This window comes from Chelonoidis abingdonii, chromosome 4 (genome assembly GCF_003597395.2).
Source record: "Chelonoidis abingdonii isolate Lonesome George chromosome 4, CheloAbing_2.0, whole genome shotgun sequence".
NCBI lineage: Eukaryota > Metazoa > Chordata > Testudines > Testudinidae > Chelonoidis > Chelonoidis abingdonii.
Genome location: NC_133772.1, coordinates 145717511 through 145777329, shown reverse-complemented (window position 1 = coordinate 145777329; position 59819 = coordinate 145717511). Strand labels below are relative to the sequence as shown.

At 45.4% G+C, this 59819-nt stretch overlaps 2 protein-coding genes across 3 annotated transcripts; both read left to right on the top strand.

Annotated features, from left to right (window-relative positions):
• Positions 1-16899: 16899 nt before the first annotated feature.
• On the top strand, positions 16900-19767 carry HSPA2 (heat shock protein family A (Hsp70) member 2). Its single transcript, XM_032774382.2, has one exon. It carries the CDS (start codon positions 17466-17468, stop codon positions 19365-19367), a length of 1902 nt encoding a protein of 633 aa, XP_032630273.1. The 5' UTR covers positions 16900-17465; the 3' UTR covers positions 19368-19767.
• Positions 19768-36012: 16245 nt separating this feature from the next.
• PPP1R36 (protein phosphatase 1 regulatory subunit 36) lies at positions 36013-57587 on the top strand. Of its 2 annotated transcripts, XM_032774383.2 has the most exons (11): positions 36013-36495; positions 41655-41719; positions 43299-43385; positions 44185-44318; positions 44446-44512; positions 45503-45601; positions 48206-48346; positions 53963-54005; positions 55535-55728; positions 55818-56012; positions 56330-57587. In XM_032774383.2, exons 1-11 carry the CDS (start codon positions 36385-36387, stop codon positions 56565-56567), a joined length of 1374 nt encoding a protein of 457 aa, XP_032630274.1. In that variant the 5' UTR covers positions 36013-36384; the 3' UTR covers positions 56568-57587. The 2 variants fall into 2 exon arrangements, with proteins under 2 accessions (XP_032630274.1, XP_032630276.1); XM_032774385.2 differs by lacking the exons at positions 36013-36495; positions 41655-41719 and adding an exon at positions 43089-43202.
• The last annotated feature ends 2232 nt before the right edge of the window (positions 57588-59819 follow it).

The window sequence follows — 59819 nt, the reverse complement described above, 5'->3', positions numbered from 1 at the left end:
GCTGGGTCGCTTTCCTCCATGATCCCTTGCAATTTTTTCAAGATTTTTTGCCTCTCCCATGTGGCGTTATAAACATTAGGAATATATACGCAACATTCTTGTCCTATTAAGGCACATGTCCCTCCTTGTGAGGCTAACAAAATGTCCAGAGCCATTCTACTTTTTGAAGAACCATTTGCCTAAGCTGTTTTGCTCAGGTGGCCAGATCAATGAAGGCCTCACCAGTAAGTTCGTATTAGCCATTATTTCTAACACTCCTTGTAATCTCATTATACCTGCCCTATATGGTAAGTGCACCTCCACATGCAAAGAAAAAGGCTGCACAGGTTCCTGTCCAATCATTAAGTGCTTTCCAGGTAAGGGGTCGAGACCAGTCAACATCTTCCTTGGCACCTCGCACATTTCTTAAACGTCCAGAAGGAAGGTGATCTCGATATAGGTCAGGGGGTCTAAGCAGGCCAAATAGCATGACCCCTTCCGGGAGACAGGCAAGCTTAAATAAGCCTTTTCTTCACAAACCCAACAGATTCCAAACAAGGGATTAGATATAACAGATGCAGTATATTGGGGTTTGTAATACCATCCAGTCCAGGCAGAGAGACCGTGAAAACTATTAGTAGCATTATCAATACACTGACACACAGAGTACTCGGTACCCGAAGAATTAAAAGAATGCTTTTTTATACAGCGTATGCAAATGATCTCTAAACGCTCCAGCACTGCGGTGCAATTAGTGTGTGATAGATCTGGTGCTACAATGCAACCTATTTTGGTAAACCCACGAGGTTTATCCAATACCAACCAATTAAACAAGCTGCAAAAGTTAGCAGGGAAAACATACCAGGACTTTCCAGGTCAGGGTAAACCTTGTACAAGAGTACAATCAGATCCCCGTCTTTCACCAAAATGGGTTCCATTAAAATAGGCTTTACAATTGCTAACTCCTACAGGCACATTTCCTGAGCCCAGGAAGCACCACTCACCAGGTCGCTTCCACATCGTAAGGTATCTATTAAAGCCTGAGGAGTCCATGTCATATTCATAGGTCTAAGAGGTATGGGGATCATGGGAAGACCTCGGTGACTATCTACTGGCATCAAAAAGCATACCCAACATGAAATGTTATCAGTGCTGGCATACGGGCTTTCATTTCATAAGCACAGCGAATAAAGGCATTATTTTCATATCCCTTAGTTAACCCAACCACCAATGAAGAAAAATAACAAACAACACACAAATAAGTACACCGACTCCCCAAGTGACTATTCGTGGCCATTCCTTAGGGAATGGGCACAAATCTACTTCTTCTTGAGTTTTAGCCTCAGGTCGCCCAAAGGGGTAGCAGTCCATGTGTCCTGGCCACGGCGGTCGTCTGCTTCTGGCTCACCCGGTTCACGGTGGGGTGAACGTGCGTGGCTCCCTCGAAGTCCGAAGCTATCTGCTTCTGGGGAACCCTTTACCAGGTCAGGCTCCCTAGCAAGGCTCCGTTTGACTCTGGTATGATGAATCCAAGTGGGAAGTTCCTTAACCCGAACAGCAGCAGGGCTCACCAGGATAGTCTCAAATGGTCCTAGCCACTGGGGTTGAAGTGGAGTCTTTCGGTAAGATTTGATCCACACCGGGCCAGCTGGTGAAATAGAATGAACAGCTTCCCACAATGGTAAAGATTGAGACTGTGCTAAGTACTGTTGTAATATAGTTAAATGCTGCTGCAATGCTTTTACATAAGCTTCTGTTTCACAAGTCAGATCAGTGTCACTAGGTATTGAAACCAAAGAAGTAAAGGAAGGTGGTACATGTCCAAAAAGTATCTCAGAGGGCGCTAGCTTAGTCCTAGAATTCGGGGCAGTCTGGACAATATACAAAGCCAAAGGAAGAACTTTAGTCCGTTTCATCTTGAGTTCCTTACACAGCTTAGTTAGGGTGGTCTTTAGAGTTCCATTCATACGATCCACCTGGCCTGAGCTCTGAGGGTGCCAGGGAGCATGAAAAACTCATTTTGTCTCAACCACCTCAGTAAGTTCCTTGCAAATTTTTACTGTAAAATGCGTTCCCTGATCAGAATCAATATTTTCAGGAGGGCCAAATCTTGGCATGATCTCATTAAAATGCACCTTGCAAACTGCTTTGGCAGTGGGAAAGGCCTCTACCCATCCTGAAAGTTGATCTACAATTACCAACAAATACTTCTTTCCTTCTGAGGGGGGTAATTCAGTAAAATCAATTTGAATGTGTTGCATGGGCCTATGAGCCCATCTGCACCCACCAGGTGGCGCCTGTTGCAATGTTCCCTTAGGATTACATTGCTGACAAAGAACACAATTTTCCACTACTCTTCTAGCCATTTCACTTAATCCAGGGGATACAAACTGCCTAAGAACGATTTGAACCATTTTATTCGCTCCTAGGTGGGTGTTACTGTGAACCTTTTGTAGTAGCTTCTGGGTAGGATAGGACGACCATCACATTCCCAAATTCCCACTGAATTAAGTTGTGAACCCCACTTTTCCCATGTTGCCTTTTCAGTATCTGAAGCTTGTAATTGCCTTGAGCTAAGGGAGAGATCAGGTCCAACTGGGCCCCTTGTAGGGCTGCTGCCTTGGCCGCCCTGTCTGCCAAGCGATTTCCCATTGCGACTGGATCAGTCTGCCTGGTATGAGCTTTGCAGTGTATCACCGCAATCTCCCTAGGAGCCTGAATGGCTTGAAGCAGTTCGGCAATTTCTTTTCCATGGGCAATCTGAGCTCCAGACGAGGTAATGAAACCTCGTTCCTTCCAAATTGCACCCGTGGCATGACATACCCCAAAAACATATTTTGAGTCTGTATAAATATTAACTCTCTTTCCTTTAGCATAAAGGCAGGCTGCGGTTAGGGGCTTTTAACTCCACAGCTTGGGCACTCACCCTGGGAAAAAGAGCTTTCCCTATTAATACAGTCTTGCTATCAGTAACTGTGTATCCAGAGTGTCTGATTCCCTCTTGGACAAAGGCAGATCCATCCACAAACAACTCCATTTCAGGGTCTTGGAGAGGAACATCAGAAAGGTCAAGGCGAGAAGTAGAAATTAAGTCCAAAACCTGCAAACAATCATGCACATATCCACTACTTCCCTCCTGGGGCAACAAGGAAGCCGGATTTAACGTGGCACATCGTTTGAGGGTTACCCCATGAGTCATTAAGAGAGCAATTTCATATTTTGACAATCGTTGGTTAGTTAGATGCTTATGCTGCTGCGAATTTAACAAGCTGGCCACAGCATGAGGCGTATGCACCATGAGGAGGTGTCCTAAAACTATTTCTTGAGCCTTTTCCACAATTAAAGCAGCTGCTGCAACATTTCTTAGGCAGCCTGGATGGCCTCGAGCTACAGGGTCTAATTGTCCTGAAAAATAAGCAACAGGTCGAGGAGAACCTCCAAATGATTGTGTTAACACTCCAGATGCCACTCCTTTAGATTCATGTACATACAAGTCAAAGGGTTTGTTATAATTAGGGAGCCCTAGTGCGGGAGCCTGAACAAGGGACTCCTTGAGTGTTCTGAAGGCTCTTAACTGCTCAGCATTTGGATGTAAAGGCTACTCTGCCCCTTCTTTAGTTAACTCAGTAACAGCTTCAATAATTCACCTGCAGCCACTATCCATGAACGACAAAATCCAATCATTCCAATAAAGCCTCTCATTCCTCATTTTTGTTGTGGGAAAAGGAATATTCTAAAATTGCTTTTACCCACTGGGGATCTGTGCAACGAATTCCAGGCCTAAAGTACACCCCAAATACTTCACCTCTTGTTCGCCACTGCAGTTTTGTGGGGCTGACCTTGTGTCCTTTGTTGCCAACTGATTAAGTAGATAGATGGAATCAATTCATTATCTTCCTGTGTTTTTGATGTCACTAAAATATCATCAACATAAGTTACCAAGGTAGAGCTCTGGGTAACTGGACATCTTTAAATTTCTGCTAAAATTCTAGCAAACACCCCTGGTGCCTCACATACCCTTGGGCATTCTAGTCCATGTAAGTTGCCCTGGGTTGGAATTTCCTGTTTCTCCCCCTTTGTCCAGCTGCACCTGGTATTCCCTCAGATGAATACAAAAAGGTACTGTTTATCTGGGCAACAGGTACAGAAAAAGGCATTTGCCAAATCCAGGCAAGTAAACCAATCTGCGTCTGGCAGCACATTGCCAGTATAGTGCTAGGGTTTGGCACTACAGGGTGGTCTGGGATCACATATTGATTAATTAGTCTCAAGTCCTGAACAGTCGATACACCGGTTTTCATCTGGCCCAGGATGAGGCTTCTTAATAGCCAGAATAGGGTATTGCAAGGAGAGACGCATGACACCAGGATTCCCTTTTCCTTCAAATCCTGTATGAGAGGTCCTAGTCCCTGAAGGGCTTCAGGTTTCAGAGGGTATTGTCTCTGGGCGGGCGGAGGCTGATCACTCTTTACTGTCGAACTTAAAAAGGAGCTGATTTACTAGTCCACTGCATGTTTTCCTCCTCACACTATAGGGTTAACTTCATTTTGCACTGCACAGGGAGATCTTTACTGAACTCCTGAACCTCCAGCCCTGCCAACAAATATGCTTTTCTAATGGAACTTAGAATGATTGCCATCCGGATTACAAAAAATTTGAGCATGCAATTTACACAGCAAATCTCGCCCAAGCAAGTTTACTGGCCCATTCATAAGCAAAAAGGAATGCTGAATATTTAAAGGCCCAAAGTGGCATGCAATCGCTGTCATAAAACATCGTTCTGTCTTCCAGTAACTCCTATCACACATTTTTCAATACTTCCTTTGGGGCCACTCCCTTGGGTATGGCTGAATGAGTAGCACTGGTATCACTCAGTTTAAAAGTCTTGTTCCTATTTTAAGGGAATCACAGAGAACCAGGCATCACATTTAAACTGCACAAGTCCAGCCTCATAAATCTCAGGACTCCAGGGAGTGGCGCCTCTCTTCAGTCGCTGTCCTTTGCGAACTGCCCTGCTGCCTCTGGCTTATACTCCTCTTAGGCCGCACTGGGCACTCTCTCTTCCAATGTCCTTCTGCACCACAATAATGACAACCACCACTTCAATTCCTTCTCCATGACCTCTGCCTCTCACTGCTCCTCCTCTTTCCCCCTTCCATTCCATCCACCTCGATTCCATCCACGACCTCTGCCTCTTCCTCCGGTCATTGCTGCTGCAACAGCGACACTTGCTCCTTTACGTCCTTCTCCTTTCCTTCCTTTTCTTTTTCTTCTCCTCTCTCCCATTAAACACTCTAGTCGCAATGCTAACTACCTCAGGCAAATTTTTCCCTTGCATACCGTCTGGATGCTCTCTAAATCTCTAGCAATATCCTCCGCACATTGTGACATGAAAACCATTTTAACCATTGTGGCAAACTCAGGGACAATTAAGCTACCAGGAGAGGGTAGTTAATTGGTCCTGGAAGGCTCAGCCCTGGAGGATAGGTTCAGCTGGGACAGGGGTTATCAGGGAACTAATTAGGTTCAGCTGGCCCAATTGCTGGAAGACCTTTTAAATCCTCCCTGGCAGGGGAAGCAAGGGGGGGGAGGAAGAGAGAAGCAGAAAGCTGCCAGCAAGTAGGGGCAGCTGAACTCTGAGACTCTTCCTGCAAGGCAGATTGCATTCTCCCAGAAGGAGAGGAAACTAGAGCAAGGGGTTGGCTGAGAAGGGATCAGCCAGACCCTGTGGGATTGGGAGGGTTTTTTTCCTTTTACTTTGCCCAAGCCTGTGTCTCCGAGGCTAAGAAGGACTGAGCTAACAAAAGAGAGGCAGGTACTTTTGCCACACGTGGTGTAGAGGTGGGATGGTCTAGTGAGTGAGGCTCTGTGGCAAGCCATCACGGCAAGGTAAAAACCACAAAAAAAAAGAAAAAAAAAATTATTTTTTTTTGGAAAAATGGAGGATGTACTGAAGGCATTGATGCAGGTCCACCCGCGGCCCAACAAGAGGCTACCAGAGTGCAGGTGGTTGCCCAGCGGGAGTCTGTACGGGTGCAACAGGAGACCAACCAGCTGCTGATGAGCCAGGCAGCCAAGATCGAGCAACCCTGACTGAGGTAGTAAACCAGTTGAAGGCCCTGACCATGATGACGCACGGGGCCAGGGAGTCGGCCGCTGCGGGCGAGCAACTACTTGCAGAAGATGACAACTGATGACGATATAGAGGCGTATCTCCTTGCGTTCGAGAGGACGGCACTGCGGGAGGCCTTTTTTTTGCCCCAAGACCAGTGGCCGGTCTGCTGGGGCTCCATTCCTATGTGGGGAGGCCCAGAAAGCCTACTTCGACATGACTGCAGAAGCAGCTATGGATTACTCTCGGCTGAAGGCGGAAATCCTGGCGAGGGCAGGCATGACGACGGCCATAAGGGCCCAGCGCTTCCACGAGTGGAAGTACCGGGAGGACAAACCACCGAGGTCCCAGCTATCTTGATTTGATACACTTGCTCGGAAGTGGCTTCGCCCTGAGCCCATGGGCTGGAGAAGGTAGTAGAGATCCTGGTATTGGACAGGTACATGAGAGGGTTGCCACCGACATACGGGGTGGGTCCGCCAAAATGACCCCCTCTTATGACGATCTAGTTGCTCTCATGGAGAGGCACTTAGCAGCCCAAGAACTTTCTCAGACCACTGGGGGAGGAAGGCGCCAAGTATCGGAGGCCAGCCTCTACGCCGAGGCCCCAGTTTTGCCCTAGCTCCAGGCCGGAAAATGGAGGGGAGGCAGGAGGCGGAAGAGCCGCCAGCAGTCCGGAGAGCCTGGGGACTGGGAAGAAAGGCTCAGGGAATACATCCCAGCAGCCCGAAAAATAGGGGCTGCCCAGGGTGGGTACCGATGTTTATGCCTGTGGTGAATTAGGGCATATTGCTGCCAATGCCCTTAATCTTGGAGAGCCTATGCAGTGTGAACTGGGAGATATCGGGGGACACATCGAGCTAATACGTCTAGTTGGGGTTGCGATGGTCCCTCATAGATACACTAGGGCTGTTAAGCTGAACGGTGTAGAGACTACAGCATTACAGACTCGACAGTGCAGTTAACTGGTCTCAGCGAAGCTGGTCAGGCCGGGCCCAACTATCCCAGGCCAAACGCTCGGGAATATCTGTGTACATGGGGATATCAGCTACTATCCAACCGTCCCCAGTACGCATCGAAGATCTCGAAAACCCCACCGAGGTGACAGTGGAGAGTCGTTCCGAAACTCCCTTACCCTGTCCTTATCGGACGAGACTTCCCGGGGTTTGATGGCCTACTCCCCGGGAACGAGGGAGAAGGAGGGAGGACCTGGATCCAAAGGGTGACCCAGATAGGGGACCCTCTCCCCGCTTTCCACAAGTTTAGCCAGGATGTGTTCCCCCCACTGGGGAAGTCAGGAAGACTCGGAGGGGAACGGAGGGCCAATAAAAGGAGGGGACGAGGATCCTGACCGGTACCTGACACCGTACACTGGCAGGGAAAGAAGGGACTCGGCTGACAGCAGGACTAGGTCAGCCAACTCCAACCCAATTGTTGGACCAGGGTCCCCGGGGCTGTCCCTGAGGGGGAGACGGAGGTGGACCTCCCCAAAATGGGACAAATAGGGACCACACGTGGGAATTTTGGTCAGGATCAGGCCAATGATCCCATATACCACAACATTTTTAAGGAGGTAGTCGAGGTGAATGGGGTCCCAGTGGAGGGGAGAGCTAAGGGCCTGGGACCATATTACATGATTAAAAAAGATCTGCTGTATAGAGTAGTCCGCGTCCAAGAGCAAGTCATCGAACAACTCTTGGTCCCCCGGAAGCATCAAAGAGCGGTAATGGATCTGGCCACAGTCATCTGTTTGGGGCCCATCTAGGGATGGATAAGACCCTCGATCGGATTCTACAGAGGTTTTTTGGCCTGGTATTTATGCAGCCGTCCGGCGATATTGTTCCTCCTGTCCGGAGTGCCAATTACATGGGCCCCACCATACTTAAGGGCCCCTGGTACCTCTACCCATTATTTGAGGTTCCGTCCGAGCGAATAGCTATGGACATAGTGGGCCATTGGAAAAGTCAGCCTGGGGCCATCAGTACATCCTGTAGTACTAGATATTTGCCACCTTGATACCCGAGCCATCCCCTACGGAATACCATGTCCAAGTCCATAGCCAAAGAATTACTCCAGATATTCTCCAGAGTAGGGATACCTAAGGAGATCCTGATGGACCAAGGACCCCCTTTGTTTCTAAGCTGATGAAGGACTTGTGTAACATGCTCACATACGGACCCTCAGAACGTTGGTCTACCACCCCAGACCGATGGCCTCATTGAACGCTTTAATAGGACATTGAAGAACATGTTATGGAAGGTTATCAGCTGCGATGGAAAGACTGGGATGCCCTGCTACCTTATGCGCTGTTTGCCATCCGGAAGTTCCTCAGGCTTCCACTGGATTCTCCCCCTTCGAGCTGTTATATGGTCGGCACCTCAGGGGAATACTGGACCTGGCTAAAGAAGATTGGAAGAGTAGCCGAACCCCGGGAGAAACATTGTGGAACATGTGCTACAAAGAGAGACCGAATCGCCAAAGTCACCTCCCTTGTGCGCGAACACATGGAGAAGGCCCAAGGGGCGCATGGACATACTGACAATCGTCAAGCAAAGTCCCGGAAGTTCCAGGTGGGGACCGGGTGATGGTGCTCATACCACGGTGGAGGAGCAAGCTCCTGGCCAGATGGCAGGGACCCTATGAGATAATCGAAGCTGTAGGAGAGTTGACTATAAGGTCCGGCAGCCAGGTTCCAGAAGCTGGGAGCAGATCTACCATGTAATCTGCTGAACCCTGGGGATAGAGAAACCCTGGTAGCTGCGCAGGGGGCGCCACCCCCTAAAGCGATCAGCCCAACCTGTGTGGAAATATCCCCTGAGCTGACCCCGGAACAACGATCCGAGGCGAATCAGCCTGGTCAAACGCAACCAAGATGTGTTCTCGGAGAAGTATGCCAGGCAGGACTACGGAGGTTCACCATCACATCTTCACAGAGTCCGGAGTGAAGGTGCACATCAAGCCATACCGGATCCCAAAGGCAAGAGAGAAGAAATTCGGAAAGAGGTCAGGAAGATGCTGGCCCTAGGAGTCACTGAAGAGTCTCATAGTCAATGGTCCAGTCCCGTGGTCTTTTAGTGGCCTAAGCCAGACAGCAGTATGAGGTTCTGCAACGAGCGTGACTTCCGCGCAAGCTAAACGAGGTGTCCGATTTGAACCTACCCTTTACCCAGTTATCGATGAGCTGACTGACAGACTGGGAAAGGCCCGTTTTATGTCTACCCTTGATCTTACTAAGGGGCTATTGGCAGATCCCCCTGGCTAAGGCCGACAAGGAGAAGACGGGCCTTTGCAACCCGGAAGGACTATATCAGTACACTGTTCTTCCTTTGGATTGCATGGGGCCCCCGTTACCTTCCAACGGCTAATGACAAACTGTTACAGTCCCATAGGGAGTACGCTGCTGCCTATCTTGATGACGTCATCATATATAGCCCGACTGGGAGACACACCTCAGGAAGTAGAGGCAGTCCTAGATACCTGAGAAAGGCAGGACTGACCGCAAATCCTCCAAGTGTTCAATCGGTTAGCTGAGGCCAAATACCTTGGTATATAGTGGGGAGGGCGTGGTGAGGCCCCAACTCAACAAGCTAGATGCCATACAGAAGTGGCCCCGCCCACTCCGGAAAAAACAGGTCCGAGCATTCCTGGGACTCGTGGGTACTATAGGCGGTTCATTCCCACTTCGCCACCAGGGCATGCCCATTAATGGACCTGACCAGGGCTCGGGGCCCAGACATAGTAAAAATGGTCTGCTGAGGCCGAAGCCTCTTTTGCAGATCTGCGAACGGCCTCTGCACGGACCCCGTACTAGTAGCTCCAGACTGGGGGCAGGAGTTTATCCACAGACGGACGCCTCTGAAGTAGGGCTGGGGCGGTGCTTTCCCAAATGGTCGGAGATGACGAACACCCCGTCCTCTTCCTCAGTAGAAAGCTCCTGCCTAGGGAACGGAAGTACGCCATCGTGGAAAAGGAATGCCTGGCAGTAAAATGGGCCGTAGAAACCTCCGCTATTATCTACTGGACGAAATTTACCCTGGTCACGGACCATGCCCCGTTGCAGTGGATGCACCAAAACAAGGACAAGAATGCGTGAGTAACAAGATGGTCCTATCGCTTCAACCCTTCCACTTCACGGTTCGGCACCGGTCCAGAACCCAACATGCAATGCGGATGGCCTGTCGAGGGTGCACTGCTTTCCGACCCAAGTAGCCCAACCCCCGTAGTGTTGAGCCGGGGGGGGGGGGGAGATATGTGGCAAACTCAGGACAATTAGCTACCAGGAGAGGGTAGTAATGGTCCCTGAAAGGCTCAGCCCTGGAGGAATAAGGTTCAGCTGGACAAGGGTTATCAGGAACTAATTAGGTTCAGCTGGGACCCAATTGCTGAGACCTTTTTAAATCCTCCCTGGCAGGGAAGCAAGGGGAGGGAGAAGAGAGAAGCAGAGTAGCTGCCAGCAAGTAGGGCAGCTGAACTCTGAGACTCTTCCTGCAAGGCAGATTGCATTCTCCCAGAAGGAGAGGAAACTAGAGCAAAGAGGTGGCTGAGAAGGGATCAGCCAGACCCTGTGGGATTGGGAGGGTTTTTTTCCTTTTACTTTGCCCAAGCCTGTGTCTCCGAAGCTAAGAAGGACTGAGCTAACAAAAGGAGAGGCAGGTACTTTGCACACAATCTCCTTTCCATGATCAGTTTCAGGATTCAAATTCCAATGCTTTCTAACTTCACAAATCAGTTGGCACAAAAGTCAGATGGTGTTCGTCTGGACGCTGAACACAAGCAGTCACCTTGCTCCAATTTGGACTAGCCTCTCCTGCTTCTCTAATGCCCACTCAAAACAGCTTTCAAAAATCCATCCAGCTGTACCTTGCCAGCCGATGTTAGGATCCAATTAGGGTCAGTAATTGGCCAAGGAACATCCAGATGACCTGCAGATTTTTCTTTACTCTTCGTCTTTCATCTTCTGTCATGAGAGTATCTAATAACTGATTAACATTTGTCCAGGTGGGCACATGAGTGGAAAAGATTGCGCGGAACATTCTTTCCACTGCCTCAGGATTGTCCCGTAGGCGAGGCATAGTACATTGCCAATTAAAAAATCTGAAGTTGCAAACAGGGTGTGGGTAAAAACCATCTGATGTGCCCCAGCGACCAGTGGAACCGATAAGTTCTTAATGGGGCTTGTATTGTCAGGTCTGTTTTCAGAGGCATTCTCCCCATGGATTCAGATTCCTTCTGAATTTGATGAAGACTGGCTGAAGACTGGGCAGGAGAGAGGTGAGACTGAACTGATCATCTGAATATGAGGAACATTACTGCTGAGCTCCCCCTTTATTTTCCTCTGTCTCTGAACTGTCCCTAGCCTGCTCTTGAATCCTTGCACTCCGCCGGACAGGGGGAAGAACAGGAACAAAATCGTCCTCCTCCCGGTGTTAATTAAGCACAGGCAATTAAATGCTTTAACTGTGGATGTAAACTTGCTTATTATAAATTGTGCTGTATTGAAGAAAAGGGTGGGGGCTGGTTCTGGTTTTCTGTGGAGAATGGGATTGTTCTTTGTTGCTTGTGTGCATGCATCAATAAGAACTGGTTTAGACTTTGCTGGCTTGCCTCGTCCTCTTGGCGGTTAAGACAGAACCTGAAAGTCTGGGATACAAGATAACCCTAGACAGATTTGGGATGACTCCGCCAAGGACCCGTCTTGACATCTCCGGCGAGGGGGTCCGTCTCCAAACGCAAACACAGCACGCCATCCTTCAATTTGAGAGGAGCCTTGCCTAGGAGTCGATCTCATGCTGCAATAAGACATCGTCTCATGACCAGCCGAGCCCGTTTTAAATCCAGCAACGTCACCTCCCCCTTTGAGCAGGATCACGGGAACTAGGTAAGATGAGTGCTCGGTACAGGAAAAATGGGACAAGGGTGGCAGTAAATGCCACGGGAGACTCCCCGTTATCTCTCATTCTGAGAGATTGGAAGGATATATCCGGGATGGCCAGATTGGTCCAGCTAAGATGAGGATTTATGTCGGATCAATGGCCGTCAATTTACCTTTCATTTGTCCCTGACTAGAGACTGGCCAGAGTGTGGACCTTTTCCACAGATAGGATGAACTCCTTAAGGGTATATTTGGTTGATCTTGACGGGACAATGGATTATTTGTTGTGTGGTATAATTATAAACCCCGGTAGGGACGAGTGGCTATTGAAGCTGTTTGTAAAGAGAACTCCGTAAAATCCCCACTATGCCCCAGAGCCCGGCACCTGGTGAAGCATTTGATTACAAAATTCATGGCCTTGAGCAGTTCCTGGCGCACAAGCATCTTCCTTATCAGTACTGAGAATTTTTTTATTGGTACTTCCCAAGCTTGAGAGCAAGGGGGGAGGGGAGGGTTTATCCACCCAGCTCCTGCTTGCTGACTTCATTCATCCACCTTCTGAGCCCCCCTTGTTCATGCATCAAGCGTGCGATCACCTGCTCAGCCTATCTTGTGGGCCTTCGGGCTCACTTTAAAGCATCCTATCTATCAAAAGTCTTAAGAGAACAGCTGACAGGAAGTTAGTATAGAGCAGTCCTGTGAGACAAAGGATTACAACTGATAGATGCATAGTGACTCTTCCCTCCAACATGCTATAGCTAGACTACTATGAGGACAGCCAGGCAAAACACAAGGGGTGGTGGTAAGGTGCCTCATAAAACTCTAAGATGTTTATAAAAATAAAACAAAATGAAATAAAAAAACAATTCGGGCCTACAAGAGGGCTAGGAAAGAGGGAGACAGTCGCTATGTGCTCAACTGGTAAGAGTTATCTCTATAACATAAAAATTAAATATTTAGTAGCCTGGGTCTACCTATACTTTGGTTTCTAGAAAATATGTCCATGATTTACAGGGCTATTTTTACCATTATTCCAAGACTTGTGACATTATTAAGGTTATACTGTGACCATATAACCTTTCATGATGTTTTCCCAAAATTTTCCGTGATAAACCTCCAGTTCAATTAAAGTATAGATCAGAATGAGGGAGAGAGCTTACCATGAGCAACCCCTGCAAATATCTCAGAACCACCTGTGTCAGCATGTTCCTTGCTTTTACACGACACCAGGGCCACATTAACCACTGGAGAATGAGACCATACCAAGCTGACATGGGGTCCTATAACATTGGCAGACAAGAGAAGCACCTCATTTTCCTATCAACTTAACACCTGTTTTAAAAAGCATCCTGTTTAAAAGTCTCCAAACTAAGGATTCACTCTTTTACTGCTGCTGAACTCTCACTGCATTACTCCCTCCGGCATCTCTCCTCTCTATGTGATACTATAAACACTAAATACCATAGCTGCGTGCAGTGGCAGCATGAGATATCACAGGGACATACTAGTTAATTGGTCTGTCTACGAGAGGAAAAGGAGACACTTCCCATCATAATATAATGTGTGAGGGGGAGATTGTAAAAGTTCTATGGGGGAGAGAAAACAATATGGAGTCTGTGATGGGGTGCCATGGCCCAGGAAAAGAAAAAGAGAGATTAAGGTTCATGTGGGAGAAAAGGTAACGGAACATGGGGAACAGCAAATGGATCACGCAGTATTGAGGGAGGTGCTAACAGAAACAAGAAAAACACTAGGCTATTTAGAATGTATGATTAGCATGTGGAATTCATTGCCATGAAGTATCATTGCAGCCAAGAATTTAGCAAGATTCAAAAAGGGATTAAATATTTATATATACCCCCGCCTGCTTCAGGATGTAAGACAACAGCTGAGTATTGGGGTTTAGGAGGAAACTTTCCCTTAAGCAAGTTATCCCCCAACAGCATATTGCAGGATTTTTTGCACTTTCCTCTGAAGCAGCTGGTCACTAGCCTGAATCAGTATGTTTTACAAAAAACACTGATGACGTTTCATGATTTTGTCATGATTTCCATGGTTTGTGGTATCATTACTATGACATCTCCAGGACCTTCCCCTAAGTATAACATTTTTGCAGTTTCTGATTACATTTTTCTCATATTCTAAACTGTTGTGTGCTATGGTTGTGCATTGTTTAAGAGCTGCTCTATTCCATCCCGAAGATGGCTGCACTTGAGCAATAAATGCAGTGTCATGGCTAGGTCCAATTTTCAAAGATGCTGAGCCTGCAGAAATCCAACTGAAATCAATGGGAGCAGCAGGCATTCTGTACCTCAAAACATCAGACCCTCAATATCAAAAGGCTTTAGAATCCTTTGAGAAAAAAAGGTGTTTCTATTTACTGTGTTAAACCGAGGCCCTTCTAAGAGGTAGAAAATAGGACATATATGGACATTCAAACCTCTCAGTATTTGGAATGGAAGTGGAATTATCCTGTTAGGTAACAAAACCTTGAAGAAATTTATTCACACAGTAAGAGTAATTCTTTTGAAAGGAAGTAAAAATTATAATTTTTTTTTTTATTCTCATAAATTATCTTGGTAAAGGCAGATGTCTATATATTGTGGTTGGGCTGATAGATTTCCATGACAGTTTTCAAAGATTAAGTTAAACATAGTGGGCCAAATTAAATAGAAGTGACTAGCATGTATCTGACATCTCCTTTGCATGTCTACAAACAGCAGAATTAGATGCCAGGATACATCATCAAAATGAATATTTAAAAGCAAGCAGTCATTAATACTAAGAGAAAGAAATATCAATGCAAAGTATTACCCTAGAAATTAGACAGAAACAATGATTTTCCTTTATTAATATATTTTGAACGTACTGAAGTATTTGATAATTGTCAAGAGATAGGAAGAGTAATATGGAGGATAAAGAGCAGATTTTCATCAAAACTTTTATCTAGTTCTGAGAATAGTTTCACAGCTTATGCTTCAACTAAATGTAGGTGTGACAGCATTTATGTTAGCACAACAGATAAAAATTTGGAGAGGTTTCAAGAATGGTCACTATGCAAAAATACACAGAAACCAGACTCCTAAAATCCATACTACTTCTTTACAAGGGGAGAGCTAAATGCCACATCCTTCTTTCCCACAAAACATGCCAGTCCGGGCTACCATTTTGGCAGCTATAAAACTAGTGAAAATACACTTCTGTGGTTTCAAAAAACTGTATGGGATGAACAAGTGAAGGAAATGTTTGTGGGTCTTGTGTGAGAGAGAACCATATACAAAGGTGTGTCAGGCAGCTGTATTCATTAAACAACTGCATGAGTGAAAGAGGATACATGTGAGGGCTGTGAGCCTGCCAATTTAAGCAGAAACAAGGCTAACACTCTTTAAATGCGTCAAGTCACTCACGGTCCAGGAATGAAGGATTTGTGCAAGTCTGTGAGAGAGGTCTAAACTCTTCCTCGCATAATCCCAGCAAACTGGAGAGACAGCCCCTGAGCAAAGCAGACACCAACCTAGACACCTTTCCCTTGCACTTTCTCACTACAGGGAATTTCTATATTGCAACCAAATAAGGGTAAACTCCCCACCAGCTCTTGGACTGTCGGAAGATGACATCTGGCATCTAACCGAACTTTCGGGAATTACAAACACTGGAAAGCAAGCTGCAAATCCTACACACCCTGCTCTCTCCTCCTGGCTGTTTTCCCCCTTGCCCCCATCTCCTGCAGTCCCCACCCCTTGCCCTCTCTCTCCCAGTTTCCTGACTCCTTGGTTCCTGCCGCCCCACTCTGCCTGCTCCCCCAGTCCCTCCCACCCTGCCTGGTTCCTGCCCTCCCACTCCTCTCCCTGCTCCCCTCATTCCTCCACCCACTGCCACAGCCCCTGCATGCCCCCCACTCCTCTGGCTGCTCCCCTAGTCCCACCTGTTTTCCCACCCCCACCATCCCTCTGCCAACTTCCTCAGCCCCTGCATGCCCCCCACTCCTCTGCCTGCTCCCCCAGTTCCCACCATCCTGCCTGGTTCCTGCCCCCCCTTCCCACTCCTCTGCTGTTTCCCCAGTTCCCACCATCCTGCCTGGTTCCTGCCCCCCCTTCCCACTCCTCTGCCTGTTTCCCCAGTTCCCACCATCCTGCCTGGTTCCTGCCCCCTCCTTTGCCTGCTCCCTCAATTCCCACCATCCTGCCTGGTTCCTGCCCCCCCCCACTCCTCTGCCTTGCCCCCCAGTTCCCACCATCCTGCCTGGTTCCCCCCCCCTCCACTCCTACTGCCTGTTCCCAGTTCCCACCATCCTGCCTCTGTCCTGCCCCCCCTTCTCCTTTGCCTGCTCTCCCAGTTCCCACCATCCGTTTAGTTTCCTTGCTTCCTCCCCCCCGCCACTCCTCTGCCTGCTTCCCATCCCACCCTCTGCCTGGCCCGCCCCACCCCCACTCCTCAGCCTGCTCTCCCCAGTCCCCTCTGCCTGGTTTCCCTCCCCCCACTCCTCTGCCTGCTCCCCCAGATCCCACCATCCTGCCTGGTTTCCCTCCCCCCACTCCTCTGCCTGCTCCCCCAGTTCCCACCATCCTGCCTGGTTTCCCACCCCCACCATGCCTCCGCCAGCTTCCCCAGCCCCTGCATGCCCCCCTCTCTCCAATCCGCCCCCCCCAGCCTCCCTTTGTTCGCTCTCCCCATTCCCCTTCTGCCTGCTCCCCCTCCCCCATTCCTTCAGGCTCTGCCTCGCCCCCCTCGGCCTGATCTCCATTCCGCACTGTGACCCCCCGTCGCTTCCGCGCCCCTTCGCCTGCCGCACTGCGTCTCTCTATCCATTGGGCACGCGCCGCCCGGCAGCCCCCGCTCAGCCCGCCCATCTCGCAGAGGCAGCCTATGCCGGCTGGGCCCAACTTGCTACCTACGGGCGGGGGGAGCGGCTCGCGCCCGCAGCTGTTGATATTCAGAGATCGAGCCTGGGAGGCGGTTAAGGAAACACAGTTATTCCCGTAACAACCATCCAGAAGTCTCTCGAGCTGCTACTGGTTCCATCGCCCCACCCAGTGCTCGAATCCTATTGGGTAACGGTGACATCAATCCCCAACCTCCCAACCAGCGTCCGCTGGAAGTTTCTGGTAGAGTCGAGGAACAGGGCAGGGGCAAAGGAGAACCAAGCGAAGTGATTGGCCAGAGCGGCGTGGACGCCACAAATCTGCATTGGACGAAAAATACAAGGAAAAGGCACAGTAAAGCTATTGGTCTAGAGGAGTAGACTCTGCGAAGGGATTGGTCAGAAAGGCAATACGGTGATGATTGGTCATCCGGTGTCGGGCGGATCTTCTGCCGGGATTCACAGTGGTGATTGGTCAAGGATTGGAAGCGAGCAAGCTGATTGGGAGATGAGATTCTGGCAGGTTCCCGAAGAGGACGAGCAGCCACTATAAAGGACAGTGAGCCAGGTGCTAACGGCAGATCGCGCCGTAGCTACTGAGAACAGCGCACTGTAGAGCGAGAACTGAGCAAGCCGCTACCATGTCTGGTAAAGCGCCTGCCATTGGCATCGATCTGGGCACCACGTACTCCTGCGTGGGGGTCTTTCAACACGGCAAAGTCGAGATCATCGCCAACGACCAGGGCAACCGCACGACGCCCAGCTATGTGGCCTTCACCGACACCGAGCGCCTCATCGGGGACGCCGCCAAGAACCAGGTGGCCATGAACCCCACCAACACCATCTTCGACGCCAAGCGCCTCATCGGCCGCAAGTACGATGACCCCACGGTGCAGTCCGACATGAAGCACTGGCCCTTCCGCGTGGTGAACGAGGGCGGCAAGCCCAAGGTGCAGGTGGAGTACAAGGGCGAGAACAAGACCTTCTTCCCCGAGGAGATCAGCTCCATGGTGCTCACCAAGATGAAGGAGATCGCGGAGGCCTACCTGGGCCGCAAGGTGCAGAACGCCGTCATCACCGTGCCCGCCTACTTCAACGACTCCCAGCGCCAGGCCACCAAAGACGCTGGCACCATCACCGGCCTCAACGTGCTCCGTATCATTAACGAGCCCACGGCGGCCGCCATCGCTTATGGGCTGGACAAGAAAGGCACCGGGGCCGGCGAGAAGAACGTGCTCATCTTCGACTTGGGCGGCGGCACCTTCGATGTCTCCATCCTCACTATCGAGGACGGCATCTTCGAGGTGAAGTCCACGGCCGGGGACACCCACCTGGGCGGCGAGGACTTCGACAACCGCATGGTGAGCCACTTCGTGGAGGAGTTCAAGCGCAAGCACAAGCGGGACATTGGCAGCAACAAGCGGGCTGTGCGGCGGCTGCGCACTGCCTGCGAGCGGGCCAAGCGCACGCTGAGCTCCTCCACCCAGGCTAGCATCGAGATCGACTCGCTGTTCGAGGGTATCGACTTCTACACGTCCATCACCCGCGCCCGCTTCGAGGAGCTCAACGCCGACCTCTTCCGCGGCACCTTGGAGCCCGTGGAGAAGGCCCTGCGCGATGCCAAGCTAGACAAGGGTCAGATCCAGGAGATCGTGCTGGTGGGCGGATCCACCCGTATCCCCAAGATCCAAAAACTCCTGCAAGACTTCTTCAACGGCAAGGAGCTCAACAAGAGCATCAACCCCGACGAGGCTGTAGCTTATGGCGCCGCAGTGCAGGCTGCCATCCTCATGGGGGACAAGTCAGAGAACGTGCAGGACTTGCTCCTGCTTGATGTCACTCCTCTGTCCTTGGGCATCGAGACAGCCGGCGGGGTGATGACCGCCCTCATCAAGCGTAACACCACCATCCCCACCAAGCAGACCCAGATCTTCACCACCTACTCCGACAACCAGAACAGTGTCCTGGTGCAGGTGTACGAGGGCGAGAGGGCTATGACGAAGGACAACAATCTGCTGGGCAAGTTCGACTTGACCGGCATCCCCCCAGCTCCTCGCGGTGTCCCCCAGATCGAGGTCACCTTCGATATAGACGCCAATGGTATCCTGAATGTCACTGCCTCCGACAAGAGCACGGGTAAAGAGAACAAGATCACCATCACCAACGACAAGGGCCGCCTCAGCAAAGATGACATTGACCGAATGGTGCAGGAGGCAGAGAAGTACAAGGCGGAGGATGAAGCTAATCGCGACCGGGTGTCAGCTAAGAACTCCCTCGAGTCTTACACCTACAACATGAAACAGACCGTGGAGGACGAGAAGCTGAAGGGCAAGATCAGCGACCAAGACAAGCAGAAAGTGCTCGACAAATGCCAGGAGGTGATCACCTGGCTTGACCGCAACCAGATGGCCGAGAGAGACGAGTACGAGCACAAACAGAAAGAGCTGGAGAAAATCTGCAACCCCATCGTCACCAAACTGTACCAGGGAGGAGCCGGCCCAACCGGTGGCGCCGGGGGACCAACCATTGAAGAAGTGGACTAGACTGGACTGAACTCTGCACTGTTCAGGGACAGTTATTTTCCCATTCTCAGTTTTATTTTCGTTCCTAACCTTAAAAAGTCAGTGTCAATAACAGTTTATTCTGTTTGGGTGTGCATAGAAGCAGATCTTTCTCAGCTTCCTATGTGCTTACAAAGAGAAGGCAGTCCAGCTTGATAAGGTTAGTAGCAATAAGTTTTTGTTAACTGAGATGCAAACGATAGTATTCTGGATGTTGTCTTTAGCTGTTCAGTGTCTTCTCTGAAGTGCCCGCTTGATCGTTATTGTTGACAAACATTTCAAGTTTTGAATGGAGACTGTTTGTTTACCAAACGCTTTAAAATATATTTGCCGGTCTAGCATCTGGAAACTTTGGTAATAAAATAAAAATATTTAAAGCATGCATTTCTCTCCCCTTTTTCTTGTTTTGGCAGTTACGATTAAAACGTTAATGGTTCCTGCTTCTTATGAGAGGGTGGTAAGAAAGGGTTGAAACTTAAAGAAAACAGTTAATGTGCTATGGCTTTGTCATAGAAACCGCTCACTAGTAGTGCATCGGCTGCTGGCTGACATTCCAGGCAGCGTTTTAAGTGTAAAGCCCATATGGGTGGCTGTCTTCGGACGAGAAGTCGCTTGGAGGCTGTCCGCTTCCCCAACTTCTCGTAAACCCCTCTCGAGGGGATGGGAGAGCAGCGTATGTTGCAAAATCTAAACCTTGCATAGGTCTGTCCTAACTAACTGCAGCTGTTCAGGGGCACGCGAGGCAGTTCGAACTCTCAGCTGGGATGGTGAAAATGGTGGGTGTGTTAACACTTACAATAGGTGTGTGTGAAGGGCTTACCAAACTCCTTTAGCTTCGGGACTCTCCCCAGCCCAAGGACGGCTAACTAGCTTGGGTAGGAGGAGTAGGAAAACCTTGGCTGCCTTACCCGCTACACAAGCTAGACTGTGCTTTAAAAAGCAATAAACTCTGGCCTGCAGTTTAAACACACTCTAAAAACAGCCCGCTGACACTTCAAGATGGTAGCTAGCCTCGGCGGGCGGGGCGGGGCGGGGCGGCGGGCTGGATCGGACTCGCAGAATTAGCTTGCAGGCCGTCCGGGATTTAAGCTGCTTGACTTCGCAAAGCCCACAACTGCAAGAGAAACTAATCATGTAATGTAAAGAGTGTGAAGTGCACTTCAGTGTTAAACTGTGTTGCCATTCCTGTTTATCGAACATCCTGCTACTAAGAACTGACTGAATTACCAACCCCTAGCTATGAGTTGAACTCAAATGCAGGGCACTACTTAAAACACACTCCTACAGCAATGTACCTGGCTAGTTTTCTGCTATAATTTTCTGGTTGGTAGGAAAAGTGCATAGCCACTTACTGGTGGTATTTGGTAAAGATGGGTCAGATTAACAAAAGTGAGGCAAAGTTTGAATTTGAGCTAAAGATGCCCTTGAATGCCAGCAGCTTCTGTGTCAGCTCAATCGTATACTGTATGACTTAAGAACTAAGGAGTTAGTTAAAGACCTAGACTTGTCTTCAGTTTAGTATTGAATTGTAGTTTGAAAAAATACGTAGGTATTTCAGAACTGGTCACAGTGACCTGAGTTGGACCCTACTCTATGGAATCTCCTCTTAGTAGATAAGTTGCCAAAAGAGGGACCCAATTATGGTTGAGGTGTATACCTGACCTATAATTTATCTGGAGGTTGGCAAATTTACTTTGTTACACTTACATTTAGGAATGTGAGATTTTTGTCACATGTTGACACAGGGTTAAAGACTACTAATGTTAACCATGCAGTAATTTTTTTTAGCACTTAATTTGCTGAAATGCTCCCATTCCCTTATCTCCAAGTAGGAAGAAAGAGCACCTGAAGCATTAGATCTGTGACAGAGGTTATCAAAGCTGATAGCCAGAATAGTTGCAAGGACACATCTTTTCCTTCTAACATTCAAATCAAGGGCTGAGGAAATCCCTCAGCTAAGCATAGCTGCAGTAGGTCTGTGCTTTTTTTTGTGTGGGGAGGGAGAACTGGAAGTTCTCTACCTCCACTGAAAGAGCCTTATGATAACATTTCAGGGGTGGACAAACCTAAAATAAAACTGCTGAAGAGTGGTCAATCTAAGCAGATCTCCCTGTGTCTCTTCCAAGGGGAGGGAGATTCGTAATCTTGCGAATGACACAAGCTGGACCTTGTAATGCTATTTCTCCAAAACCTACACAGTATTTTAGGGTTCAAAGGGGCCCTAAAATCTTTAGCAACAGAGTTTAAAATGTTAACTATGCTGAAGGGTTAGACTGAAGGAAATTAAAATTTTTAAACTTTATTAGAGTTATTAAATTCCAGTTTCATAAAGAATTTCTCTGCCTGAATGGCACACTTGCTGCTGAGTTCTTGTACACAAAGCATTCTTACAAGTTTGAGTTACAGTTACCTGTAGGGAAAATGAACTATGGAAAATCTCATTTGGCCTTATTCAAAGCCACTTAAACTTTTGTAGACAGTACAACTAAAAGGTCTGTTAAAGTTACACTTGGCAAAATTGGTCTAACTCTTATGGATAATATCAATGTTGCTTTTTTATATCTTTATCAACTTAAATGTTCATAGTTGTGGGATAGTATGTGAATGGGTGTTGACATCTGTTTAATTCACCTAAAGGGGGAGACCATAACAGGACTTTTTCCAGTGGGGGGCGGGGGAGGAGAACCTTTTTCATCTTCCCCATGCTTATTTGAGTGCCATGAGAAGCAAATTTTTGCTGAATGCCTGAAATAAATAGCCATTATTTCCATAACTCTTTTCTACCTTTTTTCTTCTCCCTACCCCAGTCTAATGTGTTTACACTAGAAATACTAGTACTCGGCAATCATGTAAAGACTAGTGCTAAAGGGGGTAGGAGTGAGGGGTTTGTCAAATTGCCACAACATGGTAGTTAAAACACTTCAGGGGCTGTGTATATAGCACTTGAACAACTGTATTGTAGCTAGAATAAATCTATTGAGGTGTCAAGCGTAGACACACACAAATTGTGTGATGGCTATAAGGGCATAGTAGCTACTATATACTTGCAAGGTTGGGAAAATGTTTTAAGTCTCAAGACACATTTTAGCCTTTCATATGTGACAAACAAGAAGAAAAAATGCCCAAGGAAGCCTGAAAAGCTCAGCGCTTTGGGTTTTTTCTCTTTTGGATAAAATAGACTGATAGTCAACTATGGCATTTCTTATGCTGTTAATATTACAATTAAATGAGAATGCTAGTGGTGAAATCCTGACCTCACAAATGTTAATTGCAAAACTCTCACTCCTGAGGTGAAATGCAATAGGCTAGATTTCAACCCAGCTTGCTCCAGGAAATGGGTAAACATCAGGAAAGAGTGAGCATCCTCTGTAATAAGGGAGAGCTGAAGAGTATGTCTAAGTTTAGGGAATAGAGAAGGGCTGTACACTTTAAATAACTTGGTCTAAAAATCTGGCAGAAGTTACCTTACTTTGTCAAAAGCATTTCACAAAATTTTATTTCTGCTGCAACCGGGCTTTGCAAAAACATGCTTGCTCAAAGTCATGGCCACAAATAGAAGTGCTTAATTATAGTTTAACATGTAGCTGTTCTTGATATTTGATCAAATCTGAAAAACTGTTAAAGTACTGCAAAAAGAACAGGACTAACAAATTTGAGCATAAGCTTTTCTGGGCTACAGCTAAATTTGTTAGTCTCTAAGGTGCCGCAAGTAGTCCTGTTCTTTTTGTGGATACAGACTAATGGGGTTGCTACTCTGAAACCTGTTAAAGTACTATAGACAAAACACCCTTCTTTCCCTCCAGCCGTTAGTGGTTGATGGGACATTATGCAATGCAATCAGTTAGGTGCTGGGGGAATCTTAGGTAAAGAGATACTATTGTCTGTGCCTGCAGTGTGGTGGTGCTGTTGTAGTGCCCCATAGCTTCTGAATGATCTGATTGCTGTTATTAGTTTTTGTTTATAAATAGAAGGGAGAAGGATGAGTGGACAAGGACATAAAATGACTTTGATAGATGGGGATGGTGGGGGTAGGAGCTGGTGACCTGCTTCATAATGCAGTGTGCAGTAGCATGAGAGGGGTTTCCCAAGGATCAACTAGGTTAGGGAAAGGGTGTGGGAAAGCTGAGGAGTGGACTGGCTGGCTATTGGCTTCCAAGCCAGGAGTGAGGCGAGCTCCCTGCATGCTCCAGATGCATTACAACCTCCAGTGTCTGTTTCAACTTTTGCATAGAAGACTTAGTATACAGGGCTGCAGCTGTGCTGACTCCCAGTCCCTTCTAATATCTTAAAAAGCAGGAGTGGCTGTTTCCACAGGAGTGGCAGCCCCATTTTCTCATCAGCAGACCTTGGAAAGGGCCCAGCAGGTTTTTGCTGGGATCCTCCTGTCTATTTGAATATTGTTGTCTTAAAAGTTCCATGCAGTGTCTGACATGACACGAGAGCTGAAACCTTTGAAAGAAATGTGCAATCTAATGATTGCACTTTGTGTGTTGTTCCCATTCCTTGCCTCTTTCTCCCCTGACACATACATATACAAAGAAAAAGGGAAAAACACTCAGAGAATTTGCTTTTTCTATGTATATGCTACACATAGCGTTATGTAGAAGGCACCAATTAAAGAAGTGAATGCATGCCTTTTTAAAGCAAACTTATTCCAAAACTCCTTTCTTCAGACTTGACTTACTGCTATGTACATGCCAACTTTTTAGGTTAATCATTTTCTAGTTGAGTTTATTAAAAAAAAAAAAGTGCTTTGGTGGTTAAATATCTTTCTTAACATAACTCAGATGAGATTGATTTTGCTCAACTTACCACATCAGAAAGTAGCTGTGAAGTGGTGGGTTAACCTAGACTATTTTTTCAATGCCAGTGTGCAGATGTCTTTCCAGATATATGAACATGTTTAATTTCTACATATAAAATTGCATACAAAACCCCCAAGATATCTCCCTTACGTGGCCCAAGTCTATTGTGCTGCTCTCCTTTACTCTCTGCTGCATCACTGAAGTGGGGAAATCTGCAAACTTTTTCCTTCTCAGGGAGGAGGAGAACATTCACCACAGAAGAGTTTTTGGGAAGTGGCAGGCAATGATGGGAGCTCCATTTTCCACGCCCCTTTCCATGGCTGACAGCAGCCTCAGCCTCTTTTAATAAGTTTGTTTTTTTAGTTTGAAATATTGACAGTCTCTTACATGTTCTGAGGAGGGAGAACTCTCCTTCATCTGCCATTGCTGTTCAGCTGCTCTCAAGATAGTGAGGTCCTTAAGCAAAGGGAAGAAAACAAAGAACTGTTTGTTTGTTTTTTTTTAAAGTAACAGGCGCTTCTGGAATGTTCTTAAGAAAACTGTATGTGTATGTTTATTCAGAGGGACACACAGTAAAGGGTAAAACCAATTTTGTTTACCTGCGTCACTATTAAGTGGGTGACTTTCCCTGCTAATAAAAACAAAGTTTCTTTAACTTTTTGTGAACGGAGACTAGAGAAAAGTGACTTTCCCAAATGCATCAGTTGGTTCTGGTCTTTGAGTCCATCCCAAGTCTTTGTGCAACAAGATGGTGACAGATGAATAAGCAAATACGCTGAAATGTGGTTGGGTGAGAGATTATCTTTTATTGAACCAATTTTTGGTAGTGAGAGACACGCTTTTGAGCTCAAGAGTGCTGTGTAAGCTTGAAAGCTTGTGCCTCTCACCACCAGAAGCTGGCCCAATATATAATAATGCCTCACCCACCTTGTCTCTCTAATTAGCTATGCTGACCCTAGCACTTTTCTGTTGGCAGAACTGTCTTTACACTGGAGAGTTTGCCATGACTATCAGCTAGGGGGTGTGGGTTTTTGGCAGCCTTGACAGACAGCTATGCTGACAGAAGTTTGTCGTATAGATAGGGCCCTACCAAATTCGGGGTCCATTTTGCTCATTTTCATGATCATAGGATTTAAAAAATAGTAAATGTCATGATTTCAGTTATTTAAATCTGAAATTTCATGGTGGTGTAATGGTAGGTAGGGATCCTGACCCCAAAAAGGAGTTGAGGGGGGTCGCAAGGTTATGGGGGGGTTGCAGTACTGCTACCCTTACTGCTGCTGGTGGCAGTGCTGCCTTCAGAGCTGGGCTCCCAGCCAGCAACCACCACTCTCCAGCTGCCCAGCTCTGAAGGCAGAGCCACCGCTAGCCTCACAACAGAAGGATGGCATGGGATGGTATTGCCACCCTGACTTCTGCACTGCTGCCTGCAGAGCTGGGCCCTCAATCAGCAACCACCACTCTGGCCGCTCAGCTCTGAAGGCAGCAGCGTAGAAGTAAGGGTGGCATGATCTGGTATTGCCATCCTTCTGTGGTGCTGCTGGTAGGGTGCTGCTTTCAGAGCTGGGCGCCTGGCCAACAGTCACCACTTTCTGGTCACCCAGCTCTGAAGGAAGCACAGAAGTAAGGTTGGCAATAGCATGACCCCCTAAAATAATGTTGCGACCCACCTGCAACTTCCTTTTGGGTCAGGACTCTGAATTTGAGAAACTCTGGTCTCCCCCGTGAAATCTGTGTAGTATAGGGTAAAACAGGGATTGGCAGCCTTTCAGAAGTGTTGTGCCGAGTCTTCATTTATTCACTCTAATTTCAGGTTTCGCGTGCCAGTAATACGTTAACGTTTTTAGAAGGTCTGTTCCTATAAGTGTATAATATATAACAAAACTATTTTTGTATGTAAAGTAAATAAGGTTTTTAAAATGTTTAAGAAGCTTCATTTAAAATTAAATTAAAATGCAGAGCCCCCCCTGGACCGGTGGCCAGGACCCGGGCAGTGTGAGTGCCACTGAAAATCAGCTCACGTGCCACCTTTGGCACATGTGCCATAGGTTGCCTACCCCTGGGGTAAAAGCACACACAAGACCAGATTTCACGGTCCGTGACATGTTTTTCATTTGATTTTGATAGAGTCCTAAGTATAGACCTCTTAGTGTCCCTCTCCCTACCCTACTCTCTCTCGCATAGTTCAGGATGTGCTGGTACGCAGTATCAATCCACTTCCTAGTATCTCCAGTTAGGCACCCCAAAAAGAGAAACCTAAAATCACTAGTCACTGTTGAAAATCTTGACCAAATTTCTGTTTTTTTAGAATGTGCCTAGAAACTTTAAAATATTTTTAAGGGCATTTTATTTTTCATTTAGCAGATTAATTATTTTCCCACAGGCATAGTCCACATGGAAATATGCTAACCCATGCTAGCAATCCTCATTCCCCTTTCCACTATATAAATCCCTCGTATAGGGATAGAGTAACAACAAAGTTAATCCCCAACACTTGGTGCAGACAACTCATGTTTTAGCCATGTCTTTGAATGGTGGTAAAGCCTTGGCCAGGTCTTTCACTCCCAGAGCACAGAAGAAGGGATATTTTGCCTATTAGGTTTTGTTGTAGTAAAATGGTGTTGTGTAGGGGAAAAATGTGCTTCCACTATAAAGAAACAGTTCTGGTGGCCAGAACTAATGGAAAAGTCTTGTAAAAATTAATAAGGAGGAAACTAACAAGAGTCTGTAGAAATTACTTTCAAAACCTACAGAATTGAATAGAGGAAATCTTGTCTATATTTTTAAATCATCCTTTATAATTCTATACCAGGGATACAATTGTTAAATTCTGTAGAATGGTTAGAAACCAGGTTATATTTAGAGCTGCCAATTAATCGCAGTTAACACAAGCAATTATTGCAAAACAAATTAACTAGATTTTAAAAATAGCTGTGATTAATCACCCTTTTAATCGCACTGTTAATAGAATACCAATTTTAATTTTGTGTATATTTGGATTTTTTTCTACATTTTCCAATATATTGATTTCACTTATAAACAGAATACAAAGTGTACAGTGCTCATTTTATGATTTTTATTACAAATATTTGCACTGTAAAAAAGATAAATAGTATTTTTCAATTCACCTCATACAAGTACTGTAGTGCAATCTCTTTATCATGAAAGTCAAACTTACAAATGTAGATTTTTTTACATAACACCACTAAAAACCAAAATAATGTCAAACAGTCTACAAGTCCACTCAGTCCTCATACTTCTTGTTTAGCCAATTCCTAAGGCAAACAAATGTTCATATTTATGGGAGATAATGCTGCCTGCTTCTTATTTGCAATGTCACCTGAAAGTGGGAACAGGCATTAGCATGGCATTGTAGTAGCCCAGGGGTCAGCAATCTTTCAGAAGTGGTGTGCTGAGTCTTCATTTACTCACTCTAATTTAAGGTTTCGTGTGCCAGTGATACATTTTAACGTTTTTAGAAGGTCTCTTTCTATAAATCTATAATACATAACTAAACTGTTGTTATATGTAAAGTAAATAAGGTTTTTAAAACGTTTAAGAAGCTTCACTTAAAATTAAAATGCAGAGCCCCGTGGACCGATGGCCAGAACCCAGGCAGTGTGAGTGCCACTGAAAATCAGCTCACGTGCCGCAGGTTGCCTACCCGTGTTGTAGCCAGTGGTGCTCTGAGGCATGACCAGAAAGGGTTAAGTGTCCTACAGGATAAATAACTCAAATTCAACCCTTAAAGACAGTATGGGGAGATAATTTTTGTGTATTTGCATATTTATTGGTAGTAGTCAACGTAATCAACAGTCTCTGTCTATGCTGTATTCTGTTAATTCAGAAATCAAAAGAACATCCTAGCATTTAAATGAACTGTAAACATGGGATATCATATTCATCTCTCTTTGAAATGTGTAACTGATCAACTGCGAATGGTGAAAAACAGGCAATTGCCTTATGTTAATTCATGTAGCTAAGTACTGGTGATGGACCTACTTCAACGTCGCTGTGATTACGTATTGTAACCAAAACAACAAGGAGTCCTTGTGGCACCTCAGGCCAGGTCTACACTACGAGATTAAATCGATTTTAGATACGCAATTTCAGCTACGAGAATAGCGTAGCTGAAATCGAATATCTAAAATCGATTTACTCACCCGTCTTCACCGCGCGGGATCGATCCGCGCGGCTCGCTGTGTCAAATCCGGAAGTCCAGTCGTCTAGCTGGAGTTCCGGAATCGATCTAAGCACACTCTGGGATCGAGATATCGCGTCCAGACCAGACGCGATATTTCGATCCCCGAGCAATCGATTTTAACGCGCTGATCCGGCGCGTAGTCTAGACGTGGCCACAGAGACAGACAAATTTATTTGGGTATAAGCTTTCGTGGGCTTAAAACCCACTTCAGATGCATGGAGTGGAGCATACAGTAGGGAGGTATAAATACATAGCATGTGAAAAGATGGGAGTTGCCTTACCAAGTTTGGGGTCAGTGCTAATGAGCCAATTCAATTAAGGTGGAAGTGGGCTATTCTCAACAGTTGAAAAGAAGGTGTGGAAATCACTTTTGTAGTGCTAATGAGGCCAGTGTAAACAAGGTGTCCCATTTCAAACAGTTGACAAGAAGGTGAGTATCAGCAGGGGAAAATTTAGTTTTTGTAGTGACCCATCCACTCCCAGTTATGCTCAAATAAATTTGTTAGTCTCTAAGGTGCCACAAGGACTCCTTGCTGTTTTTGCTGATGCAGACTAATATGGCTACCACTCTGAAACCTATTGTAAGCCAAGGGACTCTGATCTGTCAAAGGAGGCTTGAAACTGTGTATGAAAGATCCTTGGGTCCTGATCCTATCGTCTCAGATCTGCTTTAGGTTCCATACAGGGGAAGCCTAAGCCATCAGGACTCAGATCCCAGTTCTGACTGGACCGTCCTGAAGACAAACATTAGACTATAATTTATGGACTAAATTCTAAAAGATCTCTTGCAACAACAAAGCTCACCATCTCTGCTATGAATCTAAATCTTAAGATTGACTCATCTCTGTATGTATATTAACCTTTTTAACCTATACTCTCATCTTTTTAAATAAATTTTAGTTTAATAAGAATTGTCTGTAAGCATATATTTGGGTAAGATCTGGGAAGTAATGTGTCCAATCCTTTGGGATTGGCAGAACCTTTTCTTTTATATGGTGAACAAGATTTTAATTAATTCTCATCATATCTAACTTGGGTAACTAGATGGAGGCCTGAGGCTGGGTTATTTTAAGGGAACTGTGTTGTTGGCTTCTGTGTAACCAGTGAGGTATTACAGAAGCTGTTTCGTGTTGGCTTGGTGAATCTAAGTATCAGAATGTCCACCAGCTTTGGGGATTTTCAGCCCATTCTTTGCAGTTTCAACCTAATTGAGTGACCTCAGCTCCTCATGGAACTCGGTCACACCAGTGCTGCAAGATATTTACGTGCTAGATATGCTAAACATTCATATGCCCCTTCATACTTCAACCACCATTCCAGACGACATGCTTCCATGCTGATGATAGGTTCTGCTTGATAATGATCCAAATGAAGGACCGATGCATGTTCATTTTCATCATCTGTCAGATGCCACCAGCAGAAGGTTGATTTTCTTTTTTGATCATTCAAGATTTGTAGTTCCCATATTGGAATATTTTAAGACTTCTGACAGCATGTTCCATACCTCGTCCCTCCCAGATTTTGGAAGGCACTTCAGATTCTTAAACTTAATACTATTTCTTTTGTTTGCCTTTTTTTGCAGTGCAAATATTTGTAATCACAAATAATATAAAGTGAGCACTGTACACTTTGTATCTGTTGTAACTGAAATCAATATATTTGAAATGTAGAAAACCATCCAAAAATATTTGTAATTAACTTAAATTGGTATCTATTTTTGTTTAACAGTGTGATCAAAACTGTGATTAATCATGACTAATTTTTTTAATCTTGCAGTTGTGATTTTTTAAAAGCATTTGACAGCCCTAGTTATTTTCTGTAAGTTCTGTAGGACTTCTCCATCTGATGGACACCTTGTCTTTGCATTTCACCAAGTACTAAATCAAAATCCAAGTTGTGAAAATATGTGTGGGTAATATTAATGTGCATGATGTGGTGCTTGAATATTTCTTCCTTTTCACATGTGGATAATACAAACAAAAGTTCCTTGTTGGAATCACAAAGTAAATGTTTAGCTACGTAAAAATAGCTGATAACCACTAACATTCAAGAATTTCATCTCATGAAGCCACAGAGAGGAGTGGAATCACATCAGGTTGTCAGAAAGAACGTGCAGCTGTTTTTTCTGGCTTTTGAAATTCAGACTTTTTCCCTGTACGGTACTTGGCAATAGTCACATTCTGATTTCCCTAGAATGTCTGTATTCGAGACTCAAAAGCCAGTGTTGCTTTTGACTATCAACGTTAGCAAGTTCACTTCCATAGCACCTATTAATAAACTGAACAGACCAGAGGCAGCCTTGTCAGGGTCTAAAGTTGCATAACTGTGGTGGTGTTTGTGCATTACAGCAGGGTCAGGATAATAGAGAGGGCATAATTTATCTAATGAAGCCAGCAACAAGACTATTCAACTGCTGGCTGGTTTGGGAATACTCCAAATATTCAATGAAAAGCAGCAGCACTGGCAAAAAATGTAAATGTGGAGCCTCTTCATGCTGGAAAAAAAAACGAATTAGCAAATTCAATTTTGCACAAATGAGAAGTGGAAAATCCACAGCAACACTAATCTGAATATGCCCAAGCATGCTGCTTTATTCTGTCCTACAGTATAGTCCTGCTTTTAATGAACAGAAGAGTCCTTGGCGGGTATACTGTATACTAAGGGAATAAGTATTAGCTACAGTGAACTTTAATTTTTGGACGCTTTGTTTCTAATGGAAAACAGCAGCACATAAGAGACGAATAGTCCCAGGGAAACCAGTGCTGACATTCAATCAGCCCCAGGGAAGGGAGGAAGAACGTAGTATGAGAGTTATGGAGACCAGAGGCCGCACCTGGCATAGAAAAGAGCAAAGAGAGAGACAGAAAAGGGACACCACTGGAGGGTGAGTCAGAGATATTTTGGTTCTAGTCCTCATGTACTACTTGCTTTCCAGTTATGGACATACTGAATAAGCTGCTCAGTGAGCCCCATTCAGTGTGCATTGAATGAAGCAGGGGTCGTGTGGAAAAATTAGGATGTGAACATGTAATTAGACTATATCATAATGCATATGCACATTAATGCAGAGGACTGAACTAAAGTTGCATGGGCAACCTTAATTCTGGTGTTTACTGACTTTTGGGTGCTTGACTTTACCTTAATAACGTTCTAATGTATTTTGTGTGTGTGTGTGAGAGAGAGAAATTTTATAGGTTTTTTTAAAAAGAGCAAACTGAAAAACAAAAAGCAGCAACTCCATCATGTGGCGTCATATTGACACCCATAAGAGTCATCATCAGGACTGGAACCTGCAGCAGAGGTCTCTGGCACCAGAACTCGAGGAATGGGACACCTTGACAGTGGGTTCATAGATATCTGTTGATGTGGAGGAATGGTGAGACTCAGAAATCTTGGGATCCATTCCATGATCTGGAGGGGGAATGTGGTCTAATGGGCACACATACTGGTGCCCCATCCCCTCTAATGTGTTCCTGTTCCAAGCTGTCTATTCCCTACCCCTGGATCCTCGTCTCAGTCTCATTCTTGTCATCTACCCTGTCCTAGTCTGTACTCCTCAGGATTCTCTTCCCAGTCTTGCCCAGCCAGTCCTAATCTCCCCCTCCTGGCATCTTGTCTGATCTGTGTCTCTCTCTGTCCTCCAGATCACCACCCCCTGTGTCCATATTGGTCATGCCCACTGCCTGTCAGTCTCCCAGGCTCCTCATCCAATCTCGGTGCCTCCACTAACAATGGCTTGTCACAGTCTCTTTGCTCAGCCAGTCCCAGTTCTCCCCTCTCCCCCTACATCCCAGCTCCTCATCAGATCAGTCTTCCCTTCCCCTTCCTCCTTCTCCCAACCCTCTGATTCCTAGCCCCAGAGTCTCTGCCTCCACCAATTCACAGTTCCTTGTGCCAGCCTCTGGTCTCTGTCTCCCCCTTAACTCCTCAGGCTCCTTGTCCCAGTCTGCCCCACCCCCACTTGTCCAGTTCTTGCCCCCCTGTGCATTTGAAACAAGCAGCTGCTTCCTCCAAACTGCCTAGTGTCACCCAAGGAGAGTCAGGTTCTTTGCTCTCAGCTCAGGTGCCTCAACCCAGACTCTGGGTCCTGGCACAGTCTGAAGCAACCTAGAGCTTCAGTTACAAGGAAAGTCTTACTCTGCCTGGGCTGGAGAATGCTCAGTGAGGATGGAATATCTGGGGAATTTAGCTGACTCTAGCAAGTCTCTACTGAGCATATGCAAACTGCTAAATTTGGGTGGATTTTCATGGGGATGACAAAAGGCACCTTCCTGACACAAAGGCCACCCATCTTGCCAAATGGCAAGTCCCTGATCAAAAGCAGTGGGACACTGGAGCTGATCAAAGAAAAGGGTCACCAGACGTTTGTAACATGGACAAAACAATGTCTTTTTTCACTAACCTCATTCTTGGAACAACAACCATTTTGCATGAAATTTATTAAAAATATTCAGCCTGAGGCAGATGCTTGATATGGAAAATTTTCAGCCTAGATGGTTAACATTTGGAAAAATCACAAACAACTGAAAACAGGGTTTTATAATAGAAAGTGTTGGGCAACCTTAATATTAGGCAGTACTACCAGGCTGGCCTATAATGTAATATTCTGCCCCCACCACACACACAAACACACACCCCTCTTCCACGGTGAAGTGGGTAAAAGCACCAGTTTTGACATAGCAAACACATATAACTGTGCTCAGTGCTGTCCTGTGAGCCATGAGAACTGTGTGGTGGGAGAGAATAGGAGTGGAGCAGTGGCCTCATAGTGCCAAAGTCCTAGAGCCACTGAGGAAGCACTCTGGCCTTGTGTTCTCTCTCTCTCTGGAATGTGAAAGGAGGAATTTGCTTACCTAGCAGAGGGCAAGAACTCTCTTAAGACTCTGCTTGTGTTCTTTTAAATTAATTGCTATACGAATAGCGAGTCATTCAAAAATGTCCTTTAACACTTTGAAACTTTAGGAGCCCCTCAGAGTTGGCCCATTGCTTTCTTTGCAGACTACAGCAGGCTTGGCTTGCAGAAGTATAAACTCATAAAAATGCTCTGTAGCAATAACCCAAAGCTCAGTCTTATAATTAGGTTTGGAAGGATTAGATGTTTATTGGGAAGTGTCGGTAAACTGATTTCATCATACACAACTCGACAAAATTTAGGTAGGCTAAGTAAGAAGAATGCTGCTTGACAACTTGTTAGCATTTGATTTAAGGATATTCACTTTGTATATTTTGACGTGATATTGACAATTTGTGTTTTAACGATCATAGAGCTTCAATTTTTTGAATCTCAATGTCTGCTGTCATTAAGTAATTGTTCTCTCACCCTTCCATTGTCTGACACCCCATCATTTACCATACCAGTGAAAATTTAAATAGATAATAAGAAAAAAGCTTTAAAATCAATATTGATAGGTCTATCTAAATTGTAAATAAATAAAAATTGAATTCTGCCAAGTCTACTTACAATAGACATACTGCAGTGATTGCTGTACCTCTATTAAGAGATTTATCATATCCACCACCATAGTATCTGAGTCCAGAATGCTGTAGTTTTATCTGAAGGGAAGGCCCATCACTGATGTTGTTTCTTGCCTGTTTCTGAAATGAAATGTATATGAAAAATAAGGAGCAGATGCTTGTGAGTGGCTTAAACCAGTGGTTCTCAACTAGGGGTATGCAGAGGTCTTCCAGGGGGTACATCAACCTATCTACATACAGACAATGACTTGTTTATACTGCTCTATATACTATACACTGAAACGTAAGTATATTTATATTCCAATTGATTAATTTTATAATTATATGGTAAAAATGAGAAAGTAAGCAAATGTTCAGTGCTAGTGTGCTGCGACACTTTTGTATATTTTTATATCTGGTTTTGTAAGCAAGTAGTATTGAATTGAGATGAAACTTGTGGTACACAACATAAATCAGACTCCTAAAAGCGTACAGCAGTCTGGAAAGGTTGAGAGCCACTGGCTTAAAGCTTTAAAGAGAAGGCTAATTATGCCAAATTAATTAAAGAAAACAGGGCTGTATCCTTAGCTCTGCAACTGACTTCTGTGTGGTCTTGGGCAAGGCCTTTAAGTTTTTTGTATCTGAGTTCCCATCTGTAAAAGGGTGGTGATAATATTTCCCTAGCTCATCCGAGTGTTATGAGGCTTGAGTCCATTATTATTTTTAAAGCTCTTTGATCTTCTCAGTTGAAAGGATCATCCAAGTAGTAATTTTAATTTGATTAGTTTGCAGATTTCCTATTGGGATTGTGATAATATTGGCTGTAACTATCTAAGAATGGGTTCTCTTGATGCATCGCCTCGCTCCCATCTGGCAGAGGTAGACCCACAGGCAATCCCCTCTCTCCTTGCCCTTTATTTTAGTCAATGCTTTACAACCTTCTCCTTTGATGTGGCTTTTAAATTGGACAAAAGGGCAACCAGCCTCCTGAGGCTGATGACAATGCTACATTATAAACTGTCCAGCAAATGAGCCAGTGACCATCATTTCCATATCTCCCATTCTCCCTTGTTCAAGATCCTGTTTCTTCTACAGTGCTCCTGACCCCTGCTGCCCTGTGATGGAGAGATCTAAGGTTGTTCCAAATCTGCTTATCTCATCCTGAGAAATATGTAGCACTACTGCCAAGCAACCAGAATATACTTGGCAGCCTGTAACAGCAACTGGAAACACACCATACTTAATGCAATTGTCAAAAAAGGTCACTGCAGAGAAATGTGCAAAGCTCAGAACTGAATTTTCAGAAAGATTCAAGACTTTCTGTCAGCCTGTCAGTATTTGGGCAGGCACTCTAAAGAGCACAAGAGATTTGTATCTGTGGTGGCCCTGCTGCAGCATCTCTAAGCGTGGGAGGGGGAAGTTAGGTATAGAAAGTAAATTTTTTCAGGCAAGCTTTTTTTTCCACATAGATTCTTTACTGCAAGCTCCATAGTCTTACAAAGAGTCATCAAAATTGCAGTAATACTCTCCAAAAATCATTCCCACCAGTAAAACCTGTACTGTAGAAATGAATAGGGCACATGAATATACATAAGAGTTGGGTGCATATGTAATGATCCTTCTCCCTCATCCAACTGGGCTACCTATAAATCTTATGTCAGATGCTTTTACCACCTCAGTGTGTACCTTGGGCCTAGTCTACACTTTTAAGTTTTGCTGATATAGCTACACTGGCTAAACCCACCTACTGTAGATGCAGCTTATACTAGCAAAAAGAGTGCTTTTGTGAGTGAAATAAGCTGCACCAGCCATAGCACATTTCTGTGGCTACACTAGGGCAGCAAACATTGCTAGCATAGAGCTGGCCTTACAGCGCTTTAAACCTTTTCAGAAGGAAAGGGCAAATCTTGCCTAGGCAGCTGCCTGGGGAGCTGGATGGTGCTGCAGGGAGCACTCAGCCCTTTGGTCTCTGGGGACACATTCAAATCTTGGAAGGGCCACACGGAGGGAGGTGGTGCCACCATGGAGCTACATTCACTGGGTACCTCCTGCAAGGACTGTGTTAGTGATAAGGCTGGCTCCAGGGTTTTTGCCCCCACAAGCAGCAAAAAAGGAGGAAAAGAAAAAAGAAAAAAAGCCACGATCGCAATCTGCAACTCTACCACCGCTGCTTCAGTCTTCGGCAGCAATTCAGCGGCTAGTCCTTCACTCCAACATCCGGATGTGCTGCGCCTCACCACTGGCCGCCCCAAGCAGCTGTTTACAAGGCTGGTGCCTGGAGCCAACCCTGGTTAGTGACCAGGGACACCAAGGCAGCCCTGTGTCTGCCAGTCTCTTCTCCCAGTCACAACACAAGCCCTAAGGACTGGCTAGAGAGGTGGTGTTATTGCACCTGAACCCCCGCTTTCCCACCTCCATGGGGACAGAGATGGCCCTTGGAAGCGGAATTAGCCAGCCTGACCTATGAAGCTGAGGGGCAGGGCAAATAGACTGCAAGTCCCAGCCTGCAAAGCAGCATGGCAGGGTGCATTGCACGATGGAATTTACAGTTTCTAGGGGCTGTTACCGGGATACCAGTGTAAACAAGGCGTCCAGGAGTCGCACTGTTCTCTCTGCGCCGGGCGGGCTCCCAAGCACCATGCAACCTGTAAGTTTCTTTCCCCTCCACGGCTGTTGCACAGCACTTCCTCGCAGTGCACTGGCCGGGAGAAGTGGAGGTCACGGAGAAGGGTTTGCTGGCTAGTGCAAGGGGAGGAGGTTGTAGATAAAGCCTGCAAACAGCCCGAGCAGGGACAGCACTGGCAGTAGCTTGCAGGCATGGCTGCAGCCCCTAAAGTAGCCAGAAGGGCCAGGAGCAAGCTGCCTACGCAGTCTGCAAGGTGATATAGACTTTAAGGGAACAAAGGTGACCTCCTGCCTGCTGTTTATTTTGGATTTAACTACTAATACAGGGCAGAGGAGAATGATGTGGTGCTTTTTCTACTGGAGTCCAGACTCCTGGGTTTTCTTTCCAGTTCTACTGAGGACTTATGGAAAAGCGACTTTGTGCCTCAATTTCTGCACCTGTAAAAGGTTAATGCTATTAACATGTTAGTGACAGGTTTCAGAGTGGTAGCGGTGTTAGTCTGTATCAGCAAAAATAAAGAGTCCTTGTGGCACCTTAGAGACTAACACATTTGTTTGGGAATAAGCTTTCGTGGGCTAAAACCCGCTTCATCTGATGCATGGAGGTGCCACAAGGACTCCTCCTTGTTCTAACATGTTAGTGACACTAATCTCCTAGGAAAGTTGCCTTCTTAGATATCTTCTGGTGGTGGAAGGTGCTTACTATATCAGTAAGAATTATAATTCTTTGCTGTCAAAAGACTTCAATACAAATTAAACCACTTGCCATTTTGGTTTTAATGACCATACATGACCACACATTTAAGCGAGCAGCCAGAGACCTGGTCTACACTACGTGTTTAAACTGAATTTAGCAGCGTTAAACCGATTTAACCCTGCACCCGTCCACATAATGAGGCCCTTTATAGCGATATAAAGGGCTCTTTAAACCTACTTCTGTACTCCTCCCCTATGAGGGGGAGTAGCGCTGAAATTGGTATTGCCATGTCGGATTTGGGTTAGTGTGGCCGCAATTCGATGGTATTGGTGTCTGGGCGGTATCCCACAGTGCACCATTGTGACCGCTCTGGAAAGCAATCTGAACTCGGATGCAGTGGCCAGGTAAACAGGAAAAACCCCGCGAACTTTTGAATTTCATTCCCTGTTTGCTCAGTGTGGAGTTCTGATCAGCATGGGTGGCAGTGCAGTCCCAAATCCAAAAAGAGCTCCAGCATGGACCGTACGGGAGATACTGGATCTGATTGCTGTATGGGGAGACAAATCTGTTCTATCAGAGCTCCGTTACAGAAGACGAAATGACAAAGCATTTGAAAAAATCTCCAGGCTATGATACAGAGTCCACAGCACACGCGATGAGGGACGGCGGGTACTGACCTCCAGTACCACAGTCCTCGCCAGTTCTCGAAAGCATTTGGTGCTGGCTTCCAATCCTAAGCGGTCAAAACATTGTCCCGGTGGTTCAGGGTATTTCTCGTCTTTACCCCACTGCCCCTGTTTGAAAAGAAAAGAAAAATCGCCTTTTTTCATGTTCATTCGTTTGTCCTGGCTGGCTGCTTCTGGTCGCGCCGTGCTGCGGCGCGAACGCAGCGCCCCTCCCCTCCTCCTGAGTGCACTACAAATGGAAACGGTGCACGCCGTATGCTCCTGGTGGCCTCGTGAGGTCGCGGGGGCGACTGAGTAAAATGGGATGACTCTCTGCCATTCTGGGCAGACCGTAACAAGATGCTGGGTAACCGTCCTCACTATAGCAGCTGGACCTTGAGCTCCATCAGCGAGCCCCCCCCATTCTCGTTGTCTAAAGAAAAGTATTCGTCACTCCTGACATATGCGCTGGTTTATCTCGCTAAAAAGTCAGTGTTTCTAATTCCTGCATTCTTTATTACTTCATCACACAAATGGGGGGACACTGCCACGGTAGCCCAGGAGGGGTGTGGGAGGAGGGAAGCAATGGGTGGGGTTGTTGCAGGGGCACCCCCTAGAATGGCATGCAGCTCATCATTTCTGCAGGATCTCTGGGGCTTTGACCTGGAGCGGCTGTGCTCTCTGGCTTTCTAGTAGACTTGCCCCATATTCTAGGCAGGACTAACTCTATTTTTAGACAAAACATAAAGAAGAGAATGACCCGGGGAGTCATTCCCATTTTTGTCTATGCGCCCCCGGCCGACCTCAGCGAGGCCAGCCAGGAGCATCTATGACAGCAGCAGACAGTACAAAATGATTGATAGCCATCATTGCCAATTTCCAATTGCAAACAGTACAAAATGATTGATAACCGTCATCTCATCACCAATTTACAATGGCAGACGGTGCAATAGGGATGGTAACCTTCTCTGCTACCTTGCAAAGGCAAATGAATGCTGCTGTGCAGCTCTGCAGTACCGCCTCTGTCAGCAGCACCCAGTACATATATGGTGACAGTGACAAAAGGCAAAATGGGCTCCATGGTTGCCATGCTATGGCATCTGCCGGGGCAATCCAGGGAAAAAGGGCATGAAATGATTGTCTGCCGTTGCTTTCACGGAGGAAGGCTTGAGTGATGACATTTACCCAGAATCACCCGCGACACTGTTTTTGCATCATCATGGATTGGGATCTCAACCCAGAATTCCAATGGGCGGGGGAAACTGCGGGAACTATGTGATAACTACGCGATAGCTACCCGCAGTGCAACGCTCCAGAAATCGACGCTAGCCTCGGTACATGGACGCACACCACCGAATTAATGTGCTTAGTGTGGCTGTGTGCACTCGACTTTATACAATCTGTTTTACAAAACCGGTTTATGTCAAATCAGAATAATCCCGTAGTGTAGACATACCCAGAGAGTTATGTCTGCACGGTATAGTTTGCAGACACAGTAAAGTTCTTTATTCTGTTTTGCTATCATTGTTTACACTTGTTTCTGATTAATCATTTCCTGCATCACTAACCATCTTCTTCTGCTTGAGCTTTAAGTGAATTGATAATCCCATGTTTACAATCTCAAGATACTGAATTTATGCAGCCCCTTTCGTCAGAGGATTGCAAAGCACTTGAAAAAGGGGGTATTGTTTCCATTGTACAATTGGAAAAATTGAGGCCCAGAGAAGGCAAGATCATACAATTGGTTAGTGTGAGCATCAGGAATAAAACCCAGATTTCCTGACTCCCAGTTCAGGGTTCTAATCATTATGCAGGTTGCCTTCTGCTGACATGAAATTATTTTGATATTCTAAGGTCTTGTGCACATGGCCTTGCAATGCGAACTTCTGGCATGTGAACTGCAGTGCACATTAAAGTGTTTTGCTCTCACTACCCCAGGTGGTCTCTGCTAATATGATCTAAAATGTACCGAGTTTACATTAGCATAGTCCTATTTGAAACATAGCCCTTTTAGTTCATGCTAGCAGGATTTACACAAGGAACTGCAATTCACACCCCTGTCATCCACACTGTGACTGTGGGGGCTGTGCAGACAAGCCTTAAGTCCTGTGTTCTGATAATATTTTAGAACTGAGTCAGACTCTGTGTGGATTTCTGTGAGACTGGTTGGTCAGCTGGCAAAAAGTGACAGCAAACCTTAATGCAATGCTGTATTTAAACTAATTATCCTTAACTGAAGAGCAAGAGTCCCAGCAATTGGATGCATGTTATCTTAAAGGTGATCTGCAAAGGGTTTTTTAAGCCTTTGCAATCTGTCCTTTTTAATGATGCATAAAGAAGATGAAAGGTTTTTGGTGGTTTTTTTTCCCTTCCACTTTTTTTTTCTCTTTATTTTTCACTTGGAAATTCAAAGAATGTAAAATCTGATCTTCTCTGGTTTTGTTGGATGACCACTGGGAGGTCTAAAAGATCTTTTGCGAACTCTTCATACCTAAGTTAAATGAGCAAGGAACCTGCTGAATCTTTAACAAAGATTTCCTTTCTCCAAACTCTTAAATAGTCCTTGAAGTTAAATAGATGTTACCAGAAACAAACAAAAAATAATGTGTTTTAAAGAGCCTGACTGTCACAGACTCACAGATCGTGCCCAATCTTGGCCCTGTGCAGTCCGTGGGGGGTGCCCCTTTTAGTGAGACAGCCCTTCTCGGGGGTCCACTCTGTCTTGGGGTCAGGCCCCTCCACCTCCTGGAGCCACACCTCTCTGAGCCTTAGCACGTCTGTCTCTGCCATGGGCCCCCTCCGGGAATCCACGCACTCTGGACCCCCTGGGCCTCTTCACCCCCGAAGGGGCTGATGCAACCCTGTTCTCTAGACCAGAGTGACTCTCAGCAAGCATAAAACAGGAGGGTTTACTGAGAGTTGAACACAGCACAGGAAACTCTCAGGGCCTCAGGCCTGGCCTCTCACAATAACAGCACATCCCAGTCTCCCTGCATCCAGGTGGGCTCTGCCTGCTCCCCCTCGCCAGCCCGAGCCCCCCTGCTTCCCCGCCGGGTCTCTGATATCCCCAGCCTCAAGCCCCGCCTCAGTCCATTGTCTTCTCTCCAGGTAAACAGGGTCGTAAACAGGAAGGCCTGAGTCCCCTCTCCTCGCAGCTCTCCTCTGGCTAAAACCAGCTGGTCAGGTCACCGGGGTCCTCTCTCTGCAGCCCATTGTCCTCCCACTGGCCAGAACCAGTTGTGTCTCCCAGGCTGGGGTCCCGAGTCCCTCTCCGGTCCTCTGTAACAACAAACTCCCTCTCCCCTCACCTCGTTAAACCAGTAACAGCCAGGTACACTGAGTCCCACTCCCTGTGCATGCAAACCCTGGAAAAGACAGAAAACCCCAAGAAAAACCCCCCACTTCGTCACACTGACTAAAACCCCTTTCTGTTCTTACTGGTTCTCCAGAGTCTTCCAATGTATGCATGAGTTAAATTTCTAATGTTAAAAAAAGTTAAACCTCCCAGTAAACCTTTCAGGCCTTTTTTAGAATCTGAAATAAGCAAATTAGAATTTAAACCCCATTTTTCTCTTTGTTAGCCAGTCAGGTTTTGACCCCAAAGATTTTGTCTGTTTGGCCAGCTCAGGAACCAGTTCTCAGGGACCTGCCTGACAACATGTGGGTGAAATGGACCATTGAGACAGACCAAACTATGGTCAAACTATGTAGTGTTTATATTATAAATACTTTGTTTAATTGGGTTGAGAATATGCCTGGATTAGATTTTAAAAAGTAGTTAAAGAGTTTACACATGACATTATATTTTAATTTTTGTAGATGATAAAAATAGCCCCAGGGGTGTGGTACTGGAAAGAGGATACCAAAACACTTGAATTTGCAAGGTAAAAGTTACAATTTTTAAAATGAACAAACTAAAGCCTTGATCCAGCAGTCCTTATACAGGTAAAAATTGGATCCCAATGGGGTTTTGCCCAAATATGAACTGCAGCACCAGACCCTACGTGTTTGTTTTCCCTGTGGAGGGAATAGCTTTTTAACTCTCACTCTGTAGAACATGTTGTCATTTACCCCAGTAGATTAATGGAAAGAGAAGTTTGCCATAGAAATAATGAATATGTTATGACATTTACTTTGCACTACTCTCCAGCAGTGTTCACTACAAGAGGATTCCAGCAAGGCATGTTATATCAGATAGGCACATGCCTGAGACAATGCTCTGAAAGCCAAGGGCCAAATTCAGAACTGATGCATTGGGTGCAACTTCACTGAAGACGTGGAGCTGTCTCCACTGCTGTGTTTGACCCTGAAGTACTTTCAAGCACCCAGGAACTGTAGGCATAATGCATCTGCGCCTGTCAAGGGGTGATACTGCTCTTAAACATTATTATTTTTTACAGTTTTGTGGCAGTTGTGGATTAAGACTTTAATGGGCCGAAATATACAAAAAAATTTGGGCCATTGAAAAAAATACAGGCTCCCTGTTCTTTCCCGAAACAGCTGACAGTGTGAGTGTGTGCCATGCAGGGCGGATGACTTGAAGTCGGGTCACACATGACTCCCACTTGCTGCCTCCCCGCCCCTTTCATATGCATTCCAGATCTTCCTCAGGTGTGGATTCCTCCTGTGTATACTGTTTCTTCCCTACTCCTGCTGCTTTGTCTGCCCATCATACACGCCCCTTTAAAGAATGGGTCCCAGCAAGTCTACCAGCCTCTCTGCTGCGCTCAGGGGTGCTGCTCCCTGCCTGCCTGCTTGCCCTGTAAGGATTAGTGGGTTTCCTCCATTTCTTGTGTCCCACAGTGTACAACAGGGGTCCTCAAACTGGGGGTCGGGACCCCTCAGGGGATCACGGGGTTATTACACAGGGGGGGTCGCAAGCTGTCAGCCTCCACCCCAAACCGTGCTTTGCCTCCAGCATTTATAATGGTGTTAAATATATAAACAAGTGTTTTTAATGCGTAAGAGGGGTTGCACTCAGAGCTTGCTGTGTGAAAGGGGTCACCAATACAATAGTTTGAGAATCACTGGTGTACAGGGACCATTACAGCAAACTCTAGAACAAGGTAACTCACTTTTCAAGCCTATCCTCTCTGAGACAAGAAATCTCAGAGCCCAGTCCTGTGCTCACTGATTTCAGTGGGAGCAGGAGCAGGCCGTAGGTCAGGAAACAACCTTTCCCTTCCTATCTCTCTCCTACCTTGCAGTGCTCTGTGTGGCAGATGCAGGAGTGGGAGGATATGAAATTCGTCAGATGTATTTGTCCCTTTCTAAACCTGCCTTGATGGATAGCAAGAGCAATGTCTGAGACCCTGACCCAATCACCATTTAGAGATGTGTCTCAGTGTCACAGGGAGGCTTAAACGTGTGGGTGTTAAATTCCAGCGTATACTGAATTTGTTGCAGCACTTCCTGTCCAATTGCACTTTACCTGTCTGAATGTTCACTCTGTGTGTGTTACAGCTCCATTCCCACCGCAGATGCTAAAGAGAAACTCAAGAAGGGCAAAGCCATCCATTTTCAGGAAATGGGCAGTAAAACACTAGACAGGTATTCCAGATTAAACTCACTTGGCTAAAACAGGAAAGCAGCGTTATTTGGGTGGGACCTTTTGCCCATAGTTTTAAGAATTTATATTTTATTTTGTTTGAACAAAGTGTGTAAGGCAGAAAGTAATCTGTCACTTCAGCAGTCATTTCAGGCTGTGTGGCTAGTGGTCCGAGCACAGGACTGGGAGCCAGGAATTCCCAATGTCTATTCCTAGCTCTGACTCCAGCTCCTTTTGGTCGTGGGCAAGTCACTGAACAGCTCTGCTGCTGTTTCCACATCTGTTAAAATGGGGACAATAACACTTATCTATAGAGAGGCGTCTTGTGAGGATGGCTTCATTCATTCATGTTTGTAAAGCACAATCTTTTACAAACAAAAGATTACATTTGTTGTTACCATTAGTATTTATGTTACACATGGATTAGATTGGTATACACTAAAAGGCACAGTTAACTTTCCTCTTTACCACCCATAATCTAAAATGTCTTTGACCTAAGTAGTATGGTCACAACTTATTATATTGCCAAATGAAAGAACCACATTCAGAAGTCCTCTGAAGAGTTGAAGGACCTTGGCTGGCTGAACGTGGTCTACTTGCAGTAGCTTGTGGAAGAAGGAAAGAAAGAAAGAAAGAAAGAAAGAAAGACATCAAAGTATTCATCAAACAGTTTTTAACTACCAGTTCCATCTTTAAATTGAATCAACTGAAAAGAGAATGTCCCAGATGTTAACAGCAAACTTGTATCTGACATAATCCAAATCAATGGAATTAACAGCATATTTTAAATCCTGCCTATAGATCAACTCCTAGTGTGTTTCGAGATTTGTTTGGTGCAAGATTCCCTGAGAAAAGAATGAATATACAAGAAGAGAAATCCCCTAGGCTGTCGAAGCGGGGACAAAATGAGTGTATTACATTAGACGATGTTAAATGTGAGTAAACACTGTCATTTGGTCTCAGCACAGTGTTATCCTTACAGATTAGAAAAGTATTTCCTCTAAAAGTTTTTCCTCAGAAATATTTTTGACATCCATTTTTTTCCACTTGGTGCATTTTTAGATGCTGCTTTGTTTCTTGTTCAAGAAGATGAATCATATCATATACCATCTTTTACAGCAGTTATGAGGTATGTAATCTGGAATTTGTTCTAAGAATTGTGTGTGTGTGTGTGTGTGCTGTGTGTTTTAATAACTGATGGTGATGGATTCAGAGCTTATAAAAAGTGAAGAGCAAAATATTAGAGCTTTAAAATCTCTCATCTGTCAACTACACTTTCCACTTGGAAAGTGCTACCAAATGCATTTCAGCCCTAACAGAGAGCAACAAGTTAATTCCCTTATTCTTATGAAAGGGTCTTTCACTGTGATTACTAAGGGCTAGATTGTGATTTGGGGCTAAACATTCATGCAGGGTAGTAATTCTAACTGTCTCCCTATGCAGACTTACCCACAGATCGGGTCTGGCACAAGGCCCTAGAAAAGAGGAAAGAACTCTTTCTTCTTTTCTGTTCTGCTCTGCCAATACTAGAACTGCTGAGCTGGTGCAGAAGGTGTCAGAATTTGCTGCTGGTATTTGTCAGCAGTAAATTACTTCCCTGCTGCCCAGAACAAGAAGGAAACAGAGAAGGAATTGTACCTCAGAGATATGTCCCTGAGGCACAATGGGGTGATACCACTTCCACACTACCTTTTGCTCAGGGCCCTGCCTACAGCCACAATCTAGCCCTAAGGAATGATCACTTGAGAAGAGAGGCGTTTTTCTGCTTGAACTTTTAAAAGCGGGTTCCACACTTAATGATGTATTTTGTACACAGAAGTCATATGTTTTATAACCCACTTGCTTCAGAAGGCCCATCTCCTGGAATGTCCGCATGCAGATCCACTCTTCAGCGTGTTTCTTGGACTGTTTTGATTAGTATTTCTGCAGGGCATGTCCCTGCAAACCCTTACTGGTGGGTGTAGTGCTTACTATTATGAAAAGGTCTACTAGGAAGCTCTAGGCTAAGTACTAAGTGTTGGTAGACTGTAGGCGCTTTGGGGCAAGGACATATCTTTAGGTTCAGCCTTACATCAGTAGTATTACATTCATGAAGGTAATCTTGTTGTCTTCCATTTAGGAGTAAGCAGCTGGATGAGTTCCTCATGGCTCTGCTTTTCTATTTATCGTATTATCTGGAAAAAATTGCCCTGGAAAAGAAACCCAAATCTTTTATGGTGTAAGTAAGAGACTTTACTGATTTAACGACACAAGGCCTTACTCTGCCTGTGCAGGCAGCCCTTACTCAAGTGAATAGTATCATTGCTTCAATGGGACACCACGCATGAGCAAGGACTGCTGCAGGATTGGGCTCATAATAGATACAGACTAGATTTCCCATTACTGTCTCTGTTGGGACATTTGAATGTACAGGTCTTTTATCTACAAGGGGAGCATTACAGGTGTGTTTCGAAATGCTGACACAACCAGGCACAGTTTACAGTGTTAAAAGATGGAGAGCCCAGTCCTACAAGCACATACTCCTAGACATACTGCTCACTACTGAGAATAGTCTCTCCTCCCTTCCTAATATGTTTGTTCTCCTTTGTCTGTCTTGTCTATTTATACTGTGTGCTCTTTGGGGCCTGGACTGCCTCTTACTGTGTAGATATAGGCCATGCCTAGTGAAATGGGGCCACCATCTCAACTGGAGCCTCTAGGTGCTACTGCAGTGCTAATAAACTACAACTTATATTTCCTTTTTCTTCACTGGAATGAGTCATGGTAGTAAGCATTAAGCCCAGCCCTTTGTGTTTGCAAGATAGGGCCCCAAGTAATCTTGTTCACTAGTGTCCCACATAATTGACAGCAGCTATTATAAATGAGCAAAGGTGTGTATCCCTCTGCACAAAGTTAGTCAGTCAGCAGCTTGTGATGTTTCAACCTGTTTCCTAACTTCCAGCAGGATTTTTGACACATCAAGCCTTAGCAGGGTGTTATGTCCAGCAACCTGCCAAATTAGTGCCCATATATTATGGAGCTACAATAAAAATTCCAAAGTAGATAAGGTTGAAAATAGCTTTCCATCATATGCCTGATTTCAGCCCCCATCAGTGTCCTTACATAAATAGATTCCACCTGAAATTTTTCATCTGTGGTCTTGTGCCTAAGGAAGATTTGATTTTTGGGCCACATTTCATTTTAGGGCTCCACTTATAAATGGTTTATAAAGCGTGACTAGATGTTATAAGCATGTTGCAGCATGAGAAGTATTTGTGAGATGGTTATATACTGTTATGTCGTTTTGACCCAAGTGGTTAGACAAAATGCAGGGTCCTGTGCGCTGGTTTCTTTAGGAGGAGAACTTGATAACAGAATCATTTATCTCTTTGATGTACTCCTGTTTATTTACAAAGAATGAACAAATTCCTGTTTTAATGAACACAGGAGGAATCAAACAACAGGAGACAGTGTGTTTGCTCAGAGTTCCAAGCCTCTTTTCAGCTAAGCACTGTTACTAAAAGCTCTCTCTCTCTTAGCTTTTTCTCAGGGTTATGACAAAGGGTGGGGGAAAATTAAATAGCATTATCCCCCGAGCCACCTCTCTCCCCAAGATTTAGTCAGGGATATATAGTACAAGTCATGGACAGGTCACAGGCTGTGCATTTTTGTTTACTGCCTGTAACCTGTCCGTGACTTTTACTAAAAATACCCATGACTAAAACGTAGCCTTATTCATAAATAAATAAACAAGATCCATAAATCATAAATGTTATTTCACATACGTAGTCTTGGATTTGCTGGTAGAACTGGGGGCTGCGACCAGTAAGATGATCTCATGGCTGGTGAAAGACAGCCTGCAGGTCCTGAAATTGCTAGTGTCTCCATCAGGAAAGACAAGATGCTGTCCACTGAAACGGTGAATAGTTACACTCTTGCTAAAGAGTACATAACTTGACTGAACTCACCAATTACCTCTGCATTTCAAACATTCTTGCTTTGGAAGGTTATAGAGGCATTCATGTCAAAGCCCCTCTGGGTCCATCTAGATTCCTTTTCCCATGACCCCGTTGATCAGGTTTCTGATCTGGGGGTGGTAAAGAAAGACAACTTCTGTATTTTATCTTTACTTGATGCTCTTCTGATTCTTTACGAGTCTCAGCCTGGGTAGTAGCAGATTTCTTAAAGGTACCGATACACTGAGCATAGAACTCCAGACTCAACCAGCCATCCTTCCAAAAAGCAGTGAAAGTCAATCCACCCCATGGGTGGCAGTTTGAGCTAGAAAACATACAAACACGTGTTTACTTCACTTCCTAAAAATAATCTTCTACCTTTATTGTTCCTGGAATCTCATATTTCAGAAATGGCTTAGTCTGAGAGTTCTACATTTGCTTTATTAATTTGTCCTAAAAGAGCATGTTCCTTTCAGCACTTTTTGGAATGATTTTGGAGATGTTTGTCAGTGTGGCACCAATTGTACAATGAAGTGTGCCCATGTACGATGTATATCTGAACCTGCAAGAAGTCCCAAAGGTCCATGTCTAGCCTACAAGAAGGGCTCACAGGCTTGGTAAGACCAAAGAGATTCCCCTGGCAGTCTGTGGATGTGGAGCTTGCAAACCCTGCAAGATCAGAGAGAACTTATGGGGCCAAATCCCATGCTGTGTTGCCCCACCAGCCCTGAAAATGCTCTCAATCAATCTGACTGCAAACGGGTCCTCTGGGTTGGTTCATGCAGTGTGATGGTTTATACATATTCTTTCCTTTCATAAACATTCAGACTTATCTCACCTAAACAAAACACTCTTTAAAATAACTCTTTTTCCTTCTTTTAAAACAGAAACCCCAGTGCGTTAGACCAAAAAGAACTGGAAGAGACATTGACTAAGCTAGCAGGAAGCAAGAAACAGCTTGCCAAGGTGTACTGCATCCTTATTCTTGGACTAGGAAGGGCTGAGCAGCATCACATGGCTTGTGGAAAGTAAGGAACTGCACTGAGTAATTTTTCCTATGATGACTCCTCACCAGTACACTTGTATTGATTGTAGTCAGTGTGGGGCATTGTGGGACGGCTCCTGAAAGCCCGTAACAGTCAACATAAGCACCATGGTGTCTACACTGACACTGTGTTGACCTAACTACATCGACCTTGACTCTACACTGCTTGTGGGGGCAATTGTTGCCATTACACCTGACATCCAGCCAGTCCAAGCATGGGCCAGGGCCCTCATTTTGGGTATGTCTGCACTGCACTCAAGAGGTGTGATTGCAGCAGGTGTAGTCATACCCAAGTCAGCTGTGATCTAGCTAGATCAAAGCTAGCTTGAGTAAGAATAGCGTTGAAGCCACAGCAGTATGAGTGGCAGCTGTGTCCTGGTGTTCCTGGCAGGCAGGGCTAACCTGTGCAGCCTCCCATGTGTTGCGATTTCATTGCTAGTGTTACTCATGCTGGCTTTGATCTCACTTAGATCAAAGGTAACTCAGGTATGTCTAGTTGTGCTGCAGTCACGTCTCCCACTTACAGTCTAGCCAGATCTTTTCTTCGACAAAGACAAAAGCCCACAATAACCCAGTCCAAGTGAGCACTGCCGGAGGGAAAGCATTGGCCAGGGCCAAGTGAGCAGCGTGGAAAATATTATAGACTTTTGTTATAAATAGGAGGCCTGCCAAGTGATTCATAGATTGTAAGGCCAGACAGGACCACTGTGTCCTCTAGTCTGACCTTCTGCATAACACAGCCCATAGGGCTGCAACACACTGCAGCAGGACTTTGGAGACCTGACTTGCAGCTCAGATCCAGTTGTGCAGAAGCCTTGGTGGCTATAGGAGCGATGTGGTATTGAGCGGGTCCAGCACAAGCAACTGGGCAAGTGACAATGCTGACATTAATTGCCATTTCCAAAGCCTCAGAGGAGATTGTGAGAGCAATGTAGCAGGGAGGAGGGAAGGTTAATACCTCTTAGAAGGAGAAAGGTAAACTAATTGATCCATGTAATATACCATTCTGTGATACCAGTGCTATGTCACATACCTCCTTGTGATCAGTGAATTGCTATGCACCAGTGTACTGTGCTGGCACAGCCCATCCACACTGTTGCTGTCTGTTGCTGAAGCTTTCTGCTACCTACTTCCATGACCAAGCTGTTCCCCAGTCCCTCCAGATGTAGATTGCCAGTGTGTGCCCCATATCATGAGGCCCTGAAGCATGAGGAGTAAAGAGCACAGCACAGTACTCCCTGTGCACCCTGGGACCACAGGATTGTATGACCAGCACACACAGCATTTTGTGACCAGCTGCTGGATCTCTGGGCTGATTGCAGTTTGGGGTGATGCTGTGGGGTTGTTTTCATTGTCTTGCTGATTGGACAGGGAGGGTCATGCCAGCATTTTATTTTTCCGGTTGGAGCACAGACTGTAATACAGCTTCAAAGGCTGCAGGTACAAGACCCAATTTGTGCAATGTCTTCTCTGGGCCAGCTAGAGCTACTGGCTCTGAAGAACTAATCTACTCACTGTCCTTGCTAGGATAAAAGTCCCTGGACAAGAAATCAGTGGAACAGGAGCTCTGCCTTACTTACCGAGTCTCCTGCCAATTCTCTCTCTTCTCTTTCCTGGTAGAGGCAAAGGAGCAGGGTTGTAGCTATATAGAGATAAGTTAATTTAAAAAAAAAAACTCTGCAACAATCTGGGTAAAAAGTGAAGAGATGTGAATGAGAATTGTCAGTATTATTTAGTATTTACATTACAATTGTGCCCAGAGGCTCTGAGGAGGATCGAGGCCCCACTGTGTCAGGCTCTGTAGAAACATAGAGATAGATGTGGTCCCTGCCTCAAAGAGCTTTGAGTCTAAGGCTGGTCTACATTACATGGGTAGGTCTACATAAGCTGCCTTGTGTCAACCTAGCTGTCCAAGCGTCTTCATTTAAATGTGGCTTCCCCCAACATAAAGGCCTCGCCACACTGATTTGGTAACATCACTTTCCTGAGTAGAGTAGAGTCACAGTCGATGTAATTAAGTCGACGCAGTGTCAGTGTAGATACTGTGTTGCTTACATTGACTATTACTGGCTTTCAGGAACCATCCCACAATGCCCCACACTGACCATGCAATGGATACAAGCACTCCTAGTGAGGATGCGCAGCACCAACACAAGGAGCCAAGTGTGCACACTCACAAGCGATTTAATAACTGTGGTGGTTGTGTGCCAATGTAAATTAGGTCGACCTAATTTCGTAGTATAGACATGGCCTAAGAAGACAAACAATATAGGAAGGGTGGGAAGAGGGACAAGAGGCAATCAAGTATATTCATTATGGGTGGGATTTTCAATTGAGTTCAAAGGACATAGACATAGGCCAATGCTGAGCGCTTTTGAAAATATCTATCTATCTATCTATCTATCTACCTATCTATCTAAAGTAAGGTTGGGATTTTCAAAAGCGCTCAGCTTTGGCCTACCTCAGCTCCCATTGAGGCAACTGAAAACCCAACTCATCATGAATGTGTCTGAGTCTATCCATCCATCCACCTGTGAGAGATACAAACATGTTTTGCAATTACATAAATAATATATAAACTTTCTCAAATTGACTTAGATTAGCATTGAAATGGCTGAGAGGTCACTGGGAATTCCATAGGCTGCCTAAAACAAATGCAGTTGTGTCACACTGGTCAACAGTTTCCAATTATTAGAGCTGGTTGAGAATTTTTCAATTCAGCATTTTTGTTGGAAAATACTGATTCTTTTAAACTGTTCATGGGACAGGGTCAGTTTCACTAATTTCTCGATTTGAAAAACTTCTGGGGAAAAAAAGTTCTGAAATTGCAAAAATGGTACACTTCAGCATTTTTTAAATGACAAAATTTGTTGCTTTGGTTCCATATGACTTTTCAGTTAGAAATCTAAGCTAATTATATATTTTTTTAAATTAAAAATGCAAAAAAGGTCAAAACCGAAACATTTCAAAAAGGCTGAAATGAAATGTTTCAACTGACACAAGCCTGATTGTTTCTCAGATTGTTGGTTTGTGACAATTTTTGAGATTTCAACTTTTTGTGCCGATTTGGAATGGGATTTTTTTTTGAAATCTCAACATTTTTCCAGGGATGGGAAAAGCATTTCCCACCCAGCTGTACTATAATTATTCATACCCAGCTGTTAAGTTATTAATTGTTCCTGTGAAGTTTTCTCCAAGTGTTTAGAAAGGAGTCTATTTTGGAGGAAGAGTAGCATGAGGCTTCAAATGGTATCCACATGCAACTTAATAATGATTGAAATGTTTGTGAAGCGCAGCTTAGGAGTTCTGTTTTGATGTTATCTCAGACTGTGTTTTGAGGAGTTCCCTAGCAAACCTATTTGCGTGTATGAGCTCTAGTTCTTTTATGTCTCCAACCCTGAGGAAGGAATAGGTGTGTCTAGCTTTCTCCTCTGAAACTGCTAGAACAGATTGTGCAATTTTTTTATAGTGCCAATTTCCTTCTGGGCATTTTGTCATAATGGGAAAAAAATAGGTTGTGTCCCCAGAGCTGCATACATTGCTTACACAAATATGGCTAAAGCGGGGCCCCACTTGAAGTTTGAGGCAGGACTCACCTGGACCTTGTTGTGGTCCCTGGTCCATAAAACACATAGCTGTGGATCAGAGAGCTGCTAAAATGGCATCTGAAGCATTTATTTTTAGTTGCATCTACATGCAGGATGCAAGGTCCTATAAAAGTTAGAGAACATTGTGTTTTCATAAGCACACACGCCTCTGCTTAATGTAGCATCTGGGTTTGGCTGCGCTTTCCTCCACTATGTCTAATGCATTCATTTCTGCAGACTCACTGGCAGTTCTACAGACTCCTTCTGACTGGGTTTCTAGTGCACGGGCTGCACGTCACTCACTTAGCCATTCACATGTTTCTTACAATGCCCCTCCTGAGCTTTTGAAGTTTACCTTTTTCCTAACTCCGCCATCATTTTCTTAGCTAATGAGTGAGAGTGCACCAAACACAGGAACTAAAGTCTCCCACTAACTTTAGGAAGTTTTACCTTGAGCAGTTTTCTTGGGTTTACCTCCCGCTGCATGGTTAGCACTGGAAGGGAGAGGATGGAGACCACAGCCCTGCTGGGCTCCAGTTGAAAGGCTATTTTCTGTCAGTTTTTCATTTAGAGTGGTTGGGTTTCCTAGAATGCAGAAAGCAGTTGGAGGATTTTGTCATTAAGGGACTGCACAAGCTACATCATGCTAAAAGGTGAAATCAGCTCTTAAGGAGTCATTTTACTTAATCCGCTGTTAGATTTCATGATTATAATGTTTGTGGCTGATAGTGCATTACAGGTACCGATGAGCAACAAAATACATTGAAGTGGCTTTAGAATTCCACAGTGACAATGGGCCATGTTGCTTGGCCACTGTTAAGCTCACGGGCTTCTACCCTTCCCATGCTGAAGGGAGTCAGCTGCGTCTGTGCCATCATCTCTCCTAACATTAAACCCTGCATAGCACATAGGGTTTGGGATCTGCAGCTGGGGATGTGTCAGGTTTGGGGAAAGAGGGCAGAGGAATGGAGTGGGCTGGGAGGGATGCACATCCTTCCCCTGGCCCATAAAGCCAGTGAACAATTCATGCAGCCTAGAGCATATCACTTTTGCTCTCCCTCTGTACTGAGGTTTCTGGATGCAGTGGCAGCTGGGGAAGCTCTGGTCGTGTGGAACAATTGACGCTGCACTGTTGGGAAACCAAAGAAAGCTACAGTGGACCTGAGTGCTGGCATGGAGGCACAGATCTACCCAGGTCCTGCAGGAATCTGTAGGGCTGGATTAGGGGGGAAATTGCTCCCCATTTTGTGGGAGCAAAGTCTGCCCCCTTGCAGAATGATTGAATGGCTCCTCGTAGGTGGGGGTTCTGCCTTCCTGATCTACAGGTATGTCCATGGCAGGGGTTAGCTGGTCCGGTGTCTCAAACACTTGGCACAAGTGTGAATCAGATCGATGTACTTCCAGAGCAAGCCTTTCACGAGGAACGCTACTGTTACTTTAACAGAGGCTGTTCTCCTAAAGCTTTGTCACTCTTCTGTGAGTTTTACATTTCCTCTCTGAGTCCCAGAAATCTTCTCCCTTCCATGTCTCATGTATCTTCTCTCAGCTTTGAGCTGATATTGCTCCCATCCTAGCTATGCCCCCATTGAAGTCAATGAGAGTTTTTCCATAGACTTCACTGGGGGCGAAGATTTTTTAAAATCCCACCCACAGGGCCCGATTTTAATAGACACAGAACCCAAAACTCTATTTGACATTAATGGGAGCCGCAGGTGCTCAGCACCTCCAACTATCAGGCCCTTGACATTTATTCTCTGGCTGATTAATTAGCTAAGCCACATAGCATTGTGCATTTTCTTTCTTTTCTTTCTGAGTCAGTCCAGAAATCCTGCCTTTCTCTTGGACACTGGGCCTCTGTGTTGCTGGTAAAGATGGTTGCTCAGCAACCAGCCTTACTGTGCTGGTGAAATGTCAGCTTGGTGATAGCCATATGATTTGTGTCCAGTATACTGTTCAGAGACTTGAAAACATAACTCCGGCAATTAACTCTGTGCTATCGTTGATTGTCTTAGGAGAAAAACATCATCAACACAGAAGGACCGAGAGTTCTTTGAGGTAAGAAAGAGACATTCATGGATAGACGCTGAGCTTTTTCGCTAATTCTAGAATAAGATGAAATGAGGAAGTGTCAGAAATGATAACTGCCCTGGGTTCAAGATATTGGGCCAGATCATCAGCTGGTTTAAGCTGACTTAGCTCTGTGGAAGTCAGTGGTGTAAATCAGTATCCTGGCTCCGGGCCAGGATAACTAGTGGTGGAGAAAGCAGTGAGTTGTTTAAATTGTCAGTAACACACTTCCTCAGAATTGTTCCTGCTGACACAAGACACTGAGAAAGTGGGTTAGCCACCAGTTTTGTCCTGTGTTTTTCATCACTTTGTGTGCTCTTTTACTCAAATTTTGAAGGCCTCCGTGTTGTTCCTCATTGTCCCTACAGAAAATAAAACAAAGCAGCTCAAAATCTTCATGAACAACCCTACAATAACAAAGCAGTTTGCCTTTGATGAAAGGAAAAAAATCAGCAAAAAAATAGAGTTCAGTTTGAAACTTCCATTTGGGTTAAATCCAAAGATCACAATTGCAGCTGTGAGCCTAGTGCTGTGTGATTCAGAAATGTCACACTCTTAAAGATGACAGTAACATATCCCATCATTCATAGTAATGTTTCTAGATGTCTGTGCAGGAATAGCTCCGTGAACAGGTTTTGACAGTTAATTTCCAGATACCATATGTCACCAGGTTCATAGAAAACCATTTGAAACCAGTACGATATTTTGGACTCCAGTGGATTGTGATGTGCTTACTTAGGGCTTGTTCATACCTGAAACACTACAGCAGCACAGCTGCGGAGCTGTAGCACTTCCATATAGATGCTACCTACACAAACCCGACAATATAGTTAATCCACCTCCCCAACAGGCTGTTACTAGGTTGACAGAAGAATTCTTCCATTGACCTAGTGCTGTCGGCACAGCTACAACCCAGAGGTGTGGATTTTTCACACTCAAGAGATGTAGCTATAGCTATGTAACTTTCTGGCCTAGATCAGCTCTTAGCAGAAATTCTATGTAATAGGAACATGTTCAGCCTGTGCCAAGTATCCCTGGTATTTAACCAGGTGCTAACACGGTGAACATCTAAGCTTTGGTCTTTTAATACTGAAGTTGCCAAGCCAGGATAAGATGCGGTGATCTCATTTTCTGTCGTAATATTCGGCATGTAATTTCGTTTCCAGTCTTCTTGATAAATTTTTAAAAGTAATGTTCTATTCACCACTTAATCCCTATGACATTGCAATGACTCAGTGTGGGGAGACACTACTGTTCCCAACTGAAACACAAGCAGACCGAACAGGACTCAGGGTGTTTGGCTTCATGGGAAGTGTCACATTAAGAGACATTCTACTGTGCCACAAGTCTCTACTGTAAAGAATATGCTTTGATACTGGGTCATATTCTATGCTGATGTTTCTCTGTTGACTTCAGTGGAGTTACGCCAGCAGATAATTTTGGCCTCCCCTTTGTACGCTGTGGCCTTCTCTGTAGCACAGCCGTATTCAGTAAGATTGGTCTCTGTTTCTGTTTAGTGCTTCTACAACTTCTGTACATATGTGGCCTGGGTGGTGTTCAGACGGAAGCACTTCCAAGAGATTCAGGAAGAAGTGGGCAGGCTTCTTCGCTCTGACATATTTAACCCCGCATTGAGAGAAAAGAACAGCCCCACCCTGCAGAAAACAGATATCTCTGCCGATCAGAGGAAAGTTATCTTTCCCTATCACAGGTACCACTCCTTGCTTGTTATCCTGGCATGTAGGGGAGCTCGCACTGCACCACTGGGATCAAACTAAAGCCCATTTGTTTTTTCTGAAGGAGTGTATATGCCAGACGCCCAGCGATAAAGAGTGTCGTTGGCCAGCGCTCACCGGTGCTCAGTACACTACTGCCCCTGCCCAAAGACAATGCTCAGTATCTCTTCCAGAACCATTACCTGCATCGGGGCAGAACCCTTCCAACCTGCAGCAGCAAGGACCTGCCGGACTATTCAACTGTTGAACTTACACCCAAGTAAGGAGCTGTTTCCGTAGCTGTTGGCTGTATTTCTGCAAGGGATGGTTGACACTTAAGGCTCCTGACTCCATGTTGCTTCCCAGACCCAGCAGGAACAATGTAGTCCAATTGCATGGTGGGGGAGCAGGATCTGGGGACTTAATTGGTCCATGATTCCTGTGCACATAGGCAAAGTTTTCCCTCAGGGTAATGCCTGACCTAACAAAAGGTAAAGTTCTTTGCAATTTTCCATATAAAATTGCAAATTCCATGGCCTACCCCAGTTTTCCTTAGCCCTGGTGCTTCAGTTACATCAATGACTCTTTTTGAAACAGGGTTGGCATCATTGGAGCCCTTCGCAGCAAGTTCAATCCCCACACTCTCATGCCTATTGGGGTGATAGAGGAGGAGGAGGAGAAGAAGGAAGAACAAAGAACAAAGAGAAACAGTTTCTCAGCCAGTTCATATAACCTAGTTTTGTCATCCTCCAGAGGCACCCAAGTTGGAGTCAGTCGCCCGAGCATGGTACTCTCAAGAGTAACTACGGAGGGGGACTACTCTGAGAATGGTTAATAGAAATGGCGCCCTTTAGCACTGAGGGTAATTCTAGCATGTATTAAGTAAACCACTTTGAAGCTTCATGTTTAAGAGCAGAGGCCATTTGTTACAGGTAGTGCAGCCTAGTGAATAGGGCACTGGACTAGGATTTAGGAAGCCTAGGTTCTGTTCCCGGCTTGGCCACTGACTTGCTGTGTGACTTTGGGCAAGTTATTTCCCCCACTTGGTGCCTCAGTTTCCTCATCTGTAAAATGGGGATAATGATACTGACTCCCTCTGTAAAGCATTTTCAGATCTATGGACCAGAAGAGGGAGGTATGATTATTATTTATTCCTTTAAAATTTGCATTGCGAGAAGATTCCTGGAAGGATTAAAAGTTCTGGAAATGATGGTTTTACGGGAATTTCCTCTTACATTTTTAATATATTATCTTTACTCATTTTTGATTTCCATAGTGTTTCACTGGGCTTTGCACTTATGCATCTCTCCATACTAATGCATGACAAATGTTGATAAATGAATAGCAAAGATGAATACCACTATTTAAAGATATGAGGCAGATCCTCAGTTATTGTAAAACAATGTTGCTACACTAAAATCAAAGGTGCTGTGCTGATTTACTCCAGATGTGGAGCTAGCCTGCAGTATTTATTATATAGCATTTATCTCTTATCTTTCATTTTCACCAGTGAGGAAAATAGGTCCTAGAATTCCAAACACCAATTAAAATATGCATTTGGGATATCAACATCATGAAACAAAAAGCTAATCAGTCTCTAAGTAAGGATAAGATTATGTCCCGAAGTCTTGGATTCTGTGACTTTCAGAGACCTCCATGACATTTTCTGCTTCAGCTCTGGGATGGCAGGGCTGGAGCTCCCAGCCATCATGGGACCCTGCAGCTCCAAACTGCCAGCCACAGAGTTCTGAGGGACCGCAGGTGGAGGGGCCCCAGAGTTCCCAGCCCCCATGGGTCGTGGGGGCCCCCCGGAGCTTCCAGCTGTTGGCCCTGGAGCTTCCACCCATCCTGGGCAGCAGGATATGGTCCTAGATAAATGTCCTTTTCTCATGAAAAACAAATTGCTGCTAGAATATATAGCAGAAGTTCCAAACACCTGTCCCCCACCCCCACCCCCTACTGATGCGTTTATCTCGTTCTCATAACCTTCAGGTTTTGCCAATATTAAAGTTTTATTTTTAGAAAATAATCAGTAAAGTAAGATTGTGTCGTATGTAACATGACCTTAATGCTCTCACATCTGGCCTGAAAAACAGCACTGAGAGGAGGGTGGATATCTCACTGATCAGAGTCTAATGATGGCACTTCCAGGGCTAGATTTTCTAAAAACTTGGTAGGGCCAGTGCACATCCAAAATGCACATACTGCTTGGTTTTGGGAGTCCCCAAAGTCCCCTATGTGGTGTATTGAGAACTGTACTGAAATTGTAGGTTGTCACTTTAAATGGCTTTTTCCTGGTCCTGCTTGCAGACTAGGGGTTTCTGTAAGGAAGTATGTGATCTGGGTATAGCAGCAGTCAGGCTGGAGGCAGACAGTCTGTAGTAAGGTGAGGTGAATTGTGCCTCGCTTTCTTAGGGAGCAATCTGATTTCTTTCTGGTTTTGGGATCTTATATGTTATCATTCTGAATTCTAAGAAATAAAGCTGTTATTTTGCAACCTTTCAGCAAGAGTATTATTGTGTTTATCTAACCTCTCAGTGTGTATGCTGTGAACATAGCACCCTACAGCATCTTTCCCCCACTGCATGATGCAGCACAAACTAGACCAGCTAGTAGGAGTTTGGTAGCTACAGAAAGGTTTTCTTCTCTTGATCTGTGCAGAAACCTCCATTGACCCTGCATGGACTGAGGGGTGTACATGGCCCCAGCTTTCTAGCTACAGCCCATGTCCCTGAATTTAAAATCCAATTTGCCCCATCTGCAGAATGAGCCTGATACCCCGATACACTATATATTGGCTTTACTCGGGGCCAAACATTGCCTACCACATGCAAATTAGACAAATTAGAAAAATGGTCTGAAATCGACATGGTGAAATTCAATAATGACCGGTCCAAAGTACTTCACCTAGCAAGGAGAAATCAAATGCATAACTGCAAAATGGGGAATAACTGGCTCAGTGGTAGTACTGCTGAAGAGAATCTGGGGGTTAGAATGGATCACAAATTGAATATGAGTCAGCAATGTGATGGAGTTGTGACAAAGGCTAATATAATTCTGGGGTGTATTAACAGGATTGTCACATGTAAGACAGGGGAGGTAATTGTCCTGCTCCACTGTGCAGGAGAGGCCTCCACTGGAGCACTGTGTGCAGTTCTGGGCACCACACTTGAGGAAAGATGTGGACAAATTGAAGGGTCCAGAGGAGAGCAGCAACAATGATAAAAGGTTTAGAAAACCTGACCTGTGAGGAAAGGTTAAAAAGACTGGGTATGTTTAGTCTGGAGAAAAGAAGACCGAGGGGGGACCTGACAGCAGTCTTCAGATATGATAAGGGCTGTTACAAAGTCGTGTGTGATCAGTTGCTCTCCATGTCCACTGAAGGCTGGACGAGACATAGCGGGCTTAATCTGCAGCAAGGGAGTGTCACAGGGTAGCTGGTTCCTGTAGCTAGGCTGAGCCCAGCTCTCCTGGGCTAGAGCTGGGGAGTCCAATGCAGTCATTTAGAGAGAGCTGGGCTACGCTGGGCCTTTGAAGGGCTGCTGGTGGGTGAGATTAGCTGTGCCCTGGGGAAGCAAAGCCACATTGGAGTGGTGCGAACCCCTGTGGTGGGTCCCCTGGAGCAAGGGGGCCAGCTGCTCAGGGGGACAACCTGGCCAGACCTGGGAACCTGCCTGAGGCTCATGAGGGGGGTGGAGCTGAAACCTGAAAGTAAGAACTGAGTTGTGACTGTCTTTCTGCTTGTTTATGTGCTTTTATTATGAAAATAAACCTTCTTGAAAGAGACTGGGCATGGCAGTGGACACTGGGGGGCTGGGGAGAAGCCTGGCCCAGTGACAGGGAGATTTAGGTTAGATCAGGCCAGTACAACTCGTAAAGCGGCGAGGGCCACATTACTCCAAAGAAAACAGCTGAGGGCCGAAACCCCTGGGCCCTGTGGAAACACGCCCCCCGGCACCTCCCGGCCCCGCGGAAACACCCCGCTCCAGCACCGCCCAGCCCTGCAGAAACAAACTCTCCTTCCCCAGCGCCACCCACCAAAACAGCTGTGGGCCAAAAAGAGGTGATACTTGATTTTAAATCAACC

Coding starts and splice junctions, on each gene's coding strand:
- HSPA2 (XM_032774382.2), top strand. CDS start 17,466: ATGTCTGGTAAAGCGCCTGCCATTGGCATCGATCTGGGCACCACGTAC.
- PPP1R36 (XM_032774383.2), top strand. CDS start 36,385: ATGGAATTTACAGTTTCTAGGGGCTGTTACCGGGATACCAGTGTAAAC. Junction 41,720..43,298: donor AAAACACTTGAATTTGCAAG/GTAAAAGTTACA, acceptor TGTGTGTTACAG/CTCCATTCCCACCGCAGATG. Junction 54,006..55,534: donor AGGACCGAGAGTTCTTTGAG/GTAAGAAAGAGA, acceptor GTTTCTGTTTAG/TGCTTCTACAACTTCTGTAC.